We start from the raw sequence: 72,089 nt of genomic DNA on the forward strand, positions 1-72,089 counted from the left end.
ATGGTTTCATCCTGGGTCTGAGGTCAGATGGGACGATAACCAGGGCAGAGGGTCAGTTAAGATGGCCTCAGGGATCACTGTCTGACTGATTCCACGTCCTCCAGACAGTTCTTGGTATCTGGCAGCAGAGACGGGCTGGGCGCATGCCAGCGCCACGGTCCAGGGCAAAGGGCACTGTTATAAAGGCCCCTGAAGCCACCTGCCCCCCCGGCTCCCTGCTGGCTGCAGGGACCTGAGCTTTATGGGCCAGCTCCAGCTGCTGTTATCTCTCTCCAGGCTCCAAGGCCTGTTTAGGGCTGGGCCCCTGTCTGGCCTGGAGACAACTCAGAGGAATGCAGGTGGCCAGCCCTGGCCTCCCTGCCACAACCATCCCCCATCACAAACGCATACAGCACCTGGGCCCTTTGCTAAACTCCATTCCTCAGCAGTGCTGAGGGATCCCAGTCTAATAGTAATAGTAACCAGCACTGTCTGCAGCCACGTGCATGCCCCAGTGTTAATAACAGAAGAAAGGAGGAAGAAGAGAATGAATGAATATTGAGTGTCTACCCTTTCCCAGTCGCCACGCACACAACAAATCTTTTTATCCTTCCCAAGAACTCAGCAAGCTGGTGGGACTGCAAACTAGTACAACCTCTGTGGAAAATAATATGGAGATACCTCAAAGAGCTAGAAGTACACCTATCATTTGATCCACCAATCCCATTCCTGGGCATCTACCCAAAGGAACAAAAGACATGCTATAAAAAAGACATCTGTACTAGAATGTTTACTGTAGCACAATTCACAATTGCAATGATGTGGAAACAACCCAAATGCCCACCAATACATGAGTGGACTAATAAAATGTGGTATATGTATACCACGGAGTTCTATTCAGCCACAAAAAACATTGGTGATCTAGCACCTCTTGTATTATCCTGGATAGAGCTGGAGTCCATTCTACTAAGTGAAGTGTCACAAGAATGGAAAAACAAACGCCACATGTACTCACCATCAAACTGGTATTAACTGATCAACACTTACGTGCACATTTAGTAGTAACTTTCATCTGGTGTCAGGCAGGTGGTGGGGGAGGAGGGGATGGGTATATTCACATCTAATGGGTGCCATGCGCACCGTCTGGGGGATGGACACGCTTGAAGCTCTGACTCAGGTGGGGCAAAGGCAACATATGTAATCTAAACATTTGTACCCCCGTAATATGCTGAAAAAAATAATTGTGTGCGTGTATATGCAGTGTGAGTTTAATCACCTCTTTTATAGCAAATAATAAAATAAGATCCTTTGCTAAAAGAGAAAGGGAAAAGCATATTAATTGGGGTGGAGGTTTGAAGGAGGCAATAAAGGTTTGACAAGATATGGAATCAACCTAAGTGTCCATAAAAAATGAATTGATAAAGAAAATGTGGTCTATTTATGCAATGGAATACTGTTCTTTTTAAGAAAGAATGAAATAATGTCATTTGCAGCTACGGGGATGATCCTGGACATTATGTTAAATGGAAGAAGCCAGGCACAGAAAGACAACTATCACATAATCCCACTCCTGCGTGGGAGCTAGAAAAGTCGATCTATAGGAGCAGAGAGTAGAATAGTGGTTACTAGAGGCTGGGAAGTGGAGAGGGGAGGAGGATACAGGGAGAGGTTGGTCAACAGGTACGAAGACGCAGTTAGATAATAGAAATGTTTTAGTGTTATGTAGCACAGCACGGTGTAGTTAACAATAATATACTACACCTTTCGAAATAGCTGAGAGAGTGGCTTTTGAATGTTCTCACCACAAAGAAATGATCAATGTTTGAGTCGATGGTTATGCTAATTACCCTGATTTGACCACTGCACGTTGTACACATGTATTGAAATATCATACTGTATTGTACTCCACAAATATGTACAATTATGTGTCAATTAAAAATAAAATGAAACTTTTAAAATAAAAGAAAAAACTCAGCAAGGTGATAGATATAGTGATAATAACCCCCTTTTACAAAGGCCATTTCCCATAGTAATTAGGGGCACAGGCTCTGAAGGAAAGATTGCCTGGGTTCTTACTGCTATGTGCCCTCAAGCAAGATACTTCACCATGCCGTGCCTCAGTTTCCACACTCATCAGCTCTTCCCTTCCCCATCCTCTCTTTCTCTGGCGCCATGCTTTGGCCCACCCTCCCGGGGCAAGTCTCCAAAGCTCTCTACCATCCAAACTTGGTATCCTGTTCCCTCACTGACATTCTCAGAATTCCCATCTTGTCAGAAAACCAGATCTGATGAGCTCCAAGATGCCGAGAGGCTAATGTACTATTTCTTCTGGGTAACTTCTGACCTGGGTTTCAGCAGGGTTTAGAAGCTGGAAGAAGAGAAACCAGGCCTCAGGCAATCCTTTGGCACAGTGGAGTTGGGCATAGGGAGGGGGGCAATTGTGGTTTTAAGAGGCCCATAAGCATTCAAGAGCCCTGGGTTTCAGTTCCCCTCTGCCATGCCAGTGTAAGATGCCACGGACAAGGATTTCCATGAAGGTTTCCAAGAGGCAGGTCTGGAAGGCATGAGACCCACTGCTCCCCCTTAAGCCAAGGATTGCCAACAATGGCCTCGTCTATGAGGCCCAAGAGAAGGCTACTCCTCGGGAGAGCTGGGCCCAGATCTGGTGCTTGGCATAAGGACTGCATTTACCTAGGTTTTCACAAGGTCCTTTGCCCTCCTGGCTTCCAGCACAACCTCAGTCCCACAACCAGAGTGGTCCTTAGTGAGAGGCATCCTGCACATGTCTGCCCAGCTCCTGTGGCCTCCTGCCATGGTCAAGGAGGGGTCCTTATGCTGAGAGTCTGTGGGCTGTCCTGGAGCCTTGTATATCAGCCCATTAACCCTCCCAATAAAATGTCCTGAGCCACAGGGACACCAGGTTGCTTGCCCAAAGCCATCCTGCTAGTAGATTTGAACCCAAATTCGCCTCCAGGGTCCACTATCTACCTCCGTTTATTGTGAGCATTAAATTAGATAATAACAAAATGATGCATGTAAAATGATTAATTAGCACAATATATGGTACATGTTAAGTGTTCCATAAGCATTAGCTTTTCTTATAGAGATTATTATCATCCAATTTTTACAAAGGACTGAGACTTACAGAGGTTCCACAGTTTACTCAGGATTACTCACACCAAGTAAAAGTCAGAGCCAAGATTACTGTGCCATGCTGATAGCAGGAAAATAAATCCTACCAAATGAAAGCTTTACTCCTTTACTGGCATTGCTCTAATGGCCTAAAACCCTGCATACTGGCCACACAGAATGTTAAAGGAGTTAGGGTTTAAAAGTTAGAATATTTCAAAGACAAAAACATAAAAAACATTTTTTGTGAATTCATAATTTTCATAAAAAGGTAATGAATGCCCATGCCGTGTGGTCTTCTGTCTCTTCCAGGCTGGGCTGGAGAGAACTCAAGGTCAAGGTCACAGCTTTTGGCTTATCGCTCTCCTCTGAAATCAACTGGAGGTCACTGCTGTGTCATCCAGCCCTCCCTCCAGGGGACAGCACCTGGGTTCAGCCCAGGTGTGGGCTTGCTGTCCCTGAAGATTTTCCAGGAAAAACAGTCCGAGCCTTCCCTGTCCTCATTTCCTTCCCACATAGCTAATGCTAGCTGTTAGCAAGTGCTTCCTACGCACGTGGCCACATGCTATGAGCTGTTCATGTATCATCTCAGTTAAACCTCAGCAGCTCTCTGAGTTACTGAGATTGCGGTCTCCATTTTGCAGGTGTGAACACTGAGGCTAGGAGACTTTGTCATCTGTCCAACTGGAAGTCTGTGGAGCCACAGCTCACGCCACTTGCTGCCTGCAGCCTGCATGAACATCCTCCGGAGCTTTCACCCCACTTTCTCTTATAATGTCCTCCCTGTAGAGACGGTGCTTTTCCCCAACACATGTATAACAATCCTTACAAAGTTATTGATTGGTACAGCTACTTTGGAGGGTCATTTGTCAGCATCTATTAAAATTTAAAATTTGCGTACTCTACCACACAGCAATTCCACTTCTTCCACCCTAGAAAAATACTCACAAAAATATACAAGGAGCTATGTTCAAGGGTCTTCACTAAAGCACTGTGACAGTGGACATTTGATAACAATTTAAGTGTTCACCAATTGCGGAATGACCAGAAACAGAAAACAGAGGACGATGGTGTATGTGCATAACATGAAATTCTGGGCAGTGGTAAAAAGGAATGAATGAATCTGCTTAAACTCACATGAAAAGAGACATACTGTGAAGTGAAAGAAGTTTTGAATGGTGTTTATAAGTATGATTCCATGCATTAAAGAACAGCAAGAGATGCTGCTGTTTTCTATGCCTACATATATATATGTGTGTGTAAATATATAGGAAACGGCCTGAAATGATACAAGTGAGAACAGTAACTACCCATTGAGTGGGGAAAAGTGATACAAAATAGATAATGTTGATCGAGGGGGTTCTAGGCTTATCTGAGCAGTTTTAATTTTTCACAAGAATAATGTATTCATGTGTTACTTGTGTGATTATAATAAGTTTAAAATAAAGTTGTCAACATTATTAGTCATCAGAAATATGCAAATCAAACTACAATGAGATATCATCTCACTCCAGTTAAAATGGCTTTTATCAAAAAGACAGGTAATAACGAATGCTAACGAGGATGTGGAGAAAGGGGAACCCTCACACGCTGTTGGTGGGAATGTAAATTAGTGCAACCACTATGGACAACTGTATGGAGATTCTTCACAGAACTAAAAACAGAACTACCATATGACCCAGCAATTCCACTGCTGGGTATATATCCAAAGGATGGGAATTCAGTATATTGAAAAGATAGCTGCACTCCCATGTTTATTACAGCATTACTCACAATAGCCAAGATTTGGAATCGACCTAAGTGTCCATCAACAGATAAATGGATAAAGAAACTGTGGCACATACTCACAATGGAATATTATATAGCCATAAAAAAGAATGAAATCCTACTATTTGCAACAACATGATGGAACTGGAGAACATTATGTTAAGTGAAATAAGCCAAACACAGAAAGACAAATCTTGCATGTTCTCACTCATATGTAGGAGCTAAATATTAAAAACGATTGATCTCATGGAGAGAGAGAGTAGGATGATGTTTACCAGAGGCTGGGAAGGGTGAGGAGGGGATAGGGGAGGATAAAGTGAGGATGGTTGATGGGTGCAAAAATATAGTTAGACAGTTACATAGAATGAGTGATATTTGATAGCTCAACAAAGTGACTGTAATCCACAATAAGTTAGGCTATCCTTTAAAAGAACTAAAAGAGTGGAACTGGAATGCTCCAAACACAAAGAAATGTGAAATGCCTAAGGTGATGGATACCCCAATTACTCCGATTTGATTAATTCACATTGTATGCCTGTATCAAAACATCACGTGTACCCTATAAAGATATACAACTATTATGTACCCATATTAAATAAAAATTGTTTTAAAATAAAATAAAGTTGTCTTAATTCTTTACATTAGAGAAATGGTAGCATGTGGTGGTGAAGGATGCAATGTGCGCTCAGACAGATCTTGGCTTCCATCCTAGCTTGACCACTCAATAGCTGTGTGGCCTTACATAAGTTATCTAACCTCTCTGTGTTTCCTTAGCCCCATCCATAAAATGAAGTTCATAACAATACTTCAGAAGATGTAATGAGGAATTAAATGAGGTTTAATTAAATGGATAAAGCACTTAATCCTGTGGCTACAGCATAAGTGATTAATAATTACCGACAGCTTTTATTGCTCCCAAAGCCCTGTGAGGAGCTGTGATTTGAGCCACAGTGCTGGCAGAGATCTGTCAGGAATATTAAATATCCCATCACAACGTCAGGATTTCGGTCAGGGGGTATTGAGAGCTCGAGCCTGCCCATCACCCTATGTGAGCACACATACCCCAGGGGAGAAGAAACACAGAAGGGCAGGTGACATCCAGGAGGAAAACTGGGTGGGAAGCAAGGGTGAGAGTGCTCGTGTGCTGAGATCAGAGGACACCACCGGGCAGGGCTGGGAAGCCAGGACTCAGCCTCAGAGCATCCACCGTCCTATCCCCAGTGTGACACAGCTCCGGAATCCCCTCAGCTCTGAGGGCAGGAGATCACCCCCAGGGAGACCAAATCCCTAGAAAGAGTCATTTGGAAGTAGAAAGGGACACATACAAGGACTTGAAGAGCACATTTCTTTTTTCCTGTAAGGCCCCCGCTTGGAGGATCCTGCCGAGGGCTCACTGAGCAGAGAAGGTGGCCAGCGCAGCGCCTGGGAAGGTCTGGTTGGGAAGACAGGAGGCCTTTCCACAGAGAAAGGGCTGGAGCTCCCAGCTCCGTCTCTCCCAGCCCAGCGCAGACACAAAGCCCCGGCACCGCTATTAAAGATGTAGGGGTCTGGGGGTGCTACCCAGCACGGCACATTCATCCGTATGCCTGACTTTCAGACAAATAACTATGTAATCATGCTCTTAAAGCAAGGGCCAGGGGACTAATACTTTCCTTGGCACTCCTCCAGAGTGTGCAAACACAGGTCCTAAGTGTTGCCTTTGCAGAGCCGAGTCCCGTGTATCCTGATTCAATATTGACAGTAGCTCTACCTGCCTTATCTTGATTCAGGGAAAAGCCAGTTCCTGAGGAGTACAGGGCAGAATCTACCTCCCACACCACAGCCGTAGACGCTCTCGTGAACCAGCTCAGCAAAGACACTGCTCTAAGACACAGAAAGTCCGAATCCAAAATAAGTTTTATGAATAGTTAGGCCCTGAGATAAAAGTCTCCTTCGGGCATCTGGGTTTTGTGGGGGTGAATAGCAGGAATGTCACCTGTGGGACTTAATGAATCACTCATTAACTTTCCACCAGCAGGTTAACTTGCAGGTGGGGGGAGTGGGGATTGGGAGGGGCAGAGGGCTGGATCCCCAGAGGCTTCCTGGTGCCTTCCAGCCCGGAGGCCAGTGGGGCCTGCCGGGTCTAAGGGAGTCTCAGAGTCCCAGCCTCGGTGAAAAGCCCAGCCCAGTGTGAGGTTACGAAGGGCCAAAGGTCATCCTCAGCTCCCAGCTCGCCACTTCAAACGCTTTTGTGCCATCGAGACCCTGGCTTCTTCACTGTGTGTTCCCTGGGAACATCCTAGGTCCCTGATCAGGACCCCCGTCCTCCCCTCCACTAAAGGGGCAGGACTGGAATATGATTTTCTCCCTGACGAAGAGGGGGTGAGCCCATGTGTCCCAGGTCACCTTGTTAACAGAGGGTGTCAGGGTGTTCTGCACAAAGAGGGCTTCTAAGGGCAGGGATCCCTATAGAAAAGGAGGGGTAGCTGTTCAGAAGGGTGGCGAGCGTTGGCCCTTTTAACTCCCTCGGGCGGGGGCCCTGCTCCGCAGGTGTGAGCCGAGGTTTCCGCTCCACCTGGCAGAGAAGTGAACTGGATCAGAAGCACAAATGCACAGGACTGTGTCTTGTTTACGCAGTGTCCTAAGACTCTTCGGGTAGGATCTCTGGTTCAATGCCATCCCTCACTCCCTTCGACCCCTCACCAGGCAGCAGATCTCCTGCGGGCAAGGGGATCCTCATGCACGTGGGCTCCCGGGTCACCCCCCGAGGGAGTTCCAGAGTTCAGGGAGAGGAGCCCCATCTCTCTAGAACACTGTGGACAGTCTTCTGTTCAGGGGAAAACATATTGGCCTCAAATCCCACAGGCTCCAGAGAGAAACCCCTAAGAGAGCAGGTTTTCTTCCTCACCATCATCACAGCCACCAATCAATCATGCAAGACGTTGGGTCCTAGGCTGAGTGCTTTGCATACATTATCTCATCTAATCTTCATGGCAATCTTTTGAGGACCCATTTTCAAGATGGAGAAACTGGGGTAGCGGGCACCAAGCAACTTGCCCTTGGTCACAAGGCTACTAAGCGGTAGAACTAGGATGTGAAACTAGGTCTGTCTGGCCTCACGGGCCTGCTGGTAGCCAGTCACTGGCTCCCGAGCCGGACCACCGGGGATCCTACAGGAAGAAATGAGTTCACATCTGTTACGTACTGACAACAGTGCCTAGCACATAGTAGGCACTATATGAGTGCTTATTAAATAATAAAAAGCCTTGTGGGACAACAGAAGATGACCTTGCACATCTGTGTGGCTGGGATGAACCTACAAAAAGGAGTGGAATGGGCCAAGACTGAAGAGCCCCTCAGCCCTCCGTGCCCTTACCACTAACCCTCTCTGGTGAGAAGAAGGTGACAGTCACCTTGAGCGTAATTCTCATCCCAGACACTTTTGTCTGGACTTTTGCCGTCCCGGAGGCAGGAAGGGCGATCTCCCATGAGGGCTCCCAGGATGGCACACTCAGCCCCCTCGGCCTCGGAGGTTAATACAGCTGGAGTTCGTTTGCATCGGGATTGCAGGGCACTGCAGCATCCAGGAGATAAGTCTGCATTATGCAAATCACTTGCGCCAGGATTCTCCAGAAATTACCAAGCCACAGGGGAATTGCCTACCTGATTAACTCTTTCTATTCCACTATAGAGCAAATGTAGGTACCACTGGTCAGTGAACAGTTTTCCCAGGACATGACAACCTAATGAGTGACAGCTTGGGGCTGGTGTGACAGACACACATCTCATCCAACAGGTTCTTCCTTGCCCCACAGGGTTTGAAGCCCAGTCCCTGCCTGTGCATACCTCCTGAAGATCACCTCCTGGGGATCCTTAAGGCTCACTGGGGGCAGAGGGGAGAGGGTTTCTTCAGTGGGCCTTGGGAGCTGAGAGTCATTTACTCTGACCAGATGGGTGTGGAGGGTTCTCAGAGAAGGTGGTGTTTAAACTGGGCATTGGATGTGCGTCAAGAAGAGAAAGGTCACGTCAAAAACACAGACACGGGAAGGCCCACAGCTTATCTTAGGAAGAGCGAGTGGCTGAAGTGAAGGTTATATGGTTGGACTGGGTGGCAAATGAAGGCAAGGAGCATTTCTGGTTAGAAAAATCACTGTAACGAAACTGGGACTATCTAAATAAAATCACAAGTTCATGTCTATGAGTTATAAAACTCACCATTTGAATGAAAAACAAACACACACAAAAAAATTACTGTTCAAATTCCCTTGACAGAATCCCTTCTGGTGAGCATTGGAGATTTAAAAACAAGAAGTGAGACTGGCACAAACACAAACATGTAATTGGTACTTGCATAGTGGACTTTCTGATCCAACCGGAGCTACCAAGCCCCAGGAGGACCAATAGCTCAAAATACCTGGAAATTAAACATAACATATCTAAATAACTCATGAGCCCAAGAAGAAAACAAAAAGAAAATTAGAAAATATTTCTAATTTAATGTTAATGAAAATACAATATATCAAAACTGTGAAATGCAGAAAAGGTAGTGTTAAAGGAAATTTACAAATTTATATATATATATTAGAAAAGAAAAAAAGCACTAAAAGAAAAATCAATGACCTTAGGATATATGTTTAAAACATAAATCAATCATTCTCGGTCAGGAGTTATTTTGTTCCCCAAGGAACATTTGGCAATGTCTAGAGACATTTTTGTTGCCACAACTGGGTGGGGAAGAGCTTTGGCATCTAAATGGTAGGGGCCAGAGTTGGTGCAAAACACCTTACAATGCACCAGATAGCTCCTCACAAAAACGTCAATAGTGCCAAGGTTGAGAAACCTTCATCTAGTTAAAGAAGACCAAAATAAAACCAAATGAAGTAGAAGAAAGCAAATAATAAACATAAGAGTAGAAATCAATGAAATACAAAATTGAAAAACAACAGACAACATTTACAAAGACAATATTTACAAAGCCCAACCTGGTTTTTTGGAAAGATCAAGAAAGATAAAGAAAATTAATAAACCCTAGCTAAGTAAGTTGAAGGAAAATAAAGAGAGTTCAAGTTACCAATATCAGAAATGAAAAGAAGAGATCACTGCAGAATCTACCATTGTTAAAAGAATAACAAGAACGTGTTATGAACAACTTTATGCCAATAAATTTGACAACTTAGATGAAATGGACAAAGTCCTTGAAAAAGAAAGCTTACTAAAAATGATACAAGATTAAATTAAAAAACTGAATAGTCATTTATCCATTTAAAAAATTGAATTTGTCATCAAAAACATCCCCACAAAGAAAACTTCAGGCCCAGATAATTTCATTGGTCAATTATATCAAACATTTCAGGGGAAAAGTAACACCAATATTATACAAACTATTAATAGAAAATAGGGAAAGAATCCCTCCCAATTCATTTTATGAGGCTACTATAACCTGATACCAAAATCTGATAAAGACATTACAAGAAAAGAAAATTACAGACCAATAATCCTCATAAACATAGGTGAAAAATTTTTACTAGAAAAATAATACATTGTGGCCAAGTGAGATTTATCCCAGGAAGACAAGGTTAATTTAACTTTCAGAAAAATCTATGAATGTGGTTCACCATATTAGCAGAATGAAAGAGAAAAACTACATGATTATCTCAATGGATCAAAAAAGTCATGATAAATTCAATACCATTTATAATTTTTTTCAGCAAATTGGAAGTAAACAGGTACTTCCTCAAGCTGATGAGGAGCATCTACAAAAAACTGACAACTATTGGCACACATAATAGTGAAATACAGAATGCTTTCTCTCTAAGATTGGCAACAAGGCAAGGATGTTGCCTCTCACCACTTCTATTCCACCTTGTACTGGAGGTCCCAGACAATGCAATAAAATGAGAAAAAGAAAGAAAGAAAGAAAAAGAATACAAACTGGAAAGAAAGAAGTAAAACCTCTGCTCAGATATGAAATATTTACATATAAAATCCTATGGAATCTACAAAAAAAAAGCTACTAGAACCAAGAAGCAAGTTTGGCAAGATCGTAGGATACAAGATCAATCCACAAAAATTAATTGTACTTGTATACACTAGCAGCAATTAGAAAATGAAATTTCAAAAAAAATTCTTTTACAATAACATCAAAACCATTAAATACTTAGGAATAAATTTTAAAACGAAGTGCAGGACTTGTGTACTGAAAAACTACAAAACCTTGCTGAGAAAAACTTTAAAAGATCTAAATATATGAAGAGACACACCATGGTTTCATGAGTTGGAAGATACAGTGTTTTAAGATGCCAATTACTTACAAATTGATCTATAGATTTATTGAAATCCTAACCATAATCTCACCAGCCTTTTTTTTTTTCTTTTGTGGAAATCGACAATCTACTTCTGAAATTTATATGGAAATGCAAAGAACCTAAAATATTCAAAGCAATCAAAGTTGGAGTACTTACATATTTAATTTCAAAACTTACTATAAAGCTACATTCATTAAAACAGTATAGTACTGATATAGTATAGACAACTAGATCAATAGATCGGAAAAGAGAGTCCAGAAATAGAATCACACTTGTATCACTTAATTTTCAACAAAAGCATCAGAGCAATCTAATGGAGAAAGGAAAGGCTTTCAACAAAAATGCACTAAAAAACTGAATATCCATGCAGGGGAAAAAAAGAAAATCTTGACTCTTACCTTATACCACACACACAAAAAAAAAAATGGATCATAAATTTAAATGTAAAACACAAAACTATCAAACTTCTAGAAGAAAATAGAATATCTTCACAACTTGGCAGGGGGGCAGGCAAAGATTTCTCAGGAAACAGGAATAAAATCCATTAAAAATGATAAATTGTACTGCATCAAATTTTACAACTTCACAAAAGACACCATTAGAAAAATAAATGGGCAAGCTGTAGGTTGAGAAAAATATTCACAGAACACATATCTGACAAAGGAATTGTATTCAGAATATATAAAGAACTCCTCCAACTCAATAATGAGAAAATAAATTGCCCTGTTTAAAAATGGTCAAAAGATTCAAACAGACATTTCACAAAAGAAAATAATAAACAACAAATACATATATGACAAAATGTCGAACATCATTAGTCATTGCAAAGAAATGCAAATTAAACCAAGTTGAGATACACCAAATATTGTCAAGAACTCTCATTTGTTGCTGGTGGGAATGTAAAATGGCACAACCACTGTGGAAAAAGTTCCGGAAGTTGTAACACTAAACATATACCTACTATTTGATCCAGTAATTTCATTCTTAAATATTTACCCAAGAGAAATAAAAACATATGTCCACACACCAAAAATAAAACAGCCCCAACTTTTATAGGAATGCTCTTAGCAGCTATATCCATAATAGTCAAAAACTGGAAATAGCCCAGATGTCAATCAATAAATAAGCAACATATGGTGGATTCATGCAATGGAAAAGTACTCAGCAATAAAAAGGAACACACTACCTATACTTGCAACAATACAGATGACTATAAAAAATATGGTGAGTGAAAGAAGAGTTACACAAAAGAGTACATACTGTATAATTCCATTTGTGCTAATTCCGTAACAGGCAACGCTAACCTATGGTGGAAAAAAATTGGTGGTTGACTCTAAGGAGGTTTAGGCAGAGACTGACTGGTAAGAGCAGGAGGGAATATAGGCCTGTGCTTTAAGATCAAGATTACATAGTTATTTGTCCGAAAGTCAGGCACACAGATGAATGTGCCGTGCTGGGTAGCACCCCCTGACCCCTACATCTTTAATAGCGGTGCCAGGGCTTCGTGTCTGCGCTGGGCTGGGAGAGACGGAGCTGGGAGCTCCAGCCCTTTCTCTGTGGAAAGGCCTCCTGTCTTCCCAACCAGACCTTCCCAGGCGCTGCGCTGGCCACCTTCTCTGCTCAGCGAGACCTCGGCAGGATCCACCAAGCGGGGGCCTTACAGGAAAAAAGAAATGTGCTCTTCAAGTCCTTGCATGTGCCCCTCTCTACTTCCAAATGACTCTTTCTAGGGATTTGGTCTCCCTGAGGGTGATCTCCTGCCCTCAAAGCTGAGGGGATTCCGGAGCTGTGTCACACTGGGGATAGGACGGTGGATGCTCTGAGGCTGAGTCCTGGCTTCCCAGCCCTGCCCGGTGGTGTCCTCTGATCTCAGCACACGAGCACTCTCACCCTTGCTTCCCACCCAGTTTTCCTCCTGGATGTCACCTGCCCTTCTGTGTTTCTTCTCCCCTGGGGTATGTGTGCTCACATAGGGTGATGGGCAGGCTCGAGCTCTCAATACCCCCTGACCGAAATCCTGACGTTGTGATGGGATATTTAATATTCCTGACAGATCTCTGCCAGCACTGTGGCTCAAATCACAGCTCCTCACAGGGCTTTGGGAGCAATAAAAGCTGTCGGTAATTATTAATCACTTATGCTGTAGCCACAGGATTAAGTGCTTTATCCATTACCTCATTTAATTCCTCATTACATCTTCTGAAGTATTGTTATGAACTTCATTTTATGGATGAGGCTAAGGAGACACAGAGAGGTTAGGTAACTTATGTAAGGCCACACAGCTATCAAGTGGTCAAGCTAGGATGGAAGCCAAGATCTGTCTGAGGGCACATTGCATCCTTCACCACCACATGCTACCATTTCTCTAATGTAAAGAATTAAGACAACTTTATTTTATTTTAAAACAATTTTTATTTAATATGGGTACATAATAGTTGTATATCTTTATAGGGTACACGTGATGTTTTGATACAGGCATACAATGTGAATTAATCAAATCAGAGTAATTGGGGTATCCATCACCTTAGGCATTTCACATTTCTTTGTGTTTGGAGCATTGCAGTTCCACTCTTTTAGTTCTTTTAAAGGATAGCCTAACTTATTGTGGATTACAGTCACTTTGTTGAGCTATCAAATATTGCTCATTCTATGTAACTAACTATATTTCTGCACCCATTAACCATCCTCACTTTATCCTCCCCCGTCCCCCCCCGCCTTACCCTTCCCAGCCTCTTGTAACCATCATCCTACTCTCTCTCTCCATTTCCATCTACCAGAAGGTGGTGACAACGGTCCTCGGGCTCCTAGCCCTTACCTCCTCCAAGCTCTCTCAGGCCCTCCTGAGCCACTGCAAGCACCAAAATCTCTCTCCACTGAGATAGGTAGAATCTAAGATAAGAAAAAGGGACATTGGGCATGGCTTAGTTATATCCTATAACCAGGAAAAGCAGATTTCTCAGTCCCATATGGTTCATTCTTTGAAGTTTAATTTGCCTTGAATGTCATAAAGCCCTCTTCCCGGGGAGGCCCTGAGTTGAGCACAAGCAAAGGCTTCCATGTGAGATTCTTCCATAGCTGCTGTCTCCATTACCTTTTCAGTTGGCCCAACTTGCCCATATTTGAATTCATCAATGCATTACTGAGATTTAAAAGTATACAGGTGAGACAGAGGGGGATGGTTCTAACATCCTGCCATTTCCCTTATGTTTCATTGTTGTATTTGGGTCTAAACACATTGAAAGTAAATCCTCACACTTTCAGATAGAAGATATTTAAAATGGCTATAGTTGGTGTGTCTCTCCTGAGTCAGTCCACTGTAGGGGCCTCCTACAGTGACTGCTAAGACAACCGGGCTTTCCCTCTCTAATGGAGAGATTGTGAAATACCTATAACCCTGCCTGGTTTGGTAGGAAAACAACCCTAATTAAACAGGACAGCATCAATGCCTCATACCACACACAGTTGCATCTGAGATCTCTTTCAGCATTCAGACTCTACAACGATCCCAACCCACTGGAGGAGGGAGGCTGGATGAGTGGTGGTTCTCGGCTTTCACTACCCATTGGAATCACCTGGAGAGCTTTAGCATCTGATGCCTGCAACCCACCCCCAACAAGTCCATTTTAATTGGTCTAAGGCACTCCCAAGTCATTCTAATGTGCAGTTAAGGTTAGAACTATAATAGTTTTCCACCTAATTGGCTTGGACGGGGAGAAAATGGCACCTTGACCTTATGAAAAAATGTGTTTGCTTCCTCCTAAGATTTTCCCAGGTGAGTTGATATTACCATATTAATATGGTGTCACTTTAGGACCAGGTTAAATAAAGAAAATCTTATGTGAGAACCAGATTTAAGTTTTAGGAGAACTTACAACTCTGTATCCCATGCAACTGCCACTCCCTGACAAACACCCTGGCAGAACCATTGACATTCCTGGACCTAGTACGGTCTTAGAACACGTCATGGCAGGGTTCTTCAGGCAGGAGCCAGCTTCATTCATGTGGTCCCCCAAGGTGATTTTAGCGAGCAATCCAGCAAGCAAGGATCACGATTATAAGCTCCAAAGTGTCCAAAGTGAAGCACATGCGTCTTAGGATCACATGAGACAATCCATTGGGGTGCAGAAAGAAACTAGTTTATTAAAAAAACAGAAGAAGAAGAAAGAAAACAAAGTAAAAGAAAAAAATGTCAAATGAAAAAGAAATTAAGATTTACTTATATTTAATAGGTGAACTGGGGTGACCAATGTCCAGGTTTGACCCAGACTGAAGGATTTCCTGGAAGGCAGGGCTTTCAATGCTAAAGTCCCCAAAGTCCCAGGCTAGCCAAGATGACTCAGTCACCCTAATGCTGGTGCTATCCCCACTTGATCACATGTGACCCATGGTTCTGAGGGTGTCCCCAAAGACAAGAGGAAGTTATGCCCAGGAATGGGGGGATGGTGGTGCCCTCAATTAATTCACTTTCATCATATTGCAAAATTAGTGTGGCTAATTTTATAGACACAGTATCTCTAAATGGTGCAATCTTTATAATGGAGAGACTCTTTTGTACCACAAAAAGAATGATTATCTCATGACTAAAGACCTCAAAAAACAGACTTAAAAATGAATTATATATTTTTTAAAATTACAAGCATGCTAAGTTTGCTGATCTTTTTTGGTTGATAAGTTGACTGTCCAAAATATGCTACTTGCAGATATTTTTTTAAATAATAAACACAATTTGCATTTAATCCAGCCCATCAAGATAAAGAAGACATTTTATTTTGTTGGGGTTTTTTTGCACTAATGTTTATATTTTTCAATTTTATTTATTCTTTGCACATGTCACTTTACGTGTTTCCATATTTAAAAAGTAAAGTGAAAAGTCACCCTCCCATCACTGAATTCATGCAATGGGAAGAACACTTAGAAAGTAGAAGTTTAGTAGATATTTAGGAAAGTTTCCATCATGTGGTATTGTTGCCAACAATATAGGTGGTTGTCACCCATAAAAACTCTCATATCATCAGTCTTTTAGAAAAAAAGTGGAAGCAGAATTTTTTAGATTATTTAAAATGTTTCCAAAGAAAGACTTTGGGTGGTTTTAACTTAAGAGACTAAAAATATAAAAAGGCAACAATGAGTTTGTAAGACCAGTTGACATCAGATAAGATGGAAAATTACTAAACACATTTAAAAATAACACCTTGTATAATTTATGGAAGGAATGTTTTAATGATTTTTATGATTTATTTAGCATAGCCAATGATATACTATTTTTATTTGGATCCAAATATCTTTGTGTGGTATCTTTTCCAGATATGACATCCATTCAAACAAAGTACTGAAATCAATTGAAGTTAAACCCAGATCTTCAAATCATTATATCACAAAGATTCTCCTTCTAAATATTATTTATAGTTAATGAGGTCAAATGGATTTTTAAACTGCTAATAAATGAAATAATTAGTTAAAATATTTATTTTATATTTACCTCATCTTTCAAAATTCCTATTATTGTGAATGTTTCCTAATGGATATTATATTCATAGAGTAGTTCAAGAATACAACTTAAAAATATTAAATATGCATATATAAGAATGGATACTAATATTAAAAAGAGCTAGAAAACTATTTCGAAGCAGACGTCAACAATAATCCACGATGCCTGAGTAGCCCACAGTTAGCATGCAATAAAATATGTGTTGATGGCCAACAGATATATGAAAAAATGCTCAATATCACTAATCATTAGGGAAATGCAAATAAAAACCACAATGAGATATCATCTCACACCTGTCGGAATGGCTATTATCAAAAAGACAAAAGATAACAAGTGTTGGCAAGGATGTGGAGAAAAGGGAACTCTTGTACACTATAGGTGGGGATGTAAATTAATATAGCCATTATGGAAAACTGAATGGAGGTTCCTCCAAAAGCTAAAAAGAGAATTACAATATGATCCAGCAATCCCACTTCTGGGTACTTATCCAAAAGATTTTAAATCAGTTTGTCAAAGAGATGTCTGCATTCCAATGTTCATTGCAGCACTATTCACAATAGCAAAGTTATGGAATCAACTCTAAGTGACCCTCGAGAGTTGAATGGAAAAAGAAAATGTGGTGTATACACAACGGAATATTCAGTCTTTTAAAAAGAAGGCCAGCATTTGCAACAACATGGGGCTGGGGGTGGGGAAGTGGGGAGTGGGGAGATGGTCAAAGGATATAAAGTCTCACACAGGAGGAATAGGTGGTTTGTTTCTTATATCTATTGCACAACATGGTGAATATAGCTAATCATAGTGTATTGTGCATTTCAAAATCGCTAAAAGAGTAAATTTCAAATGCTCCCACCACAAAAAGGATAAGTATTTGAGGCGATGGATATGTTAATTAGTTTGATTTAATTATTCCACATCGTATTCATAAATCATAACTACATAAATTATACCCCATAATATATTGTATTAAATTTGTATAACTATAGTTATTATATATTATTATATATCATATTTATTACTATATAATTATAAATTGTCGATTTATAATAAAATTAAAAATTTTTTTAAATATGTGTTGAATAAATGAGCGAAACTCCTTCCACAGCCATAGCCAAAGAAGAACTCATAAATAGATTAAGGACAGCAGCTTATGGATGTTTCTACCCAAGCATTCAGAAAAAAAGCATCTGAGAAGCATCATGTGTCTATAAGTCTGACAAAGGAGACTGTATTATAATCAACTTGCAATCATGTACATCGATATTTAGAAGCAGTGGATAGGGAATCTCTCAAGTTAATTCAACTCAACAAGAAATTATTGAGTGCCTCAAGCCTGACACTCAGATGAAGTAAAGTAATGCAAAATAAGTTATCTAAGACTTCTGATTTCAAGAAATTCATGTTTAGCTTTAGAACATGTCTTCAAACTTCCACTCAAAGATGGGCGCAGCAGCCTGATGTCCAGGGAATTTGAGCCAGTTGGTCATATGAGTTTGTTATTTTCTAGATGTCTAGCTTCTTCATCTTACCACATGCTCGTCTCCTCCTTGCTCCCCTGTTTCTTGCCAGAAGTGGACAACCTCACAGATCAAAATCTTGGAAAGCAGTAATCTACACTGCACTGGCCACTCTCTTCATATTGCAGATCGGCTTGTTCATACTGTTACCTCAGAAAAGAGTAGGTAAGGCAAACGCATTTTTGGTAGGTCTTCCCTTTCTGTTGAGCCTCATTACAGCTGGAGAAATAACCTAAAATCCGTTTCCTCCCTTCTTTTTCCTAGGTTATGATCTTCACGGAGAATAAGCCAAAAGGATAATGGTGCTGGTAATCTAGAGTGAGCTAAATAACTGGAAGTGCTCCTGTCCCCCAAAATCTGGAAATAAGACATAGAGAAGAATAATGTGGCTAATTTAAAAGCAATTACACCAATAAATGTTAACAATGAAGGCAGTGAGCGCAAAGGCCCTTGGTAACTCAGAAAATCACCAGGAGAATGAAACCCCCTCCAAACTGTTGCTCACTCCAAGGAGTAGTCTGGAAGAGGATTGACTGGCTTCTTGAATTTTCATTTCATTGTGACTCCTGGCCCTACAAGATGGGTTCCTTTGGTTGTGGCTCCTGCATGACGTCTCATGCTCCTGGGTCCTGACTGATAGATTTGCAGAGCCTGCTGTGGAAATGCCAATGGTAGAACTCATCCCTGGACACCCAGCGTCATGAGAAGTTACTCATGTAGCATGAATAACAGGAAGAGCAACCTAGTTAAAAGGATTTCCTTCCTCTACTGAGATCTCCCGCTGTCCTGGAGACCAAGCCCACTGGCCACATGCATGTTCTGCTTGGGAGAACTAGTCTGTAGGCACAGTGGGGATGGTTTTATCTTCTGCAACAGATCAATTTGCAAAATCAACAAGACTAGTGTAAGCTCCTCCCTCTAATGACACTGTCGGACATGAGGCTGAAAGCCAAGGGGGATTAATATGATAAGAAACAAAACACTTCAGCATCGAAAAGTCTCTATAAATCTTTATTGAAAATGTTTCCATTTTAGCAGAAAAACCCAGGAAAAAGCCTAGCTAGACTACTACAGCCTAGACATTTGACCTCAAGATCAAAAGCAAAAAAGACACCATTTAAATCTTAGCAAATATGTAATGTACTTTATTTCTTTGCTAGGTTTTGCCAACTTCAACTCCTTTTTTGGAGGTTACTTCTGCATCTTCTCTAATCCTCAAACAGTAAGCTGGAAAATCTTGCATAGTGTTTTTTATGGGAAACCAGGCTTTATAACTAACGGGACTGAGACACGCCCCACTCCCTTGCCTACTCACCGTCACTACCAACAAAGATGAAAAATTATCATCTCAAATGCTGTCTTAAGCTTTTAAATTTAAAAATTAAGTCTGAATAAAAATAAGTCAAAATATGTGTGCTGGGATTTTAGGCAGATACTGAAATTTGGATTAAAATAAACCCAAAGCAGGAAAAAAAATCCAAAACAAAGTTTTTTATTTAAAATTGGCAAAGAAACCATCATTTCCCAGAGAAGTCCATGACATATACATGGATTCTACAAACTGAAATGTGTGCTTCATGGTGACAATGGTGTCATTGGCAGACGGATGTGCCAGTTCCCAAGGCACACATTCACTCTCAGGAGCTAAGCACCCCTGGTGACAACTGCACTCGGTCCCCTGCAAAGCTGAATCTCTCCATCGAAGAAATAAAAACTGAAATGAAACCTAGCAAGTACTTCTTGCTGGAAGCTCCCAGGAAGGGTGGTGCTTGGATGGAGGAGGCCTGGGCTTCACAGAATGGTGGCTTATGGATGCTTTAAAGACATTCGAGAAGCCACATGAATAGCACTAAGCAAGGACCCCATCACCATTAGGCTTCAGGGGGTCTTGGCACACACAGCACCAGCAGAGGGTCTGGAGGTGGGACAGAAATGGCCAAACACGTCCTTCATCCTGTTTACAACAGCTCAGCTTTCCCTGCAAGTATCCTCAAGGAGAGCAGCAAAACCACCTATTAAAGCAACGTTTTTCTTAAGCTTATTGTTCTTAATAACCAAGTAATCTGGACCTAAATCATTCCTCAGCCTTCCTCCTCTCCCCACAAAACCCAAGCTTTCCCCCAACACCCTCTCTCCGACCATAGACACTCAGCGTGTCCCCACCCCTCCTCTGCCCCTCTCTGCTGTCACTGGCCTGCCCTACCCACCCGGAACCTCCTCTCTCTCCCCATCCCCCACCTATCACCCCCAGGCCTTGAGATTTCGCTGCCTAGACCATGTATCTGGCCAATGCTGAGAAGAGCAAACAAAGGAGCAACTGTGGGACTGACAGCTCAAGGACTCTGGCATCGGGTCTGCCCTTGGCTGTCACTCTCAGGAGGTGCTGGCCGGGCTGGTCTTCCCACAGGCCATCCCATACATCTCAAAATGACAGAAGGTGTGACTGGCCCTAAGATGGCTCAGCAGGCACTGGAGAGAAGGGGCCTTCTCCGAGGAACAAAACAGAAATGAAAGCCCCCAGGCCACAGGCTTGGCAGCACTTGGCATAAAATATGATTTCTAAAATCCTTATAAGGAACAGAACTGGAAAAAGAAATAAGAAAGAGAAAGGGAACAAGGAAGGAAGGTAAGAGGGAGGGAGGGAAGGGGAGAAGGAAGGAAGGAAGGTCTACAATTCTAGTTTGGGGTAGAAGATGTAGTTATGAAATGGCTACTCCATACAGATGTGAACCTGGGGCTCAATTCCAGGCTCATTTTTAAATCCCAGTTTCAGGGAACAGGACTGTCAGGTGGAGCCAGCCCTAAAAGCCTTCCACGGAGAGAGTGTGGTTGAGCGCATAGGCATCGCTATCCTCTTCCTCCAAAAGCAGCTTGTCGATGGTCAGGGAACCGACGGCTCTCCTGGGGTCTTCCATGTCCTGAAGGACTGGCTCGGGGATGGAGATGGGGAGCTGGACGAACTGGGGCCCAGGCATGGCTGGGGCCGGAGGCTGGTACTGCAGGGTGGAGGTGGGCAGCGTGGAAAGGGGCTGAGGCCACGGGAAATAGGTGAGGGGGCCCTGGTGCTCCGGGCCCTCCAGCGGGGGCCCCACCGTGGGCGTGCCGGAGCTCCTTGTCTGCAATGGGGAAACACGGGACCGAGGGTTAGCAGCCCCGACATCCCACCTGCCCGTCCTTGCCCTCAGAGGGGTCTCCATCTCCCCCTTCAACTCTGCCTTTGCTGGCTTCCCACTTCAGGGGGCTCCGCCTGCTCCTGCTCTAAGTCTCCCCCGAGGGAGAGGCCAGGCAAACTTCACCTGCAGCCCTCTCTGCAGCCCTCTACTAGCTACCTGCTCTTGCTCGTGCTACTTCCCACTCTGAAGCCTTATTTTCTCATCTATAAAATAGGATACAAACAGCAACGAAGTTATAGGGCTGAGTGAATTAGGAGGACTTTCTCGGTTTCACTGAACGTAAAATGCATGCCTATTTCAGAGATCTTAAAAGACGGAACATATATGCATCTTAAAATCTGTGAAAATACAACATGTCAAACAATAGCCCAGCAGTTGTATCTGGAAGGCGGCTGCTGTCCTGCCCAGACACAAAGACAGCCCTGGCTTCACACCGCAGCTTTGGCATCCTGAGGTCCCCCTGGGCCAACACAGCTCCATCAGCTCCCAGGTCTCTGGTGGTGGCCAGCGTGGTGACACCCATGTCCAACTGGGGGAAGCAGGAATGTGGCCTTCGTTCCTGCTGCTGCCTGGTGCCTGCCACATCCTCATCCTCCTCTGTCTCTGAGCTGCCTCCCCACCATGGCCAGGCTCCCACACAGGGTTGGTCAAGGCCATTCTCTCACGTGCTCTACAAACCATACCTCTCCCCTGCACGGAGACCACCCTCATAAAGAGAGGCAGGGCCTGCATTCTCACTAGTCGTTCACAGGGTGAGGAAAGCAAGTGGGAGAGGATGTTCTCTGCATGGACTGATGTGAGAGTGACCAAAAATCTCCCCCTACCATCCCCTCCATCTCTTTCCAGTTGCCACTGTGTCTCGAGAGTAAACTGGGGACCTTGTTACAGTGGAGATTCAGGCACAGGAGGTCTGGGGTGGGGCCTGGGATTCTGCTTGTCTAATCAGATCTCAGGGGACCGCAGTTGGGTCCCCTGCGAGGCTCTAGGGTGTTTTCCATAGAATGAGGGAGCCGACAGAGTCTCAGACGTCCGGGCTGATGTGTACATTCCACTCCGCTACACCCACTTCCTCTCCTTTGACTTAAGCCAGCGGTCCCCAGCCCAGCGTCCTGAAACCAGACAGAATCTGGGAAAGCCTCACTGTGTCCAGTTTTTCAAAAATCCAAATTGAAATCCTGTATTTTCGAGCCATAAACCTGTACAGGTCAACTGCGAGTGCAGGTTTCTTTGCTCTGGGGTAGAATTACATCAGCCCAGCGCCCTAGCAGGTCTTATCTCTGCTGATCAGGAGTGCTAACTTGCAGCTCCAGCCAGCTTTGATGAATTAATTCACAAAGTGGCAAAACAAATAAACCACTTCTTAATAAATACAGTTTGTCTGATACACAGAACCTTTCAAAGCAGGAGGTGGGGATGATGAAAGGGGATAAATAATGAAAAGAATCCTTGGTCATGGAATGGCTGGGAACCATTATGTCCTGCACCCCCACCCCCACCTCAGGCCCCCTGACATGGAAATGAGTTGCCTGGGAGAGCTGTTGAATTAACTCCTTCCCATCTACCATGACTCAGGGCCCACAGTTGGATTGCCAGGGAGCCCTGTGGGCCTGGGGAGGGAGGGCTCCTGCAGGCCTTTCCTACAAGGTGCCTCAAGGCTGGGAGCAGGTGCATCAGGATGACACTGGACCCTGGACGGAAATGGAGAGGACATGGGAAACCAAAGCAAGCTCCACCATCGAGGGTGGGATCTGTGACACTCAAGGCCCAGCTCTGCTTCCTACAGTTTCCTGGGTCTGGAGCTGGATACAACTGTAACCACAGGCCCTTTCCCCCCAGAACACTTGAGGGGTTCCCATTCCTGTGGTCAAACAGACACCACTAACCTAAAGCTATTTCTCTTCCCTCCTCCAATCCTGGGGGAGGAGGCCCTTCCTTTCCCATCTGGCACTTGAAGACAACGCTTGGTTAATGTTGTGGGTAGCCTTTGATACGATGATAATAATTGACATTAATTAAGTGCTTTCTGTGTGCCAGAAACTATGCTAAGCCCTCCACATGCATCATCTCACTCGATCCTGACAATGACACTCTTGTTAGTATTCCCGTTTTACAGATGGGGACGCTGAAGCATAGAGAGGTTAAGTCACTAAGCTCAGGGTCACATAGGAAGTGAAGGGACAGTGATTGAACACAGGCAATCTGGACTAGAGACAGAACTCAAAAACTTACCCTGTGGGATTGCCTGACTCCATCAAAAACACAGTTTTCTAAAAAGTTCTATTACCTGTTGCTCAGCCTAGAAATCTTCTGTTAAATCCCATTCTTAAATGAAGGATCACTCCCTAAGTTATCTAAATATTAATAGAAAGGAAAGGCTGGCTCTGGCACAAGACCCCATGCAGACCTCACTTAGAACCTCATTCACTGAAAGACTCATTCACTAACCAAGACTCACTGCTTGCAGGGCAGCTGGGGAGACTTAGGACAGAGAAGCAGGGAAAGACCTTCCCATCCCTGCGGAGCACAAGGCATGACCAGAGAGGCTGTGAGACTTCTTTGTGGAAGATATTTTAGGTCACTGGGAGTAAGGGAAGGCCTCCCTGGAGGACAGGGTGGGCTTAGATGACCCAGTTATCCTGGACATCAATAGCAAGGAAGGTCGGGGTCGGGAAATCAGCCCTGGTTCTACAACTGTGTGCCCAGCTGGCTTTGTGTGACATACCGTGACATTGGTGATGAGTGGTGGGGAGGCGTACGTCAGCACCGAGGAGGGCCCCACGACCGTGTAGCTGGGGCACACGGGCTGCACATACATGTCAGCTGAGTAGGGGCAGCTGACAGCTTCATGGGACACATACTCGGTGTAGGGTGTCCATGGAGCCAGGGGCTGGAGGGTGGCCGGGGCGGGCTGGGAGAGCCAGCCGGCACACAGGGCACCCTCCTCCGTCACTGCGGAAGCAGAGACCTCCATGTCCAGGCAGGAAGGACCTGTGGGAAGAAGGAAATTACAAAACTGCAGGCACCACCCGGGCGAGGGGCCTGGCAGGGACCGGGGCTGCGGGGAGCTCTTACCCACTGCGGTGTAGGTCGCCAGGGGCTGATGGGGCAGCACCACCTAGAGGGGAGAGGAGAAGACCAGAGGCGGGGTTTAGCCATCTGCCACCAGCCCCGTGCAGGGAACTCCGCGAAGGCTCCCAGAGTGTAGGGCAGGAATCTCCCGTGTTAGAACAAACCACCCCACCGGTGTCCCAACCATCGCCACCTACACTTTTGAGGGATTTGTGTTCCCCGCTAGCAAGAAGGCTGTGCACTTGGGAAGCTGGCATCTTCCTACTCCCAGGAGAAGCCCCAGCCCACACCGCCATGCGTGAGTCATTTGCTTACTCAGGCCTTGACAATGGCTTTGTTCAGTGGGCCCAGAGAGCCAGCCCCGGCCCTCATCCCAACTGAGGGATCCCCGACTTGTTCCACCCTCGCTCTGTCTCGGGCAGCCACTGCCGCGCAGCCTGCCGCCTTGGCGCCCGGGTGAGTATCCCTGGAGCAAGCAGGTACCCGCCTGCCTGACCCTTTCGGTAACCCGCTCGCGCGCACACACACCCTCACACACACACACACACACACACACACACACACACACACTCTCTCTCACGCACACTCTCACACATACTCTCACACACACACACACCCTCACACACACACACACTCACACACTCTCTCTCACACACTACTCTCACACATACTCTCACACACACTCTCTCACACACACACCCTCACACACACACACACACACTCACACACTCTCTCACGCACACTCTCACACACACTCTCACACACACACTCTCACACACACACACCCTCACACACACACACACACACACACACTCTCACGCACACTCTCACACATACTCTCACACACACTCACACACACTCTCACACATACTCTCACACACACTCTCACACACACACACCCTCACACACACACACACACACACACACACACACACACACACACACACACTCACACACACTCTCACACACACTCTCACACATACTCTCACACACACACTCTCACACACACACACCCTCACACACACACACACTCCCACACACACACATTCTCTCACACACTCTCACACACACTCTCACACACACACACACACACCCTCACACACACACACACACACACACACACTCTCACGCACACTCTCACACATACTCTCACACACACACTCTCACACACACACACCCTCACACACACACACACACACACACTCTCACGCACACTCTCACACTTACTCTCGCACACACCCTCACACACACTCTCACACACACTCACACATTCTCTCACACACACTCACACACCCTCACACACACACACACAGTCACACACACACACATTCTCTCACACACTCTCACACTCCCACACACAATCTCACACACCCTTTCACACACTCTCACACACACACACCCTCACACACACTCACACACCCTCACACACACACAGTCTCACACACACACACATTCTCTCACACATACTCTCTCACACACTCTCACACTCCCACAATCTCACACACCCTCTCACACACTCTCACACACACTCACACACTCACACACACCCTCACACACACACACACTCTCACGCACACTCTCACACATACTCTCACACACACCCTCACACATACACAGTCTCACACATGCACTCTCACACCTACTCTCTCACACACACACATTCTCTCACACACACACACACACTCTTTCTCATGCACACACATACTCTCTGTCACACACACCTTGACACACACACACACTCTCACACACACCCTCACACACACACTCTCACACATACTCCCTCACATACACCCTCACACATACACAGTCACACACACACACCTACTCTCTCACTCTCACACACACCCTCACAGTCTCACACACACCTTCTCACACTCACACACACCCTCACACATACACACAGTCTCACACACACACTCTCACACCTAGTCTCTCACACACACTCTCACACACACACACTCTCACACACACTCTCACACACCCTCAGTCTCACACACACCCTCTCACACACACCCTCACACACACACACACACACTCTCACACACACCCTCACAGTCTCACACACGCCCTCACACACGCACAGTCTCACTCTCACACTCTCACACTCTCTCACACTCTCACACTCACACTCACACACACGCTCCCTCACACACACTGGCCACGGCAGCACCCTCACCGCGGTAGGTGCCACTGCCGCGCCGCTGCTGGCATGGCCTCTCTTCCTCCTCAGCAGTTCCTTCACCGGCTCCTTCACGCGGACGCCCTGGTACGGCCGTGGCGGGGCCGAGGCTTGCTCTGCAGCTGCAGCTGTGAAAAGCAATGGCGCTGAAACCCACCGTCCTTCTCAGACAAGCCCCCACCCGCAGGCCGTCCCCCCCACAGGCCTGCCTGCTCCCCTAAGTTGTGCCTGAACGAGGATGACAGCATGAGACTACCTAGAATATTTCTCCCAATACCGTCACTCCTCCTGCTCCCAAACCTTCTATGGCTCCCCTGCCCTCGGACAATTAAGGCCCAACTCCCTAGTCTAGAACTGAACAGACGTCACAGTGAGATCCAGGCCCATTTCTCCAACCACTTTGCACACTCTCTGCTACATAAATCCTGACTCTGACCAGAAGGTTCATCTAAATGTCTCTACACGTTCCCTGGGGGTCTCGCCTCCTCATCTGAGGTTTGCCATGCTCAGAACCCCCCTCACTTCTCTCAGCCTCTTGATTCTTCCTGACCCGAGACCAGTGCAGCCCTCCTGGCTGAGCGGCCTGTGGAATTGCTACATCCTCGAACTGCCAGACACTTGCAGATGGGATTCGTATCCATCGCAGGTGGCAGCGACAGCAAAGACTGAGTCAGACGGCACAGGCCTCAAATCCTGCCCCTGCCACAATCAAGCTGTACAGCCCTGGGCAAGTTACTAAACCTCTCTGCGCCTCTTAACGTGAAATTTCTTTATTGAAGGAACATCGCGAGGAGTTGCCTGACATAGCAAACGGGAAGTACAGTATATGCTTCGTGCAAAGTGAGGTGCAGAGTAAGGCATTCACCAAAATTTTAGTCACTCTGCTAGGCAAGAATTAGTTATCTTTTGGGGGGTAAATTTCTTATGCCTCCAACTAGAGTATAAACGTCTCAAGGTGAGATACTGCATCTTATTTCCCTACATCTCCCCAGTGGCACGTCCACGTCAAGCTCAGTTGTTGAGGGTTGATTGACCGATCGGATGACTAAGATGAGCTGTCCGTTGTCTTCTCTTCTCCTCTCTGGACCTTCAGAATGAATGGGCTGAAGCAAGTAGCTCCCAGGCTCTCGGTGACGCCCAGGACATGGGGCAAATGCCCAATGGCGATCCAAGTGCCCTGGGGCCAGAGGGTGTCCATCTTGCTGCTGAGAAAAGGTTTCTTTTCCCTTTTGTCATCAAAGCCAACAAACCAAAGCGCCAACCCAAATGTCAGCTGGGGCACAGGGCCCTTCCTGGCCTGGGAGAGCAAGTCAAAAGCAGCCATGGCCAGGCAGTGAAAATCTGCCCACCTAGACAGCCTATGGCTTAGGGGCCCTGGGCTCTTGAAGGGCAGGCCTGGGTCAGCCAAGAGTGGTGAGAAGAACTGGCCCTCAGGACTCACATGGGGAGCCCATTATCATCCACTGATAAGGGCCCCAAGGACCCGGGTTCTGAATCAAAGGCCCGGAAGCCTTGGTATCCGTTAAACCCGGATCTGCAGCGCTGCCTTGGCTGAACTTTGCTCAGTAAATACCCACCTGATAAGGTACCATGCATGACTCGGCACCAGACCTCCCTTAGGGCTCCAGACACAAGCGTAGCCCAGCCTCAAAGCCCAGCAGGCAGAGAGAAGCTTGAGCACAAGCAGCAGGAGGAGGAAAGTGAGCCCTGGGGGCAGAGGATGTGGCATCAGGAATCCTAGCATCTCAGGGTAGACCTTAGGCCCATCCTCCGGGGTCCCTTACCCGGTCAGGTAGCAAATCACACAGGGAGTGATGCGAAATACAGATACCCAGGTCCTGTCCCAGAGAGTCTGATTCTAGGGATCCGATGTGGGCCTAGGAATCTACATGTATAACAATCTCCCAAGCAAGAGCTACTGGGATTAGAACCACTGATAATTCATCCCTGGTTTAATACAAGACTCTCTGTATAATATCCCAACAGGAAATTAATTATCCTCATTTGAACTTCCCCTGTCAGAACGAGGGATCTCTACTGGTATTCATTCATTCTTTCTAACATTCCCAGGCACTACGAACTCAGCACTGAACAAGACAGATGCAGCCCTGCCCATGGGGATCTTGCAGTCAGTGGGGAAGACAAGCAGCAGAGCAGTTACCAGTGGGAGAAACGTCACAGCCTGTGAGACTCAGGTTGATATGGCAGTGCATGGCAGGGGAGCCCACCTGGTATCTGTGCCCCGGGACCACCTGTGCACCTTTACCTTTGTCTAAACAGCAGCGACAGTGGACTTGAGGGCCAAAAATACCTGTATTCAAATCTGGGCTGTCACTTACCAGTAGAAAGTTCTTAGATTTATTTAACATCTCTGGGCTTCAGTTTCCTCATCTGTAAAATGGGAATAATAATCCCTCTCTCACACAGTTATTGTGCGGATTAACTGAAATAATACATGGGGAGCTCCCAAGGCCATGTCTGGCATATGGTAGATGCTCAATACATGTTATTTTTCTTCCCTTCCCTCCACCCTCTTCCACCTTCCTTTGGAGAGCTATAATGTCAGAAAACTCTACCTAACCTGCCTCATGTTAACCAGCACCATTTATTTCCTTGCATTATCTTCTAATGAAACTCACAATTCCTGATCTATCTATGGCCTTCTCATCTATAAAATGAGGATCGTCATGGTATGTATGTCATAGGGTAATTTGAAAATTACATCTAAAGTGCTTAGAGTAGAGCTTGGCACAGAGCACTTAATATGTGTAAGCTAATATTATCATTAGTAGTAGTAGTGGTGTTCCCTTCAGCATCTGAAGATATATACCACATGCCCATGTGTATTTGAAGGAATGGAACGTCCCATTCCTTCAGCTGTTTCTCAATAACGTGCTTTAACCCCCCAAACTGCCTCCTGGGTGCTTCACTCCTGCACAAGTTCCATTTGCTGCTTCCCTTTCTGCTGGGTGATGCCCAGTGCTGGCCACAGCCCCCAGGTGTGGTCCAATGTAGCAGAGAGCAGGGACACCTGCCCCTCCCACACTCTGCTCTGCTCACTCTTTCTCGGGGTCGCCCATGGCCACATCAGCTGTGCTCACAGCCATATCACTCAACCGACACTTGTCTCCAGCTAGGTTTCCAGCTATTCCTTAGGCACAAAGTGCAGTCTGAGGATAGTGCACTCAGGAGAAATTTGGGGGATGGAGTTATTTGAGGGTCCAAGCACTGTGGTCATCCTCTTAATTCCCCCAGAGATCAAGAAAGGCTCAGCCCCGGCCGGGCGCGGTGGCTCATGCCTGTAATCCTAGCTCTCTGGGAGGCCGAGGCGGGTGGATTGTTTGAGCTCAGGAGTTCGAAACCAGCCTGAGCAAGAGCAAGACCCCCGTATCTACTAAAAATAGAAAGAAATTAATTGGACAACTAAAAATACATAGAAAAAATTAGCCGGGCATGGTGGCGCATGCCTTTAGTCCCAGCTACTCGGGAGGCCGAGGCAGAAGGATTGCTTGAGCCCAGAAGTTTGAGGTTGCTGTGAGCTAGGATGATGCCACGGCACTCTAGCCCGGGCGTCAGTGAGACTCGGTCTCAAAAAAAAAAAAAAGAAAAGAAAAGCTCAGCCCCATATGCACACATCTCAGACCAGTTCGAAGACAGGTATATGTAGGCTCACCCACCTCTTGTTTGCATGTAGACTTCTGGGGAAGAGCCCAGAGGCTCCCTGGTCCCACTCCCTCCCAGAAAGTGGACACACCACACACTTAGCTGGAAAGGGACCATCTGGGCACCTTTAGGATCTTGTAGAGTGAGGACTTCCTGTCTCCTGTTGTTTTTAAACCAATGAACAAAAAGGGCTTAGGGCAGGTGCTGTGAGCAGAGAGTATCACCCTCTAATGCCCAGACTTTCTTGGAACTCACAGTGTCAACAGGTGTGCCCTAGCACAGCAGACCATATGTCGAGCAATTTCTAAATTCCCGCCTCTTCCTATTGCAGTCCCCAAACTCCCACAGCTCCCAAGGGTCTCCTGAGTGCCCCTCCACGTGTCCACAGCCAGCTGCCAAGGAATCCCGTAACTGACTCCACCCCAGCAGGCAGGAGGGGGTGCTTCTGATGGTGTCTTTGCAAAGTGCCCATGAAATACCAGAATCCAAAGCCTCAGGACAATCCCCAACGGAGCCCACCAGCCAAGTGTATTTGCACATTGAAACTTGCTGTTGGTGCTGCACCAACCTATGTGCAGCAACAATAAACATTTTTAATTTCACAGTCAACACTGTGCTCCCTACGGCCATCAGATAAGAACTGAGCCCACAAATACAAATTTGGGAGAAGAAAAGAAATTTGTCTGAAATCATGATTGCCTCACTTTGGGGCCTCTGGGTCTTGAATTGAGCTAACTTCAAAACAACTAAACTGAAATATTTAAAAGAAATTTTTTTAAAAATTTAGAATGATTTCTTAAAATAATGATAAAAAAGAAAAAATATCCAAAGAAAACAAAATGAGAGATCAAAATAAGAATACACCAGCAGAGAAGATGAAAGCCCACTTTCCCAAGGTAGAGTTGACCAGAGATTTTAATAATCCCCTGATCAAATTGTAGCTCCAGGAAGCACACCTGAAAGGCTGAAGCTTTCTCACTATTTTTCCTGTGGTCTGAGAGCCCTCCAAGTCTCCTGTGGAAATCCAAGAAGTTTCTCACCATTGATCCTGTGATCTGAGGGCCCTTTAATTCTGCTGTGGGCATGCAATTGTCCATCACTTAGAAAAACCTTTCCATCTGGACGTGAGTCCCCTGGTCCTCTTTGGGAATCTCCTATTTCAGGCTGAGAAGTTTACCATATTGCCTTTCCATACCATTGGAAGGCCGTCACGGATGGAGTTTGAGGGGAAAAAAAAAAAATCATTTACAGAAAAACCCATGAATTTGGCCTCAGTGAGGGCTTCCCTTTTCCAAAATGAGCATTGAAAAAAATCTGTAGGTATAAAAAATCAGCAGAGGATATTTCGGTTCCCCCTGCCACACACCCTGACATGCTCCACATCACAAAAATAAGAGTCCTGCAGCTGCTGTTCCGCTGAAGAGGGCTGAGCATGACAGAGTCAAGCCAACTGGTCAGTCACCTCAGACAGCACCTGGCTGCATGTGGGCATCTATGCTTGCTTTGCACCAGGCTAAGGGACATATGCATTTCACGGATTTAAATAAGCATGGTGTTCCAGCTCCTTGATGAAGGTATAATAAAATATCACCAAGGAAATATGCAAAATTGTCAGCACTTGTTTATTGAATGACACTTTATGAACCACATTCACGCCACAGTGCAGAAGCTACTCAGATAAGGAGGTAGGTTCCTCCTAATGGCTCTGAGCAGAGCTGACACCTTGGCACTGGTCACTTCCCTTACAAGGTGACTTTAAAAGAGCCCATGTCAGAAGGCATTCACTCCCTGGAACAGCCTCCAAGGCACTCTTGAGAGAAGACACTTCTCCCAGCCATTGTCCTCTTGTGATTTCCCATGAGCCACCAGGGCCAGGCAACAGACTGGACAACAATTAAAAGAGTCGCTGTAAGGGCTACGTGGGCTCCAGGATAACATGCATTTCCATCACCAGGAACCAGAGAAGAGGAACCCACCCAGCCCACCTCACCCACCTAGAGCTCTTTCCATTCACAGCTGACTGCTTGAACCTCAGGGCTGCAGTCACATTAGGCCATTTGAAAGAGAAATGTTTCCTAGCCTAGAAGGACATGTGACACACTACTGATTCTAACATAGTATTGATCATTCCAGGTGACTGCTATAAATATTATTATCTTTTGCTGCTGAATCTTCAGTATTGTTTATTTTTATTTAAAAAAAAAAAAAAAGAAAGAAAGAAACAATTTTCTCTTGTGGCAAAACCAAAACCAAATAATTAAACAATAGGTATTTAAGCCTAGGGCTAACAAATTTGCCCTGGCTTCTAAACGAAAACAAAGTCACAAAAGTTGCTAAAATGTTTCACTTTAATGTAAAGAATCTTGTTTGTGTTTGTGGCCTAAGACAGCTGAGGACTTCTAGAAAATGTTAGCTCAAGTTGGCTAAAGGATTATTCACAATCTTAATTGAAACCCTAATGTGGGTGCTCTTCTTAAAATAAAGGTGTGAGTCAAAGCTTTTCACTCATGGACAATGGCTGATTTTTTTCCAAACAGGAAGAAAGAACTTGGGCTTTGGCCAAAGGCTGGACTTGACACGCTACGGAAAAGGTTTTCCTGCCCAATTTACACTAGATTATAGTTTACTTTTTCTTTTCTTAATGTAGGCCAACAAAGAAATCCCATATGCATGTAAATATGAGCTTTCCATTCAATAATATTTGAGCTGAGGGAACCCTGCAGCCAGGAAATACAAACATATCACTCATATATTTTAGTAATTTGGATAACACCCAGGGCAGAGGAGGAAAAGACAGCTAGAGGAGAAGGTGGCTTTAAAGAAGGTGGTGAGAAGATATGAGAGAAAGTAGAACCTCGATTGAATTCGGATTTGATGTTTCTTGTAAGGTTACTGAAGTGCCAAGGAGTAAGTCTAGATGTCTTGCTCAGGAGGCTGGGATGTCTCTATCAGGAGATCACAAAGACGGTGGCTGACCCCATGTTCTCTGATCTGGCCAGAGAAGGGAAGGGAAGAGTAGGTAGCATTTCCCTTCCTGTGTACCCATTCTAAGAAATGTATTACTTCCCATCAGCCCCACAGAGCTCACTCATCAAGCATAGGCAGGTCTACTGGGGAAGGCTCAGGGAGGGCCATGGTCACTTAGAATCTCCCCAGACCTAAGGGATAGGGCGGCTGTGAATGGACAGCCAGGGCAATCACACAGGGATTCCTCTCAAGTTATGTCAGGCTGATGTAGACAGCCCATTCAATCCCCCAAGCTCGATCCCCCAAGCTCGTGCCTGAGGTGTTCCCACTCTGAGGGCTCGGGATTGCCTGGATTATCCCAAAAGTTCTGGACGTCCCGCCCCATGACCGCAGCCAAAGGCCTCAAGTGCGAGAGGCTCCCATGTGGCTGCGGTCCTCTGACTCTGCGCTCACGAGCACGCTGCCCAGGCATCCTTTCCCCCAGGTACCCGCCACACCTTCCACACCACGCTTACCTCTCTCCAAGCCCCTACAGAACAGGCTGAGCAAGGAAGGCTGTTTGACCCTGCTCTCTGCTCCCAGAGATGGTTTCAATATTATGCCTCCATTTTATGTAGACCCCGGCATGGTGAATGAACAAGTGGCAAAGATCTATGTGTGTCCTGGTCAGTCATAACTCCCAGGATCTCTGAAATAACCACACTCACATTTGCATGGTGTTCTGTGGCTACAGAGCCTCTGACACAAATGATTTTATATGAGGCCTCACTGTGACCTCTGAAACAAGCAGAAGGTATATTTCTCTCCTCCCCCTTCTTTTACTGATGAGGAAAGTGATGCACAGAGGTATTCTGTGACCTGCCCAAGGACTACACTAGTGACAGTATCATTAACCAAGTATCATTGGTGACACATTGGTCACTACCAAGTGACAGTATCATTAACCAAAACTACCATCTCTGATTCCAAGAGTAGCTCACTTCTGCCTCACTGCCTGCTTCCTCCCTGCCCAAGTAAGTCTCATTTATTTCTCTGGGTGACACCACGGGTCAGTCATCAAAGGGTCCCCAGCCCAGTCCTAACCCTGGCTTGGACCACCCTGATCCAGTCTCCCTCAACTGCCAATTCCCCCAAGAAATAGTTTTTCCAGCTGAGGGAGGAGAGAGCAGTACACGAGAAACTTGCCAGCAGTCAGCTCACAGGAGGTGTGATGAGAACTGAGAGACCTAAACAATTCCCCACAAGGTTTTATTTTTGGTATTTTTCGACTGAAATGACAGCGGACAGGTCCACCTGTGAAACCAGCTGCATCTGCCCGCCTTTTACAGAAACTGGGGTCACCAGAGCAGAAAGGGTTCCCATCTCAGATACACCATGTCCCATGGTAGGGGACAAGACCAGGAGACCCCTGACAGAGCATTTATTGAACAAGCACTTGCTGAGCAGAGTAGACTAGGTCCCTGCCCTCATGGAGCTTACGGTCTAGTCTAGTGGGGTATACGGATTTGAATCAAATAATCACACAAGCAAATCTAGAATTAAAAACTGTGACAGAGCTGCGTCTTCTTCAGAATTGAAGTGGTTCTGGCTTGTTCGGCTGGTTTCCACCTCCACTTGATCAGTTAGGCTTGAATGAGCAGCAAACTGGGGGCCCCAGTCTACAGGAACCGCACAAAGGGAGAGTGGCGAGAGGCATGACTGTTCTGTCTCTAATGCAGAGACTGGTCTGAGGTCAGAGGCTCAGGCCACACCATGCACGGAGCTGTGTCCAAGACACTCTAAGTGGCAGGCCTTAGGCGAACCCGAAGGGTATTTCACCAGCTGGCCTTATCCCATTGTGGCTGATTAGCCTACTAGGAGAAGACCAGCCCCAGGAACTTGGATTCCGAGATGGAAATCAGCTGGAATCAGAAGTATTCTACTGAATCTCCAGTGTGACTTCCTGAGATTCAAATTTGCAGTGGCTTTTGAACCAGGCTAGAGCTACCTCTGATGAAATCATCTAAGAAGCCATCTAAGAATAGACCAATTTCAATTGGGAGGGGAAGAAGGACCCAGTCCTCAACATTGAAAAGCAATGCAGTATAGTTTGGGATTCAGCAGACCCAGGTGGTAAGCCTGCTACATTGCTTATCACCTGTGTGACCCTTGGCCAATCACTTAATCTGTGGGTACCTCAGTTTCCCCATCTGCAAAACAAAAATAATAATATCCATCCCAAGAGGTTATGAGAATTATATGAGATTAACACAGTTAAACGCCTCATGCATAATATGTGCCCAAAGGGGATCCTTTGCTCTCAGCCAACAATCCATGACACATCTGTCATCAGAGAAGTAGCCTTGGTATGGTGACCCTAAGTTGTCCCCATCCTGCTGCATCCTGATACTGAATGTCTCTGTCTTCAACATACCCAGAGCCTTCTGCTGTCTGCAACGAATGGCTCAAGCTGCCTTCATCATTCTCTTGAAAGTCATCCCTCAGATGCCTGGATCTGACAGCCCCAAGCAGCAAGATAGCCCTGTTTAGGAAACAGGGAGTCCAATGATTCTGCAGAGGGACTGGACAAAGATCTCAGTTACAGACAACAATCCTAGACAGGAGACATCAAAACCCTAGAATTGGCCTTTGGCTAAGATACCATGAGCTGAATAGAAGACTTCTTTCTTCAGAAGCCACCAGAGGATTAGGTTTGTGGCAGATTTGAGTTTTTAAAGAATAATTCCAGAAATGAACACACTGAATATTTTTGAGTGGCAGCAATGAGGTGGCAGACAGAGTAAGATGGCCTTCCTTTGTCCTTACCTCAGATGCAGCCTCCTAAGAAACACATATGTATCTCCAAAAGGAGAGGGACACAGCCATGGCTGAGGCTATGTTGTAGATACTCCTTCAAAGGGGCTAGAAACCTAGGAGCACATATCACATGTGGGATAGAAACGCGCAATGTACAAGGGAGGGCTTGTCAGTGCCCAAAGCGGGGAGCTTCATCACCTGTTAGGACAAGGCAGATTCCTGGCTCACCTATTGGGCATTGCCCCAGCTCTATTGAGAGCAGCAGGCGTCCAAAGGGGAGAGAAAGGACCTAAGCAGAGCTCACAACCCACAGTCTCATAGCAGGGGGTGAATGAGAAGAGTCCACCCACCCCAGGTGCCCACCCAAATTCTATAGCAAAGCAGCAGCACAGTGCAGGATGAAGCAGAGGATGTGGGCACATCTTTCCCTATTAAATCCAGGCCGGAATCTAGCATTGCCAGTCTGATCTAGGATGGGAATACCCTGAGGTTAGGCAGCTGGAAATCCAGCTGTTTGTCCCTTGATTTAAGAAATATCTAATTTTGGATTTTCAAGACCAAAAAGAATATTATGAAGGAAATAAACTTTTCCCGAGACTGTCTGGTAAGGACTGCTGCCTTGGAAGATGGACTTTCCAGAATCCGGCCATCAGTTGCATATTTGGGGTCAGATCCAACTGCCCAAGTCCCAAGGCTCATGGTAGTCTGGGGTACAGCCTACACGAGTGAAAGTAACCCTAACAAGGCATTCATGACACACATGACTGCCAGTCAAGATGAGCTTTCTGGATAATTCTTGGGTTTACTAAGCAGTGGCCCTTGTGATGTGGGGAATTCCTTTATGAAGGACACTGGAGAAGAGGGGTAGTTGTTAGACCACCAAGCCTGGGAAAGAGGTCACTTGGTCAATTTTTGAGGAATTGACCTCCCTCCTTATTCACAAGAGACCCATGAAAACTGAAAATACGACCTTCACAGCTTCAAAGCTTCATGAAGACCAATAAAACATGTTTCAAAGCCACACCCTCTGTGTAAACCAAGAAGCTGCGATCATCTGGCAGGGATCTTGCTGAAAGGAGGGAAGGATGGGTCCAGGTCAGTGGTGTCCAGATGCGATCTGAAGAACCCTGGAAAATAGTTATGGTGCCTACAGGTGCCAACAGAGTGAAGGAGGCAGGGAAATCTTGGGGTGAATGAGCAATCAGAGGTCTGGATAGCCCCCCAAAAATGGCTCCATTTTTATTTTGGGGGCTTCTACAGTAGATTTGGTTTGAATAACAGAATTTGTTAGAAAATATTGTAGACCTCAGCCTAAATATCCTTGGATTTTCTTCCCAATGCTAACATTTTATGCCTAAGATGCCCCAAGATCTAAGCAAGAAGTCTGACCATCATCTGTTCTTCAGGGTCCATATCCAATGCTGTATGTTCCATGACACCTTCCCTGATTCCATCTTCCCCTCCCTTCTACAGAAGATAATTTATTTCATTGGTTGATTTATCTAGCTGGAAATAATTCCATTATTGAATGGGTGCATAGATGAATGCATGCATGCATGGGATGATGAATAGATGATTGGTTTTCCTTCTACATCTTTCTTTCCTGAATTGGCAGGCTTTTGTCCAACATTAAGACTTGCTCCTATTTTCAACTTTCTTGCTTCTCTTCCTTCCTTTCTTTTCTCTCTCCTCAGCATTCTTTAGTCCTGGAAAGTTTCAGCAATCTTTGTACTCATGCTCTCTTCCAATTAAATTTATGGTTCTCCATTAAATGTACAGATTCAAAAGTAATTTGGCTTTTCTTAAGAATGGTCAAATTCTTCATGGTCCCAACACCTGGTCTGAGACTGATTCTGGTTTATAATTCTTTGGTGACCAGCTCTTCCCAGAAAGTGGCACTAATGAAACTGTTACTAAGAAAAGGAGGCAGCACATTGTTGTTTCAATTTTCGGTATCATTAGTGCTATTTCTTGCATACTTCAAGTGTCATTCTCCTCACAGCTAGATTATAAACACTTCAGTCCAATCTTGCGATTTAAAAAAGCAAACACAAATTTGCCAGCTACTGTAAGCCTCGCAGCCATCCTATCTTATAAGGTTGATAGGAAAACTGTAGCCCAATTTCCAAGTTTGGTCACAAAATGGTCAGATTAACCATCAGTATTAACCTGATCACTAACCCCACCATAAATTACAAGACTAAAAATATGTGCCTTGCCATTTCACAAGAAAGGCAGAACTCAGAGGCCATACAAAGTGTAAGCTAGAATTAGCCTGCATAACCTTTGTCCTTAGAGGTAGAGTGTGAGAGAATGAGAAAATAATAATAGCAACTAATATTTATTGAGTGTTTCCTTAATGCCTACCATAACCCATGAAGGAAGAACCACATCCTGGTGTGTATACATAAGGATATAGCAGCAAAAAGAGGCAAAGGACTTGCCGGCATCACACAACCAGTGAGGCATAAATCTAAGACTCAAACTCAGATCTATCTGCCCCAGAAGCTAAGCTTTAAACTACTAAAGGCAAAGAAAGAATACAAATGTCACTCTGTAACTCAAGATAAAACCCTTCTCTGTATGTCTTACTCTCCACAGCCCACCTACTCACACACACACACACACACACACACACACACACACACACACACAGAGCTGTGAAGGGATAGCATGACTTTTCCAAGATCTAGAAAGTTCAGAATGGAGGAAATGCCCAAGAGGCAGAAGGCTTGACTCCCAGCAAAGGCTGCCACACAGGGCTGCCCATTAGAGCTGCCCAGAAAACAGACAGGCTGGGGTATTCAGGAGAAGACTTTAGGTCCCTCTTTGAGCTCTCCATTGTAGCTCAAATGCTGCAAAGGGACCAGTGGAAGAAGCACAGCAGCAAACAAAGACCTTGTTTTCTTCAACAAGTAAGCTGAAGCACAAATTAAACACATCAAAAATAAGTTCTCAAGGTATGAACAGCCATCTGCGGGCTGGTGCACTTCATTTTGCCATTGGTCGCTTACCTGATGTGGAAGGCCTGTGCTTTTACCAAGAGCACCTCCTAAGCCCTGTGAGTGAGACAAGCACCATGGCAGGGAGACAGGACAGTTTAGCAGCTCAATACTTGGGGTCTGTTCAGATGAATTTCACTGAGTGGGTAAGTTACTAACCTAATTTTTAAGCTTGTTTCCTCATCTGCAAAATGGATCTTGAACAGAGCCTACCTCTTGGAGCTTTTATGAGGATTAAATGAGATGATACAGTCAAAGCATGGCAAAGACCAGCAGTTGTCACACCCAACATCTGCCTTCCCCTTCCCTGCTAACAACCTCTGCATTGTGGAGGGTGGCAATGTGCCCAGCTAAACAATTATGGCTTTCTCCCCTGAGGATAGGAGTGGCCATTAGATGTCAGCAGAAGTTGGATACTGGAGGGAAGGGGCAGTGATATTGAGGCAGGACCTTTTGCCGTTCTCTTTTCTTCTTCCTTGTCTGAAGATATGATGAAGATCACAGATGTGATGGCTGGAATTACAGTGACAACTACAAAGAAATCTTGAGAACAAAAGCCAGAGGTCAAGGACAGCAGACTAGAAAGACAGAAGAAGCCTGGGACATTGTTGGCACTGTGGTGACTCCATGCAGTCCTTAACAGCCTAATATGTACTTCTTTCATGTGAAAGAATGCACACCACTGTCTTATTTAAATCTATGTTATTTCAGGTCTCTTCATTAGCAAGCCAATGTAATCTGAAGTGAGCCAACAGAATATTTGATACACTTCATGGCATCAAATAAGTTCTCAATACCCCATAGCTGTTATTTATCACTATTAAAAGGATTGAGCATGTGCTATGTTCTCGTAGCAATGTCCAAAGGTATATTGGAAGCTATCAATTTCAACCTTTAGGTAAGCAGTTCTCAACCTTGACTGCATATTAGAATAGCCTGGGAAGCATTTGAAAACCCCCATGCTCAAGGCAATTCAAGCAGAAGGTCTGGGCTGTCAACTAGGCATCAGGGTTTCTTAAATCTCTCCAGAATATTTCAGTATATAGCCAAGGTTGAAAAACACTGTTCTAAGCAAATGCAAGAATCCCTTCTATTAAATTAAGGACTCATGGTTGAAAACATTTATTTTTTATAAGCACTCAGGAAAACTCAGTAAATAGAGCTGGAAAACAACCTCAATCAAGTTTGGTCTCCTTGCCCTTAGCCAGGAAAAGGCATATTCCATTTCACAATTTGAACATTTGAGACCCAAAGTGGTTAAGTGGCTTGCCGAAGGCCCCACACCTGATTATCTGTAGATTCGAGAATAGAATCCGTGACTCCTGCCTGCAAGGACAATGCTTTGTCAACATGGTCGCACAACCAGGACAAGAGGGTCTCAAAGAAGGCCTCTCTATCCCATGCAGGCCCACTCTTGTCAAGCAGTTGCTCTATAAAAATTAGAAAACTAGAGTGTTGCTAGGTATTTCATAAAGGTAAAATTTTAATGATCACAATAAATTAGCCAACTTTGGTTTGGTTGGCTTAGAATGAGAAATTGGTGGACAACTTCATTTAGTGGGAAAATAAACTACTTCAGAAAGATGTCAAAGCAGGGGGAAAAACCTGATGTACTTACTTTGTAGTGGGAAAGTTAAAAGCAAACATTTATAGGACTTCTTAGCGGATTGAATGTCCACACATTTAATGAACACATGTAGACAACTTCGGTTCTTTTTTGTTCCTCACAAAAGAACAAATTTGCACATGTGAATTGGAAGAGAGCTTTCAGAAAGTCTGACTCAGTAACTTTTTGGGTGTAGAGGGGGACAAATTCAGCATTTTTTTCTTTAGTAAATACAGGGAGAAGGAAGTAAATTATCCACCATGAAAATCATCTGCTCTTTTACCAATTAAATCTATGTGCTTGGTAGACGTGTGTCCCTTACTTCACCTCTAAAAGGTATATGTAAATTTCTGTCTCTCTTTAGGATTCTACTTGTCCTTAACAGCAAGACCACTGAATCAATGGATAAACTTGATAAGAAGGAAAGGTACTTATTAGGCTCATTAAATAAGCAAAGGTTGTAACACAAAATAGAAATATTAGAGGTTGTCCACAGACCTAAATTATTTCTTGTTATAAATGTGCCTGAATTTATGCAGGAGAAAGAGTTTCAAAAATTAAATACACATTACACATTTTCCTTATCTTTAACTGCCCTAAAAAATGTTGGCTATTTAGTGGAACCCTGGAGTAAATGCTAAGAGCAGAATTTTGTGTCAATGAGAGTTGTAAGACCCTAACGTATCCGTTTGCTAAACCTCTGCCCCAGTCAAGTTGTCTAAAAGCAAAGGCACGTCCATGCCGTGATAATTTGATAACCATTTCCTGTTCCTAAGATGCCTCCTTGAGCACTCAAGTAAAGACACAACAAGGCCTAGTCTATGGGACACCAAGACAATCATCCAATTCAAAGAAAATCAGTCAAGCCTGCCTTTCATTATAATGTAGATCTTTCCCTAATACAAACAACAATAAAAAGCAATTGTCCAATTTATTCAAACAATGTTGATTTTATTAAACAGTCATATTGGTTTTAAGGAATAGGTTCAATCAAATCAATTTTGGGCATTGTACAAATTATTTAATGAATTGGCTGCCAGATTTATCTACCATTGCTGTTGGCATTGTGCAACCCCAGGATACTGAGTAATCTGAAGAAATGAATGCCTAAATAACCAGCCAAATCGTCTTAGACCAGATGTTGGCAAACATTTTCTATAACGGGGCAGATAGTAAATATTTTAGGCTTTTTGTGCCGTACAGTGTCTGTCACAACCACTCAATTCTGCTGTTATAGCAAAAGCAGCCCTAGGCAATATATAAATGAACGGACATGGCTGTATTTCAATAAAACTTTATTTACAAAAACAGGCAGCAGGCCTGACTTGGCACATAGGCCAGAGTTCACAGACCCCTGTTTTAGGCCCTTGTAAAACTTTGCAATATTCTATCAATCAAGACTATTTTGATCGTGGATTTATAACTTTTAATCAAAGCGTGGAAAAGGATGTACACGAGGGACTTTGGCATAACCCTGATCGCTCATGATGGGTTATGACAGCAGGCGTCCAGGAGGGACGATACTAACTGACCTCAGCTACTGCTTGTCAGGAAACTTGATATCACCTTACCTACATTCTCTACTTAGTTCTCACAGAAACTTTGTGAGGCAGGCATTAGAATTCCCATTTTCCAGATTTTTAAGAGCGAGAAAAGTTGAAAGAAACTAAGTTGCAGGGCCAGCTTTCAAACCAGACCTGTTTTGCTCCAGTGCTCATGCTGGTTCTACTGCAGTTACTGTAATAGGTGGGGTGGAGGTTAGTTCTTCTGTCTACTGCAGGACCAAGTGCAGAACCAGGGAGAGATTCTGCAGCTGGAGTGATTTGTTTATCCGATTGGCCCATCAAGCAAATCTCAAATCCATGGTTAGAGCTGAAGATTTCCACTTCTGTGCCAGCAGTTCTGAACTTTGTCACGCTATTCTCTCATTTTAACCAAAAGCCCATGTTCACATAGAGTCCACAAATGAGGGGCATGAGCCCGGTGGGGAGGAGGCAACATTCACAAAGTGAATGTTTTCTTAACCCTTTCCAGAACCCCATAGTACAGTCATTTCAGCTCATGCCTCGAGGGTGTTTTCTGAAAAAAGAAAGTGCCTTTTCAGCACTCTTGGTGTCTGATTTCAAACCCTGCCCTTCCACTGGGTGATTCTAAGCGAGCTGTTGATGTTGCCCTGTTTTTACTAGTTTTCTCACAGGGCTTAGTCACCCAGGTGCTCTCAGTCCTACATACTTGGGTCCAGGGTAAGGGGATGGGTCCAGTGCCCAGAGTGCCTCTCCTAATTTCCCTTAAGGCTCCAAAGGACAATGAAAGAAAATTTTTATTTGTGTTTCCATGAACATGTGAAACATTCACTCCAGTTATTCACTGATGAGCTTACAAAGTGGTCTCCCTTACGATGGAGCTTTGCTGCACCTGGCTGGTCTCCAGGGTGTGAGCAGGAAGCATGCCCTCCAGCATCCTCTTTAACAAAGACTGCACATCACTTAGGAGGCATCAGAGAAGTAAAAAAATGTAGTGCATAACCAAGAGGGGAGAATACGGCAGCTTGTGTGTGCTGAGAAGCAACCCATATCTCAGACGCTGATGCAGAACCAGAGCAATGAACATCATTTTGGTGGCACCTTATTTACTAAGGGTAGATCTGTGGGATGGGAATTATTTTTTACCCCCATTTTACATATAAGAAACCTAAGGATTGAAAAAAAGGAAAGTTATTTGCTCATAAAAGGTAGGAGCTGAGGCAAAACTCTCTCCAGGGACTCACAGAAAACCTAAATGGTCCAGCTCTAAGCGAAAGGGCATATGGATATTTAGGAGCTCCCGGTAAAGAAATGAATTCCCACCTGCCCTCACCCACATACCACTCACAACAGGGTTGGCTGCCATCGCTCCATCTTCCACCTGGAAGGAGCTGCATGCCACCCATACTAGAACATTCCTAATTATCTTGGAAGGAGTCTGTAACTCTCGAACCCAAATTAAAGTTCATTTCTTTTTATTTTTTTAAATGTATCTACTGATATCAAACAATCATGGGACTTCATAATCAAAGAAATTTGGAAATCACTCTTCTGTATTACACACTAACAAACTCAATTCCAGAGAATTTACATAAGAAATAAAGGAAACCATGAAATACTGATAAAGTAACTGTAAGTCACATTTTAATCAATGAAGTTGTATTTTCAGAACTTTAAGGGATCCAATAGAATATCTTTTTGTAAAATAAAAACACTCCTTAATTTATCTTTTTCTGCAAATCGAGATTCTCTTACATTAAGCTTGCTTGAGGTCGGGTGTACCTGAATTAACTAAAATGCATTTTAAACAAGTACGAACCTCTAAAAGAAAGAGCAGTTTTTTGGTAATACTTCTCGCTTGAGGAAGTCTGGAACTGAGGCCCAATTAGGTTCAACTCTCATGAGGCCACTGAGTTGACTTTGTTTACCTTGTGAAAGGAACACTGTAAATAATCTCTGTAGGATTTCAATTAGTAATACAGTCTCTGTTCAGCCCACATAAAGGAAAATAAAGTTCACGGTCGTTCCACCCAACTCCAGGGAGAAAAATCAAGGTCAAAGATAAACCCGCTGCCCCCTCGCAGTGGGACGCACAGGCCTTGCCACAGAACGGGAAAAAGCATGACAACAGGCAAGACACCCAAGCGGGTGGAGACGCGCTCCCCCAAACCAGGTCTCCACCTTGTCCCGATGCGTCCACGGAAACCAGTCACCGCTCTGGCAGAGGGCTGAGTAACACAGCCGCACACAGGCCCCTGGACGTCAACGACAAGAGCAGCTGCTTGTAAAAATGAAGCCCCTCGGGTAAAGAACGGCACAGCTTTCCCCTCCCGCCCCAAACCCCTGTCTCATCTGCCTTTTGTTCTGTGAATCATAAGCTGCCCTTTCGCCACCACGGTGATTCATACACAGAAGCGGAGCTACGATGAGCTGTCCCACCTTGGAACACTCGTTCGTTCCCCTCCCGCCTGGAAAATCAGCATCACCCTGACAGGTCGGTTTCTCCACCGGGCTCCATCCCGCCCACTCCGCGGGGCCTGGAGCCCACGCGCCGTCCCCGTGCCCGGCGCCGCCAGCTCCCCGCTCCCAGGCCAAGCGCCATCTCCCGGGCCCTGCCCGTGCGAACTCGGCTCTGACAGCACACAGCCAAACCACTTACGTTTTTGCCAGAGCATGGCCTGTGACAGGATGTTGCCTTTTCTCTTTGAAGCAGACAGTTTGGCTTCTTTAACGTGAGGTGGGGTGTGCTTTCCTCCAGTGGAGCCACCGCTTGTGCTGAGGCTGTTTCCTGGGCTTTTTAAAGGCCCGAGTTCCCGCTGCGTGGGGCGCGTCATCACATCCTCCCACCTCAGGCACCCGGGCGCTTTTCTTCGGCAAGGTCGCCTGTCACCCCACTATGCGCACCGCCACCGCAGAGGGCCACCAGCTGCAAGGCGCTTCATGCACGGAGCCAGCCAGCTGGGACCAAACAACAACACAGCCCAGACGGCCATGGCCACTGGCACAGGGCCTTGCAGCAAGACGTGCTGCGTGTGTGGGTGTGAAGGCATATGTGGGTGCCAGCTGTGTGGGGCCCGTGTCAAGCCTTGGACCTCCCCACACCAGTGATGAGCCCCAGAGCCCCTCTGCTGCGCCCATTCAGGCTTCCACACCACCAGGACATTGGCAGGACTCAGCCTGCCATGGGCCCCGCTCTGCGGGAAATGCGATTCCCAGGGGTCACTGGTTCTCAACACAGAGGAAACACCTGTCGTCTCTTCAAGCCTCACTAAACAACCTCCTCGTTCTTTTAATATTGCTTTTCTGTTTATTTCATTTTGAAACACAACAGTCCCTCCCCTCGCCCCCAGCCACCACCCAAACGGCAAGCCTTAATCATGCTTAGATATGGGGATGCTGGTTTTGATGGTTGTTATGCCCATGGCAAAAGAGGCCAGCTCACTCAGGGAGGAAGGAGAAGGTGCCGTGCTCTTTAACCGGAGCTCATCTCTCAAAGAGGACTTGCAGGCACAGTGTGAGCAGGGCCTCTCTCCTAGCGCCCAGCTACCTGACAACAGGAAGCTTCTCAAAGTAAAAGTAATGGGGGTCACCACCCGGCAGTTTGGGGGGTGTTAAGCTGCAGGCTCCTTCCCAGTTTGGAAGCCTCCACCACTGCGCATCTGACCAGCACACGCTCAGGCTCCAGGGACGGATCAGTTTAGGGGCTAGACCACTTGTCCAGGGCCGCCCAGGGCAGGTCTGGGGCCTTGCTGTTCTGCCCTCCATATTGCCCAGCACAATGTTGCATGCTCCAGATCTGATCATGCTATTGGCCAGCTTAAAAAGCCTTCACCTTCTCCATTCGGCCGCAGAGCTGGAGGCAGGTAAAGCCCCCACGATCGAGCCCTTGCCTTCCTTTCCAGCCTCTTTGCCCACTTCCCTCCTACCCCTGGTCGCCAGGGCCTTCTGAGCACCACTGAACATCTGTGCAATTCCCTGCCTTTGACCTTGCTGGCCTCTCTTGCTGGGTTCCTCTCCTAACTTCCCCGCCTGAAAATCACTTCTCCATTTTTCAAGATCCAACTCAAATTGCACCTTTTTGGTGAAAAAATGTTCTGACCCACCAAACCTCCTAGCCCAGAAAATACTTGTCCCTATTCTCTCAGCTCTTGGAGCCCTCGGCCTGTTCATTACATGACAGTAAATTGTTGCCTGAGTCCGTAGCTTCCTCAAGGAGGTTTCGTTTGTCTCTCCAGTGAGTGCCTCACACAGGAGCGGGAGCATTCTCACCCCCAAGGAAAATTCACTGGATGAAGTTATGAATTGCTATCTTGTTGGTTTGAGGGAAGGTCTTGAGGAGAAGTGTCGTCCACACAGAAAGCTCACTCGCAAGACAGAGGAGGCCGTCATCTCCTGGCTGGTTCTGAGCTCTCACCCAAAGCCTCTGAATTTCAGGGCAGTGACAGGCCCCATTGTGTGGTGGCAGCACCACAGCCCGGTCTGGCAGGGAGCAGCGCCACAGGGCCTTGGGCTTCACTGAGAAGCTTCCACTGGACACAGTGGCACATCCCTCAGGCCTGGCTCAGTCACGGGAGACAGGAGTTTCCATCAAGGCTATGACACTCACTCACTGTGTCCCGTTACATAAGTCACGTAACTCTTCTAGTCTCAGTTTCCTTGATTATGAAATGAAGAAGCAGTTCTCTGAATGGCTCACAGGTTCTTAGGAGGATACGTGACCCACGGGTCCTCTTTCACATCGCTCTGTATTTTGGTCACCTGCCTTACTCTCTCCTAGTCTGTGAAATAAAGATCTTTTGCTTATTCTTCACTATTTCTCCCCACAGGACTAGTGTAATGATTCCCATGAAGTAATAATAATAACTACTTACAATGCACCAGGCTCCATGTTAAGCCTGAAACACTTATCTAATCTAGTCACCACAACACCTCTGTGAGGAAACTTCTATCTATATTGTTCAGAGAAACAAACAAATGATTGGGAAATTTAATTTGCCTAATGTCACCAGGCTATTAGATGATAGGCTGGGTGTCAGAACCAAGTTCATCTGACAAGGGCTGGAACTCTCAATAATTACACTAATAGATGTTCATTAAGTTGAAATCAGTGAAAGCCAAATATCAGCCGTGTTTATCAGTAGTGATATATTAATAGGATCACTATCATTAAAACCCGGAGCAGATCAATAGATGCTTATATCCCCTGGGATAAATCCCTGTCCTCTGGAAGGAGGGGAAGAAGAGGAAAATCCTAGAGGTGCTCTGACAAATCAGATCTTGTGCAGTGGGCAAGCCCATCGTGATGGCCAGTGACAAACCCTACCACCTCTGATGGCCTCAAAGCTTGCGAGGCAGATTCCACCTTGGCGATCCAGAAGACCCAGCGTATCAATGACCACATACGGGCAGGTGTTTTGGAACTAAACTTGATCAAAACAGCAAATATTTGCCGGGAAAACCTTTTCTGTGACTCAGAATCAAAAGTCAAACTGCATGGCATAGTTCAGAAGAGGCAGCCATGTTCATGCAATATCTCAAGAAGTGGAAGAAAAGAAAAAAATTCTGTTAACATGGTCCAGATGTCTCCAAATACAGATGCACTCACATTTATAAAGAATTCGATATTCCAAAATTGAAACTCTTAAAATAATTCATTAAAGAGCACTGATTCATATTGCAAAAGGAATTTTAGCCTTGTGAAAAGATTCACCACAGACTTCATTTCTTCCTTCATTTAACAAATATTTACTGAATGTTCATTATGTACCATCCGCTAGGCTTTTAATTTTTCTTTTCGTTTGGACTTTAATCATCTTCTTGATCCATGGCACTTTGCCGTCATTTATCCATGAAAGGCCCCTTTCTCATTCATTCATTCATTTGTTCAATAATTCATTTATTCCTTTGTCCACATCCCCCTGTTTTCCATGATACCTATTCTTTTTCCTGTCCCTTCTTTTTCCTGTCCCCTGTCACACCACCATCATTCCAATCAAGGTGACTGTTTTCACTGGTTGTTGTAAACTGATCCTTTTCTTTGTAGACATTTGTACCTGTTCTTACAAAATATGTATCGTTTTGCATGTATACATTTTTAATTCATGTAGGTAATGTTGTATTACAGAACTCACCCTGCTTCTATTTTTTTGAAATTGCTCAAGTATTTATTTAATTTTGTTCATTTCATCAGGTTAAAAGGAAAAAGTAGATTTATGTTTTTATGATTTTTACATATTTAAAAGTGGAAACAAATGCAATCATTCAAAGCACTTTATCTAAAATAATTTAAGTTGTTCCATAAAGTAATTATCATATTTATTGTGTTATACCAAAGAGCAGGCAGCAAATTATTTATTTCTTTTGCCAAGGAACCTGTATCTAAAAACTTTAGAACAAGTTTTTCATCATTTAATTTTTAAGTATATTTAATGCCTCCATTTTAAGAGCTTTTAGCATAATAGGCCATTGCCTCCCCATTTACCTTCCCTGTCTTCATGAAGAAGACAATTCATTAATTTTTGACCTTGGATTAGTGAGCATACAGACCCACTCTAAAATCCAGCTTATTAAATATTTAAGAAATCATATTACGGTGGTATTTGTGTCTTCTTTGTAACAGCTGCTAGCTGTATCACCAGATCCATTATTTCATTACGTAAAATACAATGACATTGTTATTTACCTCAATCCAGTTAAAAATGGACAAAGGTCATACTATTTCCAGTGGCACCAAAGAAATTAGATGAGGGAGTTTTAGGTTCACCTTATCATGATTTTTGAGACAGTTCAACAATCATGCTGCTTCTTATTAATTTAAGTCAGCACGGTGTTGTAAGATCCATCCACATTGCTCTGTAGACATTCCCCATGCTAATTCTAACATCTGCAAAGTATTCTATGGTGTGCAAACACTGCATTTTACTTAACCAGATTGTCTCCAACTTCCTCCTCCACAAACAAAATCAGTGAACATTCTTATACATGCATCCTTTTGCAGAGGCATGTCGAAATTTCCTTGAGATTATATGTTCAGAGGTAGGAAATCACTGGGTCAAAGATTATGCATGTATTTAATTTGACTAAATAGAACCAGACTGCTGTTCAAGACTTCCACCAGAAGTTCATGAGGCTTCACATACTTCCATTTTACCACCAAACTTGGCTTTATCCAGCTGTCTGATTTTTGCTAATCTAGTACATGTAGTGATAGTTCATTGTGGTTTATTTTACATTACTAGTACTAATAAATTTAAGCATCTCTTCATATGTATATTACCTTGTGGAGTTTCTCTTCTCTAAAATGCCTGTTCATTTCCTTGCCAACTTCACTATTGGGATTGCCCTTTTTTCTCACTGATTAGCAGTAGTTCTTTGTATCTTCTAAAGGTACAATTATAGATATTACCAGTTTAATTTTACCCAATATAAATTTCTTCTTCTACTCTGTCATCTGCTAACTTTATTCACAGTGTCCTATTTTTAAGTAAAAATGCTTAATTTATATTCATGGACCTGTCTATTTTAATTTTATTGATCTCATGGTCTCTTCTTGTACTTTAGTTTTCATTATTATTTGTTATAACACATCTTAAAATTTTCAAATAAGTTTATCAAGTTCCTCAAAAAAAAGTCCAGCTGGAATTTCGATTGGCTCTTATTGAATTTATAATTACTTTAAGATGGATCAATATCATTATAAGATTAATTTGGTCCAGCTAAGTAAACATGGGCTAGCTCTCCATCTCTTCAGATCATATTCCATATTCTTTATTATTAGAGTTTTAAAATTTTCCCCATGAAAGTCTAGTATATTCTTAGATAACTTAATTCTCAATTATGTTATAGTTTCTATTGACATTGTAAATGGCATCTTATTTTTTATAATATTTTCTAGTTGATTATGGATCCTATAGAAAAATTCTAATATTCACTCTAATAGTTTGTCTATGATGGTCTTTCTAGGTAGACGGTCATCTCTTCTGAAAGCAATGGCAGTTTTATTTTCTCCCTTCCAATTCTTGCATCTCTTGCATTTCCTTCCTTTTCTTACAGCATTGGCCAGGGCTATGACAAACAGCAATGGTAATAGCAGTTATTCCTGTCTTATCCTTGTCTTAAAGATATGATAAATATAAAACCTAATTTTTTTTTTAAAAGATAAAAAAAATCTCTGATTGAAAGGGCCCATTATAATAGAGGTGAGGTAAAACCAACACCTGGACACATTATAATGAACTTTTAAAACAACAAATACAAAGAGGAAATTCTAAAAGCTTACTGAGAAAAGAAATATATTAACAACAGAGGAACAAAAATCAAATTGACAGTATACTTGCCATGACAAAACTAGATGCAAACAGACAATGAAGAAATATTTTAAAGTGTTGAATTAAAAAATTGAACTTACAATGTTAAATCCAGCCAAATTGTCATTCAAATATTGTAGCATAACAAAAATATCTTCAGACCTACAAAGCCTCACATTAAAATTGCTCTTGGAGGAAGCATTCAAATGAAAAAGCCTACCCAGGATGACACTGCCAGAAATATCACAGCAAAGAGTGATCAAATACCTGGGTAAAGTTTATTATAGGAATTTTTTTAAATCTGGAAAAAAGAGAAAGTTCATCCATAACAACCCAAAACAAAATATCTAAAAAATATCAACATGATTGCACAAGTACAGAGAATACCATTCATATTATATTCTATTTCATTTTGTAGTATGTGGCCCTAGAGGAGACCAAAGGGAAATTAAAATGCACTAATGTTTTCGTTTTATAAAGGGGAAAATATAGCTATCAATAAATTTAAGAAATAGGGGGAAATAAACCTAAGTGTAGATCTGAAGTAAAAGGCAACCATTACTTTTGTTCTTACTATAAAAACATAAATAAGATGTTTAATTTTTAAACCATCTGAAGAAAACTGGATCTTTCTATGAAAAACAGGAAGGGGGTATTAAAAAAATACAATGAATGAAAAATAGGAATGAGATGACAGTAGAAGTTCTAATAGTACAGTAAATATAATGAATATAAAAAGATTAAAATCATCAATTAAAAGGTACAGTTTCCTAAATTGAATTTAAATTTTTTAAAAGATCCAATAATATGTTGCTATAGTGAAAAAAAATCACAGGAAGTTTTCAAATAAAAGACTGATGCAATCTTGATTCTAAAACTACATAAGGTCAATATAAGAAAATTATAGGCTATTTAATTTGTGAACATAGATTCAAAAACTTTAAATAAAATATTAATTTTCTGAATTAAGTAGTATATTAAGGAATAATACAACATGACATAACAATAATATCATAATATGTAAGATTTATCCCAGGAATGCAAAGATAGTTTATTCTTAGAAAACCTACCAATTCATCACATTGATAAACTAACTGTAGGAGAAAATTATGAAATCAACGTTTAACACATTGACTGCCATGTTAGTTATTTTTTTTTAATTTTTTTTTTTTATTTCAGGGTATTAAGAGGGTACAAACATTATGGTTACACTTTATGTCTTTGGCTCACCCAAGTGAGGGTTAGAGGCATGCCCTTCCCCCCTACAATGCTCCCCGTGTCCTTAGTTGCAGGTTTATCCCCCCATCCCCCTAATCTCTGGAGAGTATTACTGCCATGTGGGCACCCTAGTGCTCATCAGTTAGTACCAATTTGATGGCGAGTACAAGTGGAGTCCATTCTTCAGATGTTGTGGTACCTCACTTTTGATAATGGGCTTAAGTTTAATCCAGGAAAGTATAAGAGATGCTAGATCACTGTTGTTTCTTATGATTGAGTAAGATTCCATTGTATACATGTACCAAATTTTAATAATCCACTCATGAATTGATGGGCACTTGGGTTGTTTCCACACCCTTGCAATAGTGAATTGTGCTGCCATAAACATTCGGGTGCAGATATCTTTATCACAGAACGTTTTTTGCTCTTTTGGGTAGATGCCTCATTATGCTATTGCTGGATCGAATGGTATTTCTATTTTTACCTCTTTGAGGTATCTCCAAATTCTTTTCCACAGAAGTTGCACTAATTTGCAGTCCCACCAGCAGTGTAAGAGTGTTCCTGTCTCTCCACATCCTCTCTAGCATTTGTTGTTTTGGGATTTTTTTATAGAGGCCAATCTCCATATGAGTTATATTTAACTAAAGCTAATTTTGAGCCTGAAGTCTCGTGAAGCAACACCCTGCAATTGGTTCATGAAAATCATATTTGTTGATGTCCTTATTGTTACAATTAATGTTGATAATCTAATTCCAAAAATGTGGATTGCATTGTCTATAACTCACACACAGAAAACAATAAAAAATAACAAGTTAGAAAGAATCGTTTCGTTTTAATAAAACACCGTGGTCTCAGGGAAAATTTTTTTTCTAGTGTGGCAATGTGTTAAATATTTGATAAAGTCCAACATTTTATTAAACAATGCATTTAATAAAAATAAATCTTAGAAAATTAGGTCTAGAAGGGAACTTCCTTAGCTTGATAAAGTTTATAAGCCAAAAGTCTACAGAGATATTATACATAATGGAGAAATTATAGGTGAACTCCCTTTAAAAACAAGTTGTCCTATTGCATTTATGTGAGTAATTTCCAAAGATTTTGACACACGATTTTTGGAAACACATATAGTAAACATAAAAAAGGAAACATTAATGACATCATGTAATTGAGCCAAGTACTATGCTAGGCTTTAGGGATACAGCAATAAACAAATCAGAAATTGTTAGCATCATATAGCCATATGTTTGGTGTTGGATAGACAGAAAATTCATATGACCTTTCAATAAATGATTTGTCATCAATGCAGATATGTACAGACTAACACATAGAAAAATTGACAGCCTACAGGTTTAACCACCTCTAGACTAAGAAGATTGTCTATGGCCCAGAAATTCAGAGCAATTTGTAAAGTGAGATCTATAGAGAAGGATTTCTTGACCTTAGAAGTAGGATTGGAGGGGAGGACGAGGGTGATTTTAAAGGGGGCCTGTGAATCCTGTGTGTATATACATATTTTCTTTGGGAAACAGTTCATGGAGTTCATGAGAGTCCCAAGGTTAAGAAGCACTGCTTATTATATAGAAATACTATGATATTGAATTTTTAAATATATTAAAGATCAGTTGCTTAAGTCCAGCTAGAACAATAAGGGGCTCCAAGGTAAAATGTGTAATCCACAGGTAAGAAGTCCATTGCTGCCTACAGGCCCCCACCTTTCCTTTACATACTGAGTCAGCTAAGCCCATTTCTCCTTTCTCTGGCAAATGTATATCATTTTATTCTTCTGCATAATTTCCCTCTGGGGGAGGCAGCAGGGTATAGTGAAGAGGGCCTGGTTAGAATCTTGCTGCACTGCTAGCAGTGCGGCCTCGGGTAAGTTGTTTAAACTCTCCTACCTTTAGTTTCCTCCTCTTCCAAATTGAAGTAAGAATAATAATTGTTGCAATGATTAAATGCAATAGCCTGGTATAGAATTTTCTACATACACTAATTTTTTGTTTCATTAAGATCAAGAGACTACATAACCGAATTCCCTTTCATGTTTTTGTTCTCAAAATTCATGCATACTAGGGAGCCCTTCAAGCTCTGCTAATTTCTACTTTTCCAAAAGAACGGCACGTCCTGCTACCCTTGCTGAAGAAGTGGCAAGACTCAGACCACATCTCATCCTCTCAAGTTCCCAGCCACCATCTGTGAACATGGCTGACAGCTGCGTGACAGGTCCTTATCTAGGAATGGCCCTACTGGTTGGAATTTCCATTTTTATTGCACCATAAATTATTAGATATTACGACTAGGCACAAGGAAAAGGAAATTACATCAAATAAGGATTGCATCAACCCAAATGGTGCCTGAATGGGTACCAGAGTTCATAAGCCAGATTTTATTGTGTGTGACAGGCTGGCCTCCACGGCAGGCTAGAGGGTGCCCAGCTTTCTTCATGGCCATTCCTGAACACCCTCTGGTGCTAGACACATGGCCTCTGGTCACCCTGACAACCTCCCATCAACACAGGCAGCTGGCAAGTGTCCATGCCCCATTTTTCAGTTGAGAAAACCAAGGACCAGGTGGCCTTAATTATTATCTATGGCCCAAGACTACCATAAATGATCTTGAAAAACAATCAAGAGGCCGGGTGCGGTGGCTTACGCCTGTAATCCTAGCTCTCTGGGAGGCCGAGGCGGGCGGATTGTTTGAGCTCAGGAGTTCGAAACCAGCCTGAGCAAGAGCAAGACCCCGTCTCTACTAAAAATACAAAGAAATTAATTGGACAACTAAAAATATATAGAAAAAAAAAATTAGCCGGGCATGGTGGCGCATGCCTGTAGTCCCAGCTACCGGGAGGCTGAGGCAGGAGGATCACTTGAGCCCAGGAGTTTGAGGTTGCTGTGAGCTAGGATGATGCCACGGCACTCACTCTAGCCCAGGCAAAAGAGTGAGACTCTTGTCTCAAAAAAATAAATAAATAAATAAATAAAATAAAAACAATCAAGAAAGCCTGATAGTTTGTTACCTTTGATGCTTTTATTACCATGGAGTTTTGGAAAATAGTCTTTGCAAAAGAAAATGTCTCCAGGTTACCATTCTACTCACAAGGTGGTCCTTCCAAGGAAGTAATTTTTGTTTTTTGTTTTGTTTTTTTTTTTTTTTTGCTTTACCATTACTTGGCACCACACACTGAACAATAGGCTTTATTTAATAGTTTTGCCTCCATATGTTACCAACAGCATTTTCCCCAATTTCCTGCACAGTCAATGTCCATTTTGAGAAATGTCTTTCATGATACTTCTACAAATGCTTATTGAGCACAAACTCTGCGCTGGAAATTGTGCTATGTATCAGGGATACCAAAGTAAGGAAAACACAGTCCCTGCACTCAAGCGAGTTATTGCTAGTATGAAAAACTAGATTCTTGGTTTTTTTTTTTACGATCAAAAGTCCCACAAGAATACCTAGAGAATGGTTTCCACCCAAATTACATGCAATACTTATTATAAAGAATATTCACTGGGCCCGACCCCCAGGGAACCTGACTCAGTAGGTCTGGAGTAGTCGGTGACTCTGTGTATTTGCTTTTTTAAACACACTTTTCAGGCGATATCACTCTGGGACTTATGAAGCACAAACCTAGGCAACCAAAAACGAGTTCTTCCTTTTTTCTCAAGATCCCCTTTTCTACCTGCCCCCTTTGGAGTCTTCATTGGAATGCCCCTGGAACACTCTGATTACAAAGAAAAACAAAAGCCTCCAGCTTAAGTGTAGCGTGGAACATTCTTTGTCTGACTAAACGCGTAACCATCATTTCCCACACACAGGAGGGTGCTTGGCACTGTGAACACTCTGTACCTAGAGACAGTCCCATTCCTGTACTTCCCCCTAGGAATGGTGATCTGGTAACCCTACGGCCTGGCACTCACTCTGCCTGTCCAGGACGTAAACCTCTCAGACTCACTGCTTCTCTGGGTGGTATTAAAAGGTCCCGAAGTGGCCAGAGCTCCAGCGAGAAACAGACACCAGGAATGCTGTTGGCCTGACCAGCTACTGATCAATGCCCTGTTCCCCTTAAGCTGAAGGCTCAAAGGAGTAAAGTGAAAGGAGTCTGTCTGGTGATCGAGGTGTTGCTTGTCAATCATCGTTCCTTGCACTGAAGGTGCAACAAAGGAACCTCTTCCTCTTCCTCTTCCTGAAACACCAAGCCCTCCAGTGACTCAGGATTTTCACCAGGTGTATTTCATGATTTGTGCCCAAACACTATGGAAATAGGAATTACAATAAAGCCAAAAAGTCCATTTCCCTATGAATCAAAGGTATAGTTTACTACAAAAAGGAAAAGGCTCCAACATGTGAAGACAAGTCTATTTGCATGGGTGCCGGGCTCCCGGGCAGCTTCCCGTCACGGGTGGAGCTGTTGGGCTGGCAGCTGTGCTGCTGTTTCTGAACCACTACTTCTCTAATTTGGTGGGAAAGCAACTTGAATAAATGAAGGAAGGAAGGATGGAGAAGATGAAAAGGAGATAGAATGTAAGTGGAGAAAGAAGAAAAAGAGGAAAGGGGTGAGAAAGAGATAATGACAACTCAAAATTTTAGACATCTCGAAGGGCCAAAGGAAAAAAGAAATCTGGCTCCAAAAATAGAACAGTTAATCCAATTAAGCAGTAATTCTATATTAGGTGTTTTTTGGCCACAGTTATCACCAAAATGTGATGAACGAATGAAGTAAGGTAAGCTTGGCCTCAGTGAACCAAAGACAAAGTCAGATACTGACATTCAATCAATACCTGAGTATGCACAACCTCCTGGTCCAGGCAATTACTCAACCACTGAAGTGCACAATGCCCAGCACATAGAAAAGACTCTATAAATGGTAGCCAGCACTGTTGTTCCCACTATATTCATTAATAATGAATACGAAAGCTTTTGACTTGAGCCCAGTATCTCTACCACTCTCTGTGAGAGAAAATTAAAAAAAAAAAAAAGGCAGTAAATGTAACAGGCACACAATAAATATAAATTGATTGGCATGAGTACTTTTTTTAAAAAAAATATCTCCCTTACTTAATGTGTCCCACAAATAGACACAATCACACCCTGAAAAAAAAAGTGGAGGAAGGAAGATGAAGAGAAAACAACTCCAGGAGCCCCACATGTATCTGCCAACTCACAAAGCCAATGCACTTACTATGTGCTAGGAACTGTCCTAAATACTTTGCACGTATTAGTTTATATAATCCTCATAACAATGCTTTGAAGTGTTCGCTTCATTTTACATATAAAGAAACAGACAGGAGAAACTTGGCTAAAGCACACAGTTCATGAGGAAAAGGGATCTAACCCAGGCAATCTGACTCCACAGCTTTTAAACACCACATCACACTACCTGCTCCACAAACACACACGAGAGAATTAAGTCTCAGACAGCTGATCATTCATCCATCCATGTATTCATTCATTCACCAAATATTTGTTGAATATCATCCTACTGTCACCGAGTCTGTATTTGGCACTAAGGACACGGAAGTGAACAAGGAAAGTAAGGCCCTGACTTCTTAGAGTTTCCATTCTAATGGATGTGGGAGAAGGTAGAGTTAGAGGCAGCCAGGTAAGTATCTTCCCACTAGGACAAGCAAAGCAGTGGATCAGACAATGTCTCTCAAAATAAACATCTTTGGCACATTCAGAAAAGGATTTCTAAAAACAAGAGGTACAGATAAAAGCCATCAACGGTATTAAACTCAGATATTCTACATTCGACAAGTTCAACAAACATCAGTTGAGCTCCAGTCACTGCTCCCACAATGACAAAATAGAAACTGAGCTCAGAGAGGCCTAAGGTCAGTTGAATTACAGGAAGTAGGGACTAAGGTTCTGGTTGGTTTTCTCCTCTGCCACAGATGTTTCTGGAGGGTTTTCCCAAGGTTGCTGAACCCAGAAGCTAGGAGTCTAACAGGACTCAACATCCTTGCTCTCCCTCCTTCTTTAAAGGCTTCCAGTCCCTGGGCAGCCCAGGATGCAACTCAGACCACTTATCTCCCTGAAACAAGGCAACCATTTTGCACCAGTGAGGTGGACTTCACAGACAGATGCACAGACTCCAGACAGACTGCTAAGTAGGCTCCTCAGCTGGAGTTTGGATTTCCCAGTTTATAAAATGATGCCAAACCCTGTATTGCAGAAACCTTGGCAGACTACCTCTCCCGGTGCAAAGATGTGTTAGTTCCTTAGGGAAGCATCTCGGGTTTCTTTCGTAACCAGAAAATTTGACACAATGATAGTAGTAGAGTATGTGCTCAATAAAGTCTCATTGATTAACTGATAACTGATCCTTTACTCTTTTTCAGGGGCAACAACCATGTAGACATCAGTGGCCTCACCTGAAGTTGGAGAGCAGGTTTCCCAGTCCATCCAAGTTACCTGCAGTCGCCAAGGCTGGGGACCCTGTTCAGGATGCTGACCAATGAGTTTAATGGCCCCAGTTGCCACAATAGACTAAAATGCATGCTGTTGTGAGTTTGGGGTTTTGAGCCAACATACTCATTTTCTGTTGTTCCAACTTTTTTGTAGGTTTTGAAATATGGGCAGGATATTTAACTGGATCTGTCTGGGGAAAATGTCACATGAGCCCCAAGGAAGTACAGTTTTGCCAAATGTTGCAAAAGCCTTTCTTTTCTTTTTTGAGCCACTGGCTTCAGGTTCTGCAGAACCTAGAACCTCTGCTGGCCAGGATTTCTTCCTCTCTGCCATCCTACAGGCCTGTGTGTCATAAGCAGACCTGTGTCTGAGGCCTCTGACATTTCCAAGGATCACGAGCAGCCTGGCCCTTCATTATGCTCTGTTTGGAAAGCATGGACAATAGGGAGCCATTGAAGGTTTATAACTGAGGAACACAGGGTCAGGTTCTTTTAAAAGTGGCTTTGGCAAAAGTGCAGAGACATGTTGGAGTTAGGAGAAAGGGGAGGTAGAGAGAGGAGCCTTTCTAACAATTGTTCCAGAAAGAATTAACTAGGATTGAACCTAGAGTGGTAACCACAGATGATCCCAAGCCTCCTGGCTGTCATTGTGTACCCTTCTGAAGACGTTGTGTCTTTGTAGTCTCAGAATCAGTCACATGAATCTAGAATGAGCCCTTCATTTTTAAGATGAAGAAAGCAGGATCAGAGAAATGAAATAACCTACACATGGTCACCTAGCTAGGCAAGGGCAGAGATGGGCCTAGACCCTTACTCCCTTTTCCAGTGATTTTGAAACTCTGTCATGCATTAGAATCACCCTTCCCAGCGTTTCTGATTTGGTAGGTCCAGGATGGGGCTGGAGAATTTGCATTTCTAACAAGTTCCCAGGTCGCTGACGTTGCTGGTCCAGGGATCGCCTCTGAGAACCATTGTCTCATCTGGTTGTCCCTCTGTAACATGTAGCCATCATTCCCAGAAAGCAGGGCCTTACCTGTCTCTTTCATCCTTCACTGCTTGATGCTGAGTTTTGGAAGAATCAGCATTCTAGCCTGTGCAGTGGTGGTATAGCCTAGTAGTTGAGAGCCCAGACTCACGAGTCAAATGCCTGGGTGTGATCCTGCCTCCACCAACCGTATCTCCTCCAGGCACGTATATTATAAAATTCTTGTAAGGATTAGATTATTTAATGTATGTAAAACAGTACAAGGGTTCCTGGCAGTAGTAAGCATATAAAGGGGGTAGTATTATTATTACAGTCCCACAGATAGGCTTGAGCCTGGGCCCCCAGAGCAGTCCCATGGCACTGCCCAGACCACAGAAAGGTATGAGAATATGCAAAAGTGATAATAGATTATACTATATAGTCACCTAGACTCATAAACATACATACCAACAACGAGTACTGAGATTGCTAGGAGAGGTATCGCTGTGGGCTGATGCTGTTGGGATCTCCCCAAGGCCTCCTCCAAGTCCCCGCTTATCATGGAACTTGCTGTTATCATTCTGGGTTGAGGAACCAGATTACTAAAGCACAGTTTATAAATTACGATGAGTCACATAATATAATCTAGGCAGCCATAGGCTCCCACCTATCAGAGGCTGTGATGTCAGCTTGGGCGGATTGGATCAACCAGAGCGAATGGCAGGCGCTGGAACACCTGCTTCTGTGCAGCCCTCCACAGCCCTGCGCAGCAGCGGCAGCTGACCGTGGAGCACAGTCGCCATGGCTCCCTGAGAAGCACATGCTGAGACCGGGTGGTAGCTGAGTGTGGGTCTCCAGGATGCTGGCTACCCAGAGAACTGGAGAGTTGGAAATCTCCTACTTTAGTCCTAAATGTAGGAGGCACCATCAGGATCCTAAGAGAATTTCCTCCTTGGCCACTCCCAGCTTTGGGGCATGGTTGGGAAGAGGTTGCAGAGAGAAGCCACGAGGGAAAGCTCCCCAGTTACTAAAGCAAAACCTAAGTGTCTAAGGCCTGGCATGGGAAGGAGAGGGAGACACTCCAGGAGGCAAGGATGACTGACCAAGTGACATCACCTGTCCCCAGGCTCCACCTCATGCTGCAACTCTGGGAGCTCCGCCACCCTTTGAAAAGCTTCACATAAATGTGAACTTGAACCCTCCTCAGAGTAACAGCACAGTTGCAATAGGCAGGTACTGTCTATAAGACTCTATAGCAAAAAGCAGTTAAGAATCTGATCTCCAGAATCAGATAGACCTGGGTTCAAATCTCAGTTCTACCACATCAAACTGCGTAACCTTGAGCAAAGCGCTTAACCTTCTGTGTCTCAATTTCACCATCTGGGAAATACAGATACAATAATTTCTCAGCAGGCTGTTGTGAGGATCAACTCAAATACTGCATGAAAAGACCTACCACAAAGCCTAGCAATAGTAGATGCCCTGTAAATGCTGGCCATGGTGTTACTAAACACTGAGCGAGAGAGATTACACTGGAATAAGCCCAGAGGATATCAGACACGGGGACAAATCACACTAACAAAGTCCAGCTTTGGGAACTTGCTGTAGCCAGCTCATTCCTGTGGCTCAAAGGTGCTGCCTTTTCCATACCTCACACTGAAATTAATGCCAGGTGTCTGGCCCACCTCCACAGCCTCCTCATTTCTACTGTTTATCTCCCCACGGGCCCACCCTGACATCCTCTTCACACGCGTCCCCAGCCCTGTGCCTGGTCTGAGAGGCAGACCTTGTCCCCAAGTGACTGACACCAGGCAGGCATCATCCTGTGATGAAACTCCTCCCACCCATCAAGATGTGGTTATGCCTTTGTTAGCCCAACAGTCTTACTACAGCAGAAAAGCCCGAGACGCTCATAAAATCATTCATTCCGCCTAAATAGATGGAGAACCTGTGAAGTGTCCTGTCCACCAGGCCTTTCTCCCTCAGAAGTCGTTTCAGTAGAACTTAGACCGCCTGGTTCAGGGAACCTGGCTCTCAGACAGCGAGTCCCCAAGGTGACTAAAGGAGAATGTGAGCGGCCTGAATATAGCGGAGAATTGTTCCTGGAGCTGAGAGGGCAGTCCCCAACCACAGCCAGGAAATTAGGAAGAAATCGGCCTGGGCCAGGTGGGCTGGGGCTTGGGCGTCCAGCAACAGCTCCTCCATCCTCAAGGTGCCCAGGGGTTCTGCTGCAGGTGCGGTCAGGAGCTGTGCCAGGGGAGGCTGGCAGGGTCCCTTGTGGCTTCCTGCCTGGACAAACACGCCTCCGCAGGCCCGGTGGACTGTCACCTCCGCAGGGCCCCTCAGGAAGCACGCACACTAGCCCATTGTTCTCCCTCCTGCTGGCGGCTCACTGGCTCCTGCTCCCCATCCCTGCCCCCCGCAACCCCAGCAGAGCCTTGCCTGGTCTGTACACACTAAGCTGGTCCTTGGCTCAGCACTGTCACCCCTGTGGGAGTCACAGAGTCGGGGACCTTCCCTATTTCAGGGACATGCCTTCAAGCCTGGTAGCAAGGACCAAAGGAGCATGTTGTGAAAAGGCCATTCGATTGACAAAGATTTTCCACTGGTTTCTATCATCACCATCCTTTTTTCAAATGATTTATTAAGCAATTCCCCACAATATAAAACAGATAGAAGAGGTCCAACTCCAGTGAAAAGGGGTCAGGTGGGCTCCATGGGCTGTTTTTGGGGTCTCCCCACTCGGCGGCTTTCCCACCCTCAATCCCGGCAGCCTCACAAGCATCTCCAGAGAACACACACAGTTAGAGATGCTCTTCCCTACACCATGTCCCTTTGAGCTCACCCTGCAGGCTAATGTCTTCCAGACTTGAAGACATGCTCCCGGCATCACCTCCATCTCCTTGCTCAGCCTCTCAGCCTGGTCCACTGCCCGGTACAGGTATGTCCCAGAAGCCTCCTAGAAACAGGCCTGTCTCTCTGAGGCCCAGCCCAGATATGGCCTGCTGTCACAGGACACAGTTTCAGTCCCTGTGCCCTTCAACCTTCTCCCCAGCACCTGCCTGGGGTGGTGGCAGGTGGCCGTCAAGTAGCAACTTGTACCTGAGACTTGAGGGCAATTCAGAGCCAGTGTACACTTCAGAACAGCTGAACTCCAGCACAAGAGCAGATTGTCTCCATGCTAAGGGGCAAAGAGTTGGGGCTTCTGGGCATGGACTTTTAGAATAGGCCCTTCTGTTATATGTAATTTCTAAATTGCCTTGGCACCAGGTAATGTTCCAAAAACCAAACACCTTGGTTTCTGGGGTGACCAGCCAGAGTGATGGAAGGCCCACTGCAAGCCCCCAAGGCAGTGCCTCAGTCCCCTCTGCTCCCCAGGCCTCTTCCAAGTCAGCCCACATGCCTTTCCAGCCAGGTCCACCCACATGCCTGTTCCACCAGGTGCGACAGCAAAGTGACCACTAGTTAAGATGGGATCATTCATTAGTCCCTTATTCTTTGCCAAAACTAGTGTGCATTTCTATTAGGTCCAAGGTTCAGTCAACTTTTCCTGAAAATCAAGACAAATGAGACCCCAAATGTGGATACCACAATGCCCACCGCTAACACTACTCCCTGCCCACCATGTGCTCCCACGCATGTGGGTCCACTCACTGCCCAGCATCCTTCAAAGCCTTGCTCAAGACCTGCACTTCCACGACACAATTTCTAACCCTCCTCTTAGGGTGATTATGATTCCATTCTCGCTTTTTGATAATTAGCACATACTGCTTGAATCTTCGATGACCGTTTAAGTGTTCTTGTTTATTTCCGTTACTCAATTGTTAGTTTCTTGTGGGCAAGGACCAAGCCTTCCTGGAATCCCCCACGGTGTCCAGCACTGCGTCTTATATGGCGGTTTGCACGCAGCGAGTGTTCAGCTAGTGTTTGTTGATTTACTTGTGCCACTGGCTAGGTACTCTGTATGTCAAGTACATACACACTCTAAAGAGAGCTGTCATAGATCTATTTGATCCAAAGACACAAAACCAGGGCTGAAAAAGAACATGAGAACATGAGATGAAGCACATATTTTAACCTCCCAATTTCTTAGTTCATTTCGTATTTTCCCTAAGAAAACATTCGTAAATTTAATCAGTATGACACCCATCTCCTGACTGTCTCCCAATATCCACAATTCCTCCTCCGATCCGCTTTCCAAAATTCAGCCAAGAGATTTATTTTTCATGCAAATCTGTCATCCCCTTCCACTGCTTTTAATCCTTTAGAGGCTTCCAATTGCCCTTAGGCCTTAGTCCAAATCCTTCATCTAACTTCCTAGGCCCTCCGGGATCTGGACTTGCCGCCTTCCTAACCTCCTCTCCTATCATCACCTCCCCTGTACTTTCTAGGATCCAGCATGTTCAGTTTGCAGTTCCTAAAATGTCCATACCAGCTCTCATTCTACTCTAAGCCTTCACACAAGCCCTTCTCTCTGTCTAGAATGTTCTTTTCCCCTCCTCTTCCTTCCCTCCCCTGCATCCCTTCACCTGGCTGATTCCTGTTCAACCTTCAGTTTTCAGATTAAATATCACTTACCCAGGGAGGACTTACCAGAGCCCAAGAAATAAAATCAAGCCAACTGCTAAATGCTCATGCAGCACTCTATGTCTCCTCTTTATTAGGGGTCTTCTGACTTGTTTTGTCCTCCTAGATCCTGAGGTTACAGATACAGTGTCTCTCTTGTACATCAATGCAGCCCAGTACCAAGAAAAGTGCTAATTGAATAGAATTTAAATGTCACCACATTCCAGCCCAATTTTCAGGAAATCTTTCCTATTTATGATGCTTCCAGGCCATAGAGACACTGTGCTTCAAGCGAGTGTTTTGGGATCACTGTTTTTGAGGTAAAATTCACAATTAAAGAAATACTATGCACAGGAGTTCCATGCTCTCTAATTCAGTACAATTCATCTTAAATAAGACCATTTACTTCCCCCACCATGACCTTATCCTCCGCCTCTGCCTTGTCCACCACCCTCGCTTGTGGTCTTGACCCAAATGTCCCACTATGACCTTGGTCCTTTAGCTCAAAGCAATGGTTTTCAAACTTCAGCATGCATCAGAATCATGTGAGGTACTTAATGAAACACACATTGCCAGGCCCCACCCCCAGAGTTTCTCATTCGGGCCTAAAAATTTGCATTTCTAAATTCCCAGGTGATGCTGATGCAGCTGGTCTGGGAATCACACAGTGAGACCCTCTCACTTAAACTAGGAATGGTTTTCAGCCCTGATCGTGAATGAGATTCACCTGTGGAGCTTTTTAACATTAGCAAGTTTGAGTGGGGCCCAGGCTTGCGTATTTTATAAATGTACTGCAAGGGATGTTGATGCGTGGCCAAGGCCGAGAACCACGTCTCAGTGTTTATCCCTCTTTAAAAGCAATGGTCTCTGTAAAGGTCTAACACCTCGAAGTGGAGCCAGTGAGGTACGTATTGGTATGAACGAGTTCCTCAGCTTTCCTGAGACATTGTAACGGAGGGAAGGGTGTGAATACTGAAGATCCCAGACACAGAGGGAGGTGTAGATGAGGCACACCCAGGAGAGGGAAACTGAGACAGCCAAAAATCATCTTTACTCACGTCACCAAGTGGGTTGCCCAGACTGGGGAAGCCCTTTGCAGGACGTGCCCTTGCAGCTACACTCGCAGCCACGTCCTCGGAGGTTCGCGCGACCTTTGGCTCTGCTTCTTGCAGGTTCCCCAGCTGCGGCCACGACTGTCAAAACAGTCAACATGAAAAATCCTTTCACCAGGAGAAATGACATATCTCACAACCGAGCAAATTCAGCCAGATGTTCACCTCTTTGCTGTCTAGCCCCAGTTGAAGTGGGTAGAAGGAGGAAGGGGTTATGTTTTTCCAGTTTTTTCTCCCAAATGCAAGCTTGGAGTCTTACTGCCTCTTGAGAAGGTAAGACCTCTTTGCTGAGTCCTTTCATGACTTTAAGCTGGCTCAGTCTTCTAAGGGAATTTCTCTCACTGTACCTGGGACAGCAGTTTCTGAGAATGAACTCCAAGTTTAACAGAGAGCTTCCGCTTTCAAACTATAGTATCTCCATCCGGGAGCAGAGCCTGGCTAAATGGGGAATGAGACTTTCAGGCCACAGCTGGGGTTGGCCGGATGGGATGCGGGGAAGTGGCTGGAGGGTGAGAGGTCCTCCTGCCGCCAGGGTGGCAGATGTGAGCTGTGTGTGGCATAAGGGTGTTTGCAAAATGCATTCCCCTTAATCCTAGGTATGGCCTGGATACAGGCCTTATCCTGATCTACAGAAAGGAAGGGGAGGCCTGGAAGGAGCTGGGATGCAGGGAGGGCGGGGTGAGGGGAGATGGTATAAATTCCCTGCTTTGCTGGGGAGCGCAGACGGAGGAGTTACAGGAAAGGAGCCCTGAGCAGCAGAGGCCCAGGCTCTGTCTCACTGGCTGAGCAGCCTCAGAAAGCCATGCCTCCTCTTTGGGTCACAATTTTCTCATCTGTAAAGTGAGGAGACTGGACGAAATGATTCTGAAAGCTGCCCAGTGTGATTCCACAGTTATGTGAATTGAACTACTATTGAGTCATTTACCTTAAAATACAAGAAGCAATTGCTAAAACTGCATTAAACTGAGGAAAAAGTATTTCATCTGCAGTATGGAGTTAATTTACAAATAACAAGAACTGCAGAACCCTCTGAATGAAAATCAATCTTTCTCCCTCTCTTTCTCTCTCTCATAAAAGCTCACATTAAATGATAAAAGACTTTCTAAACAAGGCACTGTACAAACATTAGATATATGAACTTTAGCAGAGCATAGCTTTAATATCACTTCGAGGGGAAATATTATTGTGATCCCTAAAGCCTTATGCCCAAAGACAGGACATGTAAGTGAAGAAATCTCAAAAAGAAAAGAAGCCTTCCTCCAAGAGGTAGAGTTTAACTTCCTCACCTTTAGTGTGGGCTGGTTAGTGACTAGCTTCTAACAAATAGAGCATATAAATGGAAAAAATAGTTTTATCGTGGAGAAAGCCAGCAGATATCACTTTAACCAAGTGACCCAAGTTAACATCACTAGTGACAAGTCACGTTGATATCACACATCCTCGGTAGGCTGCTTCACACCTACAGTATTCTTCCTAAAAACTCACAGCCCCAGTCTAATCATCAGAAAACACCAGACAACCCAAACTGAGCAACATTCTACAAAATATCTGACCAGGTCTCTTCAAAACTGTCAAAGACTTAGAAACTGTCACAGACCAGAGGACACTAAAGAGACATGATGACTAACATAACAGAGTGTTCTGGATTGGAACCTAGAACAGTAAAAAGACATTAATGAAAAAACTAGTGTAATACAAATAAAGTCTGTAATCTAGTTAAATAGTATTATACCAATGTCAATTTCTTAGTTTTGCTAAATGTACTACAGTTGTGTAAGTTGTTAACACTAAAGGAAGCTGAATGAAGGGTACACAGGAAATCTCTGTGCTTTATTTTTGCAACTCTTCTGTAAAGCTAAAATTATTTCAAAATAAAAAGTTTAAAGAAAAACATGAGGTGGGCAAAGTCATTATTCATGCTAAAAATGTGTCAACTAGCAATGAATATGGTATTATTCTTTGGATGTAAGACATATCTTTTCAGATGTAAAGTTTAAGATTTGTACCTTATTAAACTCAGATGTCAAAAACACCACAGCATCACAATTTTTGTTTTCATATTTACTAAATTAGACTACTATCTCCGTGAGAGGTTTTCTGCCCATCACCATATCCCATATCCCATCACCATATCCATCACCTAACTCAAAGCAGGCACTCAGAAAGTATGTGTTGAGAGAATGAATGAATGAATGAATGATGCTATTCTGGGCTTTGAACAAATATAATTGGATAAACCCAACCCCTGCCTTCTTGGAACATACAATCCAAGAAGATATAATTATATTTTTTCATACATATTATTTACATGTGACTATATTTTATTATATATTATTTATATATAAATCTGAGAAATCTAAGATTTACATATAAAATCTAAGAAGATATATTTAATAGTTATAACACACACACACATAATTAAAGAGAGCAAGATAACAGCATTAGGCCAATCTGAGGAAAGGGAATTCTAAATCAGGAGGGATTGTTGCCTGTTTTTGTTCACTGCTACTTCCTCGGCACCTAGAATAGGTTTGGCACTGGCAGCCACTCAACAAATATTTGCTCAACGGATGAATAAATCAAGCCTCCTATACAAGCCAACGGGATGTGCCTTCCAGATCCTTTCAGGGTTAATGTGTAGGAAGAGTGGGGTTGCTGCAGAGAAACCCTCAGCCTTGCCAGCCTTGAGGCAAGTTGGCATGTGCTGTGTTTGTGCCCAATGTTCCCCTGAGATGTCTTAAAGATTCTCCCACTCGGCCTTCAATGGCCTTTTAGAATTCACATTCTGCACAAAAGTCTGACTGTGTTTTCAGCCAAAGGCAAAAAAAAAGAAATACCACATTGGAAATGTCTCCAAACACTCATTTCCACATTGCAATTTGTGTTGACTCGGTGAGGAAATTCAGCGGAACTGAACACTCCTTTGCAGAATGGGACTTTAAATGAAAGCCCGCAAGCAAAAATTTTAGAATGAGTCCCTTTACTGTTCTGAATTACCAAATCAATCTCTCTCCAGAGAAGGACTTCTCTTGTGGGGGCCCCAAGAGGTGGGGACTGGTATTTATGTCCATCTTCCCAGGAACTCTTAACTCAAGCAAGATTCTGGACAGGGCATGGATAATTTCTCTACTTGAGAAACCCTCAAAGTGTAGCTGCAAGTTACAAAGATGAAACATGACTGTGTACACAGAAATCTGTCTGAGAAGCCGAAGGTAATTAACTTGTGCTTTTTATTCTTCAGAATCCCAACCTCAAACATTTCTGCTGTTCTCCTCCGGGCACTGCCATCATGTAGGACTAAAATTGAAATGAAGAGTCTTCTCTTCACCATGACACTACGAGTAATGGGGAAAAGGGAAATGATTTTAGTGGGCTTAGGTCTCCTTCACCTGCATTACAGGAAAATGGAGAGGAGCCAGTGAAGCAGCTTATCTCTGGGGAAGATCTAATAGCTGCAGAGGAGAGAGTTTGAGGAGCACCCAAAAGTCCACTCAGCCAAAACCAGCTTCCTTTCTCTCCCACCACAGGGCCTAAAATTGTCAGCACTAATTTTCAGCAAGTCACTCCTTGGTCACTGAAAACTTCAATAAAGATATTACCTTAGTGGGGTGACAAATTAAGTCATTGTCACACAGTGAGAGCTTGGTACTTATCAGATTAACTAGCAAAGTCATTTTAAAAAGTCTTAAGGAAATGGGACATGGGATGTACCAGTTATACATGGTGATGATGGTATTGATTATGATAGCAATGATATTGGCGACGTTGATGGTGATGATGATGGTGATGGTCGTGTCAACAATGTGGGGATATTGGTAGTAGAGCTAATAACAGAAAAATATCATTTTAGAGAAATGTATTATGTACCATCCATGATGGTAAGCACTCTGTATTGATTATTTCAGCTTGTCCTCACATCCACCTTTATATAACAATTTTATAAATGACAAAAACTAAAACTCAAAGATATTAAGCAATTTACCCAAAGTCACCCAGCTGGGAGAGAAAGAGCTGAAGCCCATCACAGAATTAGATGGCATCCTACCTGAACCCCCCGAGCATCCAGGGTTAGGGAGCAGTTTCTAGGTCCCTGGAGAGGTGGGAGCACACCGTGAGAGGAGCAGAGGGCAGGGAATCTTCTGACATAACAACTTTGACTCCAAGTCTCCTCTGCCTACCTCACTATTTCAGTTATTAGTCAAGGAGTAACAGACCTCAAATCGACTCTCTACCACCCCTGATGAAGAAATTCATAGAAAAGGACACAGACACATCTCAGTAAATGTGGCAGGAACTGTGGCAGGTAGCTACTGTCCTAGCTACTTAGGAGGCTGAGGACGGAGGATGGTTTTGGCCCAGGAGTATAGAGAGCCCCATCTCAAAAAAAAAAAGACAGGCGGACAAGGGCAACATACGTAACCTAAACATCTGTACCCCCATAATATGCTGAAATAAAAAACAAAAAAGACATTAGTGTGTAGTGAAATGAGCATATCATATTTGACTGTTAGCAAGTCAGTTAAGTCTTCTGATCATAAATTTCCTCTTCTAAAGTAAGGTTAATAATATAATAATAAAACCTGATTCACAGGTTTGTTGGGAGAGAGTAAAACATCATACATTGCAAAGAGTGGTAAAGATACACTGTATCTGCAGAATGCTTTAATTATAATAGTAAATAAGGATGATAGTAATGTTAATAATAATATCTAACCTATGAACAGCACTTGCTATATCCTAGAAACATTTCTAAATGTTTTATATATATATATGTGTGTGTGTGTGCATATTTTTAATCCTTACAACAATCTTATGGGATAAATAGTATTATTATATTCATTTTAAAAATGAAAAAATTAAGGGACAGAGAGTTTCAGTAAGTTGTTCAACATCACACAGCTAGCAAGTGGCACAGTTGGCATTCGAATCCAGGCACTCTGCCTTCAAGTCTATGCTCTTAACAGCCATGCTACAATTCCTCTCTATGATGAATACGAGCATGTGCATTTACAAAGCATGAGCGCAGGTAACCCTCCCTTTTCCCTGAACAGGGAAACTCCTTGGCACAGGGATCACTGGGTCAATTCTTTATACTGAGGAGAATCTACCTCCTGAAGAAGTATCTTGAGTCTGCTACAGATCCCAAACCCTGCCTGGTATTGCAGAAAACTGTCAAGCTTTGTTCTTATAGTCGAGGTCAGATAACCTCTGCAAACTCTCTGGCTTCTCGTGGTTCTGACATCTCACTGTCCATTAGAGTTCCCAGTATCTGACCCTGACTGCAATGGCAGTGACTCAATAAATCAGACTGCAAATAAATATTCATTAGGCACCTACACTATGCTCAGCATGGGACAGGGAGGCAGGGGATGATGTATAAAAATCAGGATTATGTTCTCTGTCCACAAAGAGTTAGCAATTCAGTTGGAAAGATCCAACAGATTAAATCACAGAATAAGATAACAAGATAATAACATTAAGTGATAATGTGATAACATATGAAATTGTTCAATATGGACAATGAGACTAGGAGTGATAAATGGAACATGCTGCTAATTGTATCCAATTCATCCCCTTTTTTCTCAAAGCTCTAAGTTTTCTTAGGGACACTGTACTCAGCATGAGTGACCTGTCCTTTCTTCCGGGGAAATAATTCCAATTCCAAATGGTCCACGTAGGCTGTTTTCTGGATAGAATCCAGAGGACCGCCTCTCTTTATCAGCTGACCACCACATGGTCAAGTCCATGTTTGTGCCCAGTGTCTTACCTCCGCTCACTCCTCAAGTACAATCCCTAGCTGCAAGATGAGCCTCTGTTTTGCTTATTCTAATTAGCTTAGTGATCGTTGTTTCCCATCACAGTGTGCCTTGTACACTACAGGCACTCTTCCCTGGGGGGAAAAATTCTCCTGTCCGCTGCCAGGCTCAGATACAGCCTATTTAGTTGGACCAGAAATGAGCAGGAGGCCGTGGCTTTGGGAAGTGGGCACTGAGAAGCTGGCATCCTCCCTCCTGGGGCTATTCGCTGCTGACGAGCTGGTACGTTTCACTGAGGCCGTCTCCCCGTGCGGGCATCCCACAGACAACTGCAAACCTGGAGCAAGCGCTGGGAGGTTGCAGGGATGGATCGGACACAGCACACTCACAAAACTCACGGCCCAGGGCTGGGGGGCAAAGCCCATGTACAACAAACTCTAAAACGGAGCCAGCCTACCTCACGTCAAGTCCACTCTCCCTCTCGCTACATGTCACTGGGCAAGTTACTCAACTTCCCCGGGCCTCAGTTTTTCATCTATAAAACCTGAAGATCAATCATACCTACCTTGAGGAAATTAAGTGAATCAATACATACAAAGCTCATAAAACAATGCCTGGCACATTGTAAGCATTTATAAAATTTATTATTACTATTATTATTATCATACATTATATGTTATTGTATATTATTAAACATTTAATATATACCACAAATACTATACATATATACACTATGTATAGTTATATAATAGCATATGAGTATATGATATGCATATGCTATATAGTATATATAGCACATATCCCATATATAGCATAGTATTATGTATACTATTATTAAAATGGTTAAATCTTATTATTACAATGTTCTGTAGTAACACTAAGGAAAGGGTGATTATTTCTGACAAGGTGGGTTGGAGAAAGATACAGTTATAAAACAACATAATAGTCACTGTTTGCTGAGGGGATTATCTAATATCATCTTCACAAAGCCCCATGAGTGGACAATATTTGCCACCTCTTGGCTGGGAAAACTAACCCCCAGAGAGGGAAGTATTAATAACTTGCACAGCAGCCCATGGTACAGCCAGGATTTGCACCCGGGTCGGACTGTCTCCAGAGTGCAAGTTCTTAGCCACTGAGCTTTATTCCTCAAGATGTGTGACTTTTAATGCAAATCAGTAGGGCAGGAAAAGTGCAGAGTGTGGGAATTAGGGTGAGGAAGGGCACAGAGGCCTCCACAGCTGGGGACCAGAGCCAGGGCAAAGGGACTCCTTCAGCGCAAGGGAGAGAACGCTAAGATCCCTCCACTCTGCACAGGCTCACCTAGGTGTGTGCCAGGCCCACCTTAGCCTTCCTTGTCCTAAGCCTCCAAGCTCATGTTGTAAGCAGATGCCAGTCCTGGAGGACAATCGGAGGTGTTGTCACTGAAGCTGAGGCCCACACTTGATGGGGTGGGAAGGGGCAGGAAGCCGTTCCCCTCCTCATCTCTTCCTCTTACCTTCCGCCCACTTCCTTTTGTCTCCTGGTTGGTGAGACACCAATTACCATGACCTGCTCAGAGTCCCATGAGCCTGACTCACTGCCCTGGGGAAGAGATGGAGGCGACATCAGGGAAGGA

General features: G+C 44.0%; 1 protein-coding gene across 1 annotated transcript; it reads right to left on the reverse strand.

The window, feature by feature from the left end:
- Positions 1-20,796: 20,796 nt before the first annotated feature.
- Positions 20,797-44,908, reverse strand: POU2AF1 (POU class 2 associating factor 1). The gene is made up of 5 exons (XM_012659175.1): positions 44,802-44,908; positions 26,583-26,713; positions 24,410-24,452; positions 24,060-24,325; positions 20,797-21,280 (listed from the first exon to the last, which is right to left on the reverse strand). Exons 1-5 carry the CDS (start codon positions 44,815-44,817, stop codon positions 20,966-20,968), a joined length of 771 nt encoding a protein of 256 aa, XP_012514629.1. The 5' UTR covers positions 44,818-44,908; the 3' UTR covers positions 20,797-20,965.
- Positions 44,909-72,089: the final 27,181 nt, after the last annotated feature.

Source organism: Propithecus coquereli, unplaced genomic scaffold (assembly GCF_000956105.1).
Source record: "Propithecus coquereli isolate 6110/MARCELLA unplaced genomic scaffold, Pcoq_1.0 Scaffold6, whole genome shotgun sequence".
NCBI classification, from domain to species: Eukaryota; Metazoa; Chordata; class Mammalia; order Primates; family Indriidae; genus Propithecus; species Propithecus coquereli.

Bases quoted from the DNA above. Each gene is read 5' to 3' on its own strand.
- POU2AF1 (XM_012659175.1), bottom strand. The intron at 24,326-24,409 runs GTAAGAGCTCCC...TTCTTCCCACAG, and splicing joins GGCGACCTACACCGCAGTGG to GTCCTTCCTGCCTGGACATG. The intron at 21,281-24,059 runs GTATGTCACACA...TCCCCATTGCAG, and splicing joins CACTCATCACCAATGTCACG to ACAAGGAGCTCCGGCACGCC.